The 72,089-nt window shown below is 41.3% G+C and overlaps 1 protein-coding gene across 1 annotated transcript; it reads right to left on the bottom strand.

Annotated features, from left to right (window-relative positions):
• Positions 1–21,646: 21,646 nt before the first annotated feature.
• Positions 21,647–44,107, bottom strand: LOC110696047 (pyruvate kinase isozyme A, chloroplastic-like). Its single transcript, XM_021873316.1, is given in 7 exon segments — positions 21,647–22,241; positions 27,974–28,452; positions 29,459–29,580; positions 37,139–37,332; positions 37,635–37,725; positions 42,859–42,988; positions 42,990–44,107. Coding segments are annotated over 7 exon segments (1,698 nt in total). The 5' UTR covers positions 43,370–44,107; the 3' UTR covers positions 21,647–21,939.
• Between the last annotated feature and the right edge of the window lie 27,982 nt (positions 44,108–72,089).

Here is a 72,089-nt window from a genome sequence, read left to right as displayed (position 1 = left end):
AGAAGCCGCCTGCAATGGTGTAGACGACTGCATCATCTGTATCAGAGCTGTCGGCTTGTTGATTCTTTTTGGCCGACTGCTTTTTCGAGGAAGTGTTCCCCTTAGATTTCTTGACATAAGAGTCAAGATCGCCTTGTTCAGCCAGGTGGTCCAGATACCGCATGAGACTGATGCATTCATTGGTCTGATGACCAATATCTTCATGATAATCACATAATTTTTCTTGGTTCCGGTTGCTCGCAGAACCCTTCATGGGTGCCGGCTTCTCAATTGAGATCCGTCCCTTGATTTCTTTTAGGATAGCTTGGCTATCCTTGTTAAACACATACTTTGGGGAGTATGGTTTGAATTCTTTCTTCTTCTTCTGGGCCGACTGTTTAGATGGATCGGCCGCCCAGACCTCTTTTCTCTTTTTCTCATCTTTGTTGGACGACTGTTTCTGTCGTCCTTCTTTCTTGTCGAACCTCTTTCCGTCCGACTGTTTCCCCGTACTACAGAGATCAGTCGCCTGTATATAGGCTTCTGCTTCAATCAAGGCTTCTTGAAGAGTCGCCACCCTCTTTCGAACCAAATCAAACTTGAAGGTCGACCTGTCCTTGAGGCCTCTGAAAAAGTCAGTATAAGCTACCTCATCTGGTAGGCCTTGAATCTGTATCCTCATCAGGTTGAACCGCCTGATATAAGAACGAAGCCCCTCCTTCTCGCGCTGCTGAATCGTCCCTAAATCAAGGGTCGTCTTCTTTGCAGGTATGTTCATGGCAAAATTGGAGGTGAATAAGTAAGCAAGCGTCCTGAAGTTATTCACACAACCAGTCGGCAGGTTGTTAAACCATTGTTGTGCAATTCCTTTAAGAGTCGCTGGAAAACACTTGCACCAAGTGGGATCATCCAACCCTTGGAGGTACATCAGGTTGGTGAATGCCATCAAATGGTCTTCTGGGTTAGTAGTGCCGTCATAGGCGCCTACTAACACATTTATCACTTTGGCCGGCTGAGCGGCTTCAGTAATTTCCTTGGAGAAAGCCGACGGCTGTTCCCCAAGTCTAAGCAACCGTAGCTGCCAGTCCATAGGTTGGACATTTTTTGCCGCCTGTCCTCCAAACAGAGGTGGATGCAGAAAATATTGTTGTTGCGGTACAAATGGTAAGTTTGGTACCGCCTGGTCACTATGAAAACCAGACTGACGGGAGGTACCGCCTGTCTGACTCTCATAATGTGACTGAGTATACCTCATAGAGGTATTACGCAGACTGTCTTGAAAATCCGAAGTAGAGGCCGACTCTGACAGTCGGTCATTCTTCTTCTGCTCTAGCAATAGCCGAGCGTCTGTGTATGTTTTCTTCGACCCATCCGCCTGAATATGACGGACGGGTTTCCTCTTTCCTGGAGTAGGAAAGCGGTACTTTGCGAAATCAAGGACAGGCGGCTCCCACTTCCTAGAGTTAGGATGAGGGGTCGCCTCTCGCCCTTGAATAGGCTTCCTCTTTCCTGAAGAGGAAGGTTTCTTAGCCGACTGCTTCTTGGCCAGAGCAGGCGTCTTTTTATTAATCATATCCTGAATCTCTCCCTTCAAGCCCCTCATGAAGGTCATGAGTTCGTTCCTGGTAATGGGAGCAGACCCATCAGCCGGATGCTGCTGAACAAGCGCTGCACCGACTGGATCAATGAGTCCAGTTTGAGAATCTTCCCGTTCTCTCCTTTCGGTATGACGGGTGCGCCGGGCCCTTAGGGTCCCGTCTGAAGCTGTATGAGCTTCAACTTCAAACTCTTCTTCAGTATCATGGTCTGACTGAACTTGAGAGTCGTCCAGGGGACGCCTCTCTTCAGGAGTCGGTACAGACGTGGATGCTGTTTCGGGGTCTTCTAATGTCCTGCGGGAGAGTTACAATTCCGAGACTGGAACCGGACGCCTGTACCTGCAAAATAACGGAGACTCCTGAGAGCTCCGCCTCCAACGGTCAAGTTAGTACCTGATTAAGGAGTAATTAATGCGGGAATTAAAGTAATAAGATCTCTCTAGGTGAGAGTGTTTAATGTTGGTAATCTGCTTTGTTAGCGAGATCAGCCGGTTATTAGTGTGTTCCGTAATGTTTCAGTCCTGTTCTGTCTTTTTTTAACTTAATGAGGATTAATTAAGTATTTATAGTCTTGAGAAGCGTGCCACTCTCTAGGTTTAGGGTAAACCTAGGGCTGACCGGGCCTCTAAACAGGATTGGGCCTTGTTGGCCGGTTTTCCCATTTGGCATGGGTGGACACGTGGCGTGTCTCAATTGGTCCGTAGAGGACGTATCTGTGATTGACACGTGGCAGGCTCCTATTGGCCTACGTGAAGGACACGTGGCGGAACCTGGTTGGTCCACTTGTCAGACGGTGATTGGTGGATAAAAATCCCCTAATCATTTGCCCCTCACAGGTGGCACGTGACTGGTCACGTGTCACCTGTGACAGGTGCCGCACGGTGACAGGCGACGGCCTACTATAGGTGTCACCTTGCAAATGGCCGAGAGTTTTTCCCGCCCAAATTTTGAATTTGGAAGCAACCCTTCGCCTTCTCACTTTGCCTATATAAGGAAGTGCTGACTTCGGTCATTTTCACATTTGAGAACTTTGCGAGAACATTCGGACCCCTGAACTTGCTCTGACATTTCGGACCTTTTCTGCCTACCGCCTGTTCTGACAAGCCGTCTGCACCGGATTTCCAGAACTTCATCAACCGTCACTCGTTCAGGTAACTCAGTTCTCTTACTCTTAACTTTATTTTTATTTTTTGAAATGGCACCACGGAAGCACACGACACGACCTAAGTTAGTGATCAGCCGGTCACCGGGGACGGCTGAATCTAGGACTAGGAGTGCCGCCTGCCCTTTTCTGGACCCATCTTTGCCCTTTATACAAAGTCCGACTGTATCTGTATCTATGCAGAACGTGATGGCCAGAACAAAAAAGACTGCTATGATCTCAAACTCGGACGGCTCCTCCCAAAGGGTGCTCATTAGTGAAACATCTGACCAGGCGCCAGATGTAGAAGTGAAACGAGGCGGCTGCCAAGCCGACAGTTCTGAGGGAGGGGTCAAGGTGGTCCCTTCCCATTTCACCGTTGATATGTCTAATTTTCCTCCTGCTCCTTCTAAGGGAGAGGAGGCGGGCCCCTCTTGGAGAGGGGAGGAGTCGTCCTCTTCGGACTCGTCAGAGGACGAGTCCGAGTCCAGCTCTTCTGGCCACGCTTCTCCGGGCTCAGAAGAAAGAAACAGCCGCCTACAAGAGGCGAGGCTTTCTCATGCAGTTGAGAAGGGGGACAATTGGGCGGAGCCGTCCGCCTCTTACAGAGAGGAAAACACCCCCTACTACTGCACGGTACCCCGGGGCCGGATCGCAGCCATGCAAGACAAAGTGGAGAGCTTTATAGCTAACCACAGAATGGGCCCCGAATTTTTACTGTTCGTGCCGGATCCAGAAGACACTGTCGTCTGGCCGGCTGGTACCAGCTATGATGACGGCTGCTTTGGCTGCTATGTGGCGGCCATCAAAGCTGGACTGCGCTTCCCATTACATCCGGTTGTTCAGCGGATTTTAGATGGGTATGATTTGGGGTTATGGCAGTTAGCCCCCAACTCTTGGGTAAACGTACTCGGCTATGTGGCCGGGTGCGAAATGTACGGGGTGGAGCCAAGCTTTGAGGCTTTCGCCCACATGAACTATCTCAGCCGGACCCCTAAGTCGGGAGGTACCGGCTGGTATCAATTAACAAGCCATAGGGGCTACCTCATGACGAGAGGTAAGGCGAACAAATGGAAGGATTGGCGGAACACCTTCCTTATTATCGAGGGTTCAGACACGGAGCTGAACAAACGCTTTAACAAGTGGAATAGGGATCCGCCTCTTCTCGCAGGCGGTCGCAGCATGCCACCTGTTCCCCCAAAGGCTAAAAAAGAGATCCTAGACAAAGGACTCTTCAAAGTAGAGACTAGGGTGAACTCTACTTCAGGGGTACGAGAGCAAGTACCCCTAAACTGCGTCCCGAGCTTCAAGTGGCTCTATGACGAGTACTTTTTGGCCACCTGTGGCCTCAGCAGTCGGTGCTCTAGAGGTAGCCGGCCTGACAAATACTCTGTTTTTTCACGCCTTGTTTACTTGGGATCTTTACTAACTTTGCTGTTTATTTTTTGCAGCTGACGCCATGAGTAAAATAACAGCATCCAAGACTGCGGCGGCCATGTTGCGGGCCTCTCTCATGCAACAGTCTTGTACCGACTCCCCCAACAAGGGGGCACCCTTGGTAGGCTTCGAAACTCTTCCTCTTTTAGGAGTTGTCTTATGCATATACTAACTTTTTTTTTTTTTTTTTTTTTTTTAGTCGGGCACTCCAAGAGCTTCTTCCTCGCAACAGCCGGACCCCAAGGCCCGGAGGACGACTGTTGCAAGCTCTCCTGGGTCTTCCAGGAAAACAGTGGCGGCTGAGAAGCAGCCGGCCACTTCTTCTAAAACCCCGGCGGGGCCGCCTAGAAGTATGGACAATTACTTGTAAAAACTTTTACACTTGCTTCCTTCTTGACTAGGTCTAACTTGCTTTTTTACGCTTGATGCAGCCGGCCCTCAGGGGCTTGACTTGGTAGAGGTAGCCAAGTCCATGATCAAAGTAGTTCCTCCATCTGAAAGGGAGACGGTCAGGGGTGTCGGCACCCTTGACCTTGATGGGATTGCAGGGGTCCTTGCTGAGGTATACTCTTTTGAGTATTTGAATTCCAGGACGCCTGTTATCTTTTTTGTTTGGAAACTGTCGCCTGTTGTTTTTTTTTTGTACTTAGGCCCTGCTCCGAGTTAACGGCCTTCGCAAGCCGCTTGATCGGAAGAACAAAGAGGTAAAGGCTGCAAAAGCTATGGCCGCCTCTGACTGTGACAAGGCAATGTTTCAAATTGCCCAAAATGAAGTACTGACCATTGATATTCTTTATTATCAGGCGCAGGCTACCGCCGCTGTTCGGGCTCAGTTAGAGGCGGCCCAGAAGAAGAATGACGAGCTGGAGGCGACCATCACAAATCTTAAGGCCGAGCTGAAACCTCTTCGCCAAAAAATGTACTCTTACGAAGCCATGGAGAAATCCTTGGCCAGCGTAAAAGAACGCCTGGTGAGCCAAGAGAAGAGTCTTACCCAAGAGCTCTCGGAAAAGGCCGAGCAAGAGAAGAAAGAGCTCGTCCGGGAGATGATGGAAGACTCCGCTCAAATCCAGCGCATGACCTGGGGCCGCCTGTTCCCCAATGCCGACTTTGCCTCTTGGGAAAGAACGTACCGCCAGTGTTCGGAAACATATAATCAAGAGATCCTGGCGGCTGCTGAAGAAGAGGCGTTGGGAGATGCGTTGGAGGAGGAGGAGGAGCCGGTTGTGGCGCTTGTGCCACTTGGGGGTGAGGCATCAAAAAAGGATGCAGCTGAAGCCGAGTCCAGCAAGAAGAGTGCTGACCAGGCGGCAGCTGCTAATACTGAACTGCCCCCTTCTTAAGCTTAATGTATTCTTTCCACGGCCTGCGTGCCGTTTGCTTTGTATTTACCCGGCCAGGGGGCCGGGGCTTTGAATATTTTGCTGGTCTTTAATGACCGGCTTATTTTTAATGAATTTTGTTTTGCTTCTACTTTGTCCAAGTATTCCATATCTAATATCCAATTGTTTACTAGACCGACTGTTGTACATGGCCGAACGTTGCAGACAGGTACAGGTAGTTAGTACGCCGCCTATGCCCCTGGACGACTGGTTGTCTGTTTCCAGGGTAGACAATCAGTCGGCCATTTATTCAATCGGTATTCGAACTATTTTGTCTGGATCCTTTTTAGGCAGGCGTGCCTGTCTTTTTGTAATTTTAACCAAGTAGGAAAGTGGTCTGACCAAGTAAATAGAGTATTACCTAGTCGCCAAGGAACTGAGTAGTAAAGATAACAAGCGGCGGGTACCGGTTGTTTCCCTGTATTGCCAATGTTGTTGCTTTTAACTCAGAGTGACTATTAAGTTAACATAGGAGTTACTTAGTCTTCGTCACAATCTAGATTGAGTAGTAGAGGTACCAGGCGGCGAAGGCCGACTGATCCTCTTGATTTGCCAATGTTTGTTGGCTATTAACTCAATAGGTTACCTAGTAGGAATAGGGGTTTGAGTGCCCTTGTTTGTTAAAAACAGGCGGACGACTCAAACCTTTTAGGTTCCATACCAAATTTGAGGGAGTGACTATGAGTTAACGTTGGAGTTACTCAGTCGCCGTCACTTTTGTTTGAGAAGTAGAGGTACCAGGCGGCGTAGGCCGGCTAGACCCCTTGATTCGCCAATGTTTGTTGGCTATTAACTCAATAGGTACCCCCTGCATTTATCCCAAGTAATACAGGCGGTCATCTGACTCAGATGTCAACTGCTACCACTGGTTTGGTTAGTGATAGAGTTATCCTTGTCTCAAAAACGGCTACGTGGTTGCCCTTGGGGACAGTCGTATAGGTGCCGTGTAATTAGTTTATAGAGCAATGTTCCACCCAAAAGGGAGCTGCTCTCTGCGACGAATTTCATCCGGAGGGATGCCGTCGGACGCCTGCTATGACGTTGGGACAGGTCGTATTAGTTTTGTAGATTTGATCAGTTGGCTTGGCGCCTGGTCTGATCATTCGGCTTGTGGCCTTGGTAAGTTCTTGGTGAACGTAGGTGCTAAGTAAAAGAAGGGTAGCCGCCTGTTAGGCACAGGGTCGGCCAGGCCCTAATCTTTTTAGCTAAGTATTAGGGGGGTGGCTATGTGCTTGGAACCAGTCGGCCATCTTCTTATGGAGAGTAGCCGACTATATGCCCAGGCGACATGCCCCTATTGTGAGTGAAATACTCAATGGAGAGTAGCCGACTGTAAAGGTACAAACGCATGCCCCTCTGAAGATAGAGTGTAAAACTCAATGGAGAGTAGCCGACTGTAAAGGTACAGACGGCATGCCCCTCTGAAGGTAGAGTGTAAAACTCAATGGAGAGTAGCCGACTGTAAAGGTACAGACGGCATGCCCCTTGTAATACAAAATTGAATAGTAAGTGCAAACTTTTATTAAGTAGCTCTTTACTTTACATCATTCAAAAGAAATATTTTTTAAGATTATCTACATTCCAAGTTCGAGGCAACGGTTGTCCGTCTGGTGTTTCCAGACGGTAGGTACCGTCCCTGACTTCCTCATAGATTCGCTAGGGTCCTTCCCAGTTGGGAGTTAGTTTGCCAGACTCATTAGCCCTACCAACTGCTTCCATTTTTCTAAGTACAAAGTCCCCTACTTTAAGTGGACGCCTGTGTAATTTTTTGTTGTATAATCTAGTCATTCTCAGGCGATAGATCTCATGGCGCAAGACAGCATTGCCCCTCTTTTCAGGAAGTGAGTCTAATGCCAGGCGCATGGCTTCCCAGTTTGCCTCTTCGTCATATAGCATTACTCGAAGAGTCGGCTCGTAGCGTTCTATTGGAAGAACAGCTTCCGCACCGTAAGTTAGGAGGAATGGAGTTTCTCCAGTTGCCCCTTTTTCAGTCGTCCTAATGGCCCAGAGAACATGTGGTAGTTCATCCGCCCATAGGCCGCCTGCTCGTTCAATCTTTTTCTTGAGACCGTCTGAGATGATTTTATTAAAGGCTTCCACCTGGCCGTTTGCTTGTGGACGGCCAACAGATGCAAAGTAGTTTGCAATGCCTTGGTCATCCAACCAGCTTTTGAGAACAGGCGTCTCAAATTGGGGACCATTATCAAAAACCATAGACATGGGAACCCCGAACCGAGTGATGACATTTTTCCAAATGAATGAAATTACATCTTTCGTCTTGATTCCCTTTACAGCCTCCGCCTCTACCCATTTAGTGAAGTAGTCAACGACAACAAGTATGTACCTTCTGCCGCCTGTAGCAGGCGTATATGGACCCAGAATGTCCATGCCCCACTTAGCAAACGGTAGTGGGCTGTGAATGGTAGTGAGGTCAGTAGCCGGACGGTGAATTAGTTTGCCAAACCTTTGGCACTTGTCACATTTTTTCACCATCTCCATTGCATCTGCTTCCAAAGTAGGCCAAAAGTAGCCCTGCCGCCTATATGAGAAGCACAGTAACCAGAGTGAAGATCATCTAGTATCTCTCGTCCCTTTTCTGGAGTAACACACTTTAAGAAGGGTTGAAGGTACCCCCTCTTGTGAAGTTCTCCCTTAATCATTTCAAAACAGGTGGCTCGTTTTTTCAGTGCTGCCGCCTGTTGAGGATCATCCGGCAGTGTACTGTTTGTCAGATATGCCCTTATTGAATCCATCCAGGTTGAGCTTCTGTCTAGGATTCCAATAGGGTTTTCCTCGATGCTTCTCTTCTCCATTACTTCCCAAAAAACAGTTCGAGGAGTATCGGAGGAGGCGGATGACGCTAATTTTGACAGTGCATCCGCCTGGTTGTTTTCTGATCTCGGCACTTGGATCAGATGGAAATCCTCAAGGGAGCCGACTGCTTGTCGGACCGCCTGTAAATACTTGATCATGGCCGGATGGGTTGCTTCGTATTCGCCATTGTACTGACTCACTATCAATTGTGAATCGGAAAAGGCGTCTATTTTTCTTGCCCCTGCCGCCTTGGACATGCGGATCCCGGCTAGTAAAGCTTCATATTCTGCCTCATTGTTTGAAGCCTGAAAACTGAAGCGTAGAGCATACTCGAACCTGTCGCCCTCTGGCGACTGACATATGACGCCTGCTCCACAATCATTTGAAGTAGAGCTTCCGTCCACATATACCTTCCATACTTGGTCTGAAACTTGAGAGTCAGGAGGACGAGTCATCTCTACAATAAAGTCAGCAAAGGCTTGCCCCTTCACTGCTTTTCTAGGCTCGAAAGTAACTTCGAGGCTCTTTATTTCTATGGCCCATTTGATTATTCGGCCTGACGACTCCATGATGGTCAGCGGCCGCTTGATAGGTTGGTCTGTATACACGACGACTGTATGTGCCAAAAAGTAGGGCTTCAATTTTTTAACAGCCATGAAGAGTGCAAGACCAAATTTCTCCACTAGGGGATACCTCAACTCGGCATTTTTCAGTACGTGACTGACAAAGTAGACCGGGAGCTGACAGCCGTCCCTTTCATCAAGGAGAACAGCGCTTAACGCATGATCAGAGACGGCCAGGTACATGTAGAGAACCTCTTTGGGCAAAGGGCTGACCAGCCTCGGCAAGGAATGCAAGTGAACTTTTAATTTCTGGAAGGCGGCCTCAGCATCCGGCCCCCATTCAAACCTTGCCTTTTTCTTAATTGCCTGGAAAAAGTATAGACATTTGTCGCCTGATCGGCTTAGAAATCTTCCCAAGGCCGCCAGACAACCTGTTAACTTCTGAACCTCTCGGATGGTACGAGGCGACTGCATGTCAATGACCGCCTGCACCTTCTCAGGGTTCGCTTCTATTCCTCTCTGATTGATAAGGAATCCGAGAAATTTCCCAGACTCAACTCCAAATACACATTTCTTGGGATTGAGCATGACATGGTGCCGCCTGAGTGTGGTGAAAGTTTCTCGGAGGTCCGTCAGATGATCTTTCTGAAGTTTAGTCTTGACAATCATATCATCAATATATGCCTCGACGTTTCTCCCAATCTGATCAAAGAACACTGTGTTTATCATTCGTTGGAAGGTAGCCGGGGCATTCTTAAGACCAAACGGCATGACCGTGTAACAGTATAACCCCTGATCAGTGACGAAGGCCGTCTTCTCCTGATCTTTCTTCCATAAGGGAATTTGATGGAAACCAGAATAGGCGTCCATGAAACTCATCAAGGAATGGCCGGCTGTTGAGTCGACCAGGTTATCAATTTTAGGCAGAGGGTAACTGTCTTTGGGGCACGCCTTGTTTAAGTCTGTGTAGTCTACACACGCCAGGTGCCATTCGGCTTTTTAACAAGCACCACATTTGCAACCCAGTCTAGGAAGTAACATTGTCGAATGAACCCTGCATCAAGTAATTTTTTAACTTCGGCGGCTGCCGCCTGACTTCTCTCTTCTCCATGGTTCCGCTTCTTTTGCCGTACCGGCTTCTTTTTCGGATCCACAGCGAGTTTATGTACCGCCAGATCAAGACTAATGCCTGGCATTTCATGGACTTCAAATGCAAAGATGTCCTTGTATTCTTTCAATAGGTTGTGAAAGTCGTCACCAAGGTTTCTCAGAGCAGTCGTCCCAACTTTGACTGTTCGGTCAGGACGTGAGTCGTCTAAGATCAGGTCCGCATGCTCACCAGCCGGCTGAGGGCGGAACTCATCCGGCCGCTCCTCTGCCAATGATTGCTATTTTCTCGCTTTTCTTGCGGACTCTGTCTGGGACGCCTTTCTCTTTTTGCCGCCTGCTTCTTGAACAGGCGCACTCTCCTTGACATTGTCAAGGTCTGTTTTTTCTCCACTTGACCCAGTGGCCATAACAGTGGGCTTGACATCCGAGAGATAGCACTCTCGGGCCATCCTCTGATCTCCCCTTAGGGAGCCGACTGTTCCATTATCCCTCTCAAACTTGAGCAACATAAGAGACGGGATTATAACAGCCTTGGAATTATTCAGGGTTGGTCGACCCAGAATCATGTTGTAGGCCGAGAGTTCCTCTACTACTAGGAACCGGACTACCATGTGTCGTCCTTCCCCTTTTTCGCCCAGGCGAATGGGCAAATCTACTCGTCCCAGTGGGTGGACGACTCCTCCTCCAAACCCTATTAAAGGGTGGGAGGCCGGATGTATGCAGTCAGTCTGATATTTCAGTTTCGACAGACATTTGCTGCTGATGAGATCTGAGGAGATCCCGGTATCTATGAGGATTCGGCCAACTCTTTGGTTGGCCACTTTACATTCAATAACGAGAGGGTCGTCATGCGGCCCCCTTACCCCTCCTAGATCCTCTTCAGTGATGACAATCTCAGGAAATGTATATTTGGACGGCCGTCCTTGGTGAACGGAATTTACATCTAACCGCCTTATATTATCTTTGTTGCCCCTAATAGTGGGGCCGCCTCCTGAGAAGCCGCCTGCAATGGTGTAGACGACTGCATCATCTGTATCGGAGCTGTCGGCCTGTTGATTCTTTTTGGCCGACAGCTTTTTTGAGGAAGTGTTCCCCGTAGATTTCTTGACATAAGTGTCAAGATCACCTTGCTCAGCCAGGCGGTCTAGGTACCGCATGAGACTGATGCAATCATTGGTGTGATGACCAACGTCATCATGATAAGCACAGATTTTATCTTGTGTCCGGTTGTTTGCAGAACCCTTCATGGGGACCGGCTTCTCAAATGAGATCTGTCCCTTTATTTCTTTTAGGATAAACTGGTTATCCTTGTTAAACACATACTTTGGGGAGTATGGTTTGAATTCTTTTTTCTTTTTCTAGGCCGGCTGTTTAGAGGAATCAGCCGCCCAGACCTCTTTTCTTTTCTCATGTTTGTTTGACGACTGTTTCTGTCGTCCTTCTCTTTTGTCGAACCTTTTCCCGTCCGACTGTTTTATCGTACACAGATCAGTCGCCTGTATATAGGCTTCTGCTTCAATCAAGGCCTCTTGAAGAGTCGCCACCCTTTTTCGAACCAAATCAAATTTGAAGGTAGACCCGTCTTTGAGACCTCTAAAAAAGTCGGTATAAGCTACCTCATCCGGTAACCCTTGAATCTGTATTCTCATCAGGTTGAACCGCCTGATGTAAGAGCGAAGCCCCTCCTTCTCGCCCTGCTGAATTGTTCCCAAATCAAGGGTAGTTTTCTTCGCAGGGATGTTCATGGCGAAGTTGGAGGCAAATAAGTAAGCAAGCGTCCTGAAGCTATTTACACAACCAGTCGGCAGGTTGCCGAACCATTGCTGTGCGATTCCTTTGAGAGTCGCTGGGAAACACTTGCACCAAGTGGGATTATCCAACCCTTGAAGGTACATCAGGTTGGTGAATGCCATCAGATGGTCTTCTGGGTTAGTAGTGCCGTCATCGGCGCCTACTAGTACATTTTTTACTTTGGCCGGCTGAGCGGCTTCAGTAATTTCCTTGGAGAAGGCCGACGGCTGTTCACCAAGTCTAAGCAACCGTAGCTGCCAGTCCATAGGTTGGACGTTTTTTGCTGTAGGTCCACCAAATGGAGGTGGCTGCATAAAATATTGTTGTTGCGGCACAAATGGTAAGTTTGGTACCGCCTGGGCACTATGAAAGCCGGACTGACGGGAGGTGCCGCCTGACTGACTCTCATGGTACGACTGAGTATGCCTCATTGAGGCATTTCGCAAACTGTCTTGAAAGTCTGAAGTAGAAGCCGACTCTGACAATCGGTCACTCTTCTTCTGCTCTAGCAGTAGCCGAGCATCTGTGAATGTTTGCTTTGACCCGTCCGCCTGAATATGACGAACCAGTTTCCTATTTCCTGTAGGATAACGAAATTTTGTGAAATCAAGGGCAGGTGGCTCCCGCTTCCTAGATTTAGGATGAGGAGTCGCCTCTCGCCCTTGAACTGGCTTCCTCTTCAGTGAAGTGGAGGGTTTCTTGGCCGACTGCTCCTTGACTGAAGCAGGCGGCTTCTTGTTGATCAACTCTTGAATCTCTCTCTTGAAGTCCCTCATGAAGGTCATGAGTTCATTCCTTGTGATGGGAGCAGACCCATCAGTCGGTTGTTGCCGAGCAGGCGGTGCGCCTGCTGGCTCGCTTCCTGTTTGAAGATGCTCCCGTTCCCTCCTTTCGGTATGACGGGTACGTCGGGCCCTTAGGGTCCCGTCTGGAGCTGTATGAGTTTCAACTTCAAATTCACTTTCGGTGTCATGGTCCGACTGAACTTGAGGGTCGTCTACGGGACGCCTCTCTTCAGGAGTCGGTACAGACTTGGATGCCATCTCTGAAGTACTCTCCCCACAGACGGCGCCAAATGTTTCGGGGTCTTCTGATGTCCTGCGGGAGAGTTACAATTCCGAGACTAGAACCGGACGCCTGTACCTGCAAAATAACGGAGACTCCTGAGAGCTCCGCCTCTAACGGTCAAGTTAGTACCTGATTAAGGAGTAATTAATGCGGGAATTAAAGTAATAAGATCTCTCTAGGTGAGAGTGTTTAATGTTGGTAATCTGCTTTGTTAGCGAGATCAGCCGGTTATTAGTGTGTTCCGTAATGTTTCAGTCCTGTTCTGTCTTTTTTTAACTTAATGAGGATTAATTAAGTATTTATAGTCTTGAGAAGCGTGCCACTCTCTAGGTTTAGGGTAAACCTAGGGCTGACCGGGCCTCTAAACAGGATTGGGCCTTGTTGGCCGGTTTTCCCATTTGGCATGGGTGGACACGTGGCGTGTCTCAATTGGTCCGTAGAGGACGTATCTGTGATTGACACGTGGCAGGCTCCTATTGGCCTACGTGAAGGACACGTGGCGGAACCTGGTTGGTCCACTTGTCAGACGGTGATTGGTGGATAAAAATCCCCTAATCAGATGCCATCTCAAAAGTACTCTCCCCACAGACGGCGCCAAAATATTTCGGGGTTTTTTGATGTCCTGCGGGAGAGTTACAATTCCGAGACTGGGATCGGACGCCTGTACCTGCAAAACAAACAGATGCTCCGTATGATTGGAGATCTGCCTCCAACGGTCAAGTTAGTACTTGATTAAGGAGTAATTAATGCGGAAATAATGTAATTTAGTCTCTCTAGGTGAGAGTGTTTAATGTGCGTCCTCCCTTTAATGAGGATTAATGGGCATATTTATATGCCTTGGGATGCGCGCCAGTACAAGGTTTAGGTTAAACCTAAGGCTGACTGGGCTTCCCACAAAGATTGGGCCTTGTTGGCTGATTTACCCATTTGGCATGGATGGACACGTGTCGCGTCGCAATTGGTCCATGGAGGACGTATCTCTGGATGACACGTGGAAGACTCCTATTGGCCTACGTGAAGGACACGTGGCGGAACCTGGCTGGTCCACGTGTCAGATGCTGATTGGTGGATAAAAATCCCCTAAACAGAAAGGATTGATGATATAAGAAATAATTACTTTAACTTGCATTACTTGAAAGATGATGGAGTCACAGTTAGTGAGTTTATTACTGGAATTATTACTTTGGCCTTAAACCTTTATGAGAAGTATAATCTGGAAGCTTTCACCTAATCACATTGGATGGTTCTTTTGGCCTTAGCTCATCTACCTAGAGTTCCCAAATATCAACTTCTCTTTGACAAGTATGGGGATGTGATCAAGAAGAATGGGTTGTGGAATGAAAAACACCATCATGAAAGGAAGTGGTTAGCAAGCATGTCTAACCTTAAGGATGTTGAATGCCTTGGTGATTCAACCATCCATTTATGATGAAATAAGGGAAAGTCAGCTAGAAGATGAAAGGTTAAAGGCAATTAAGAAAAGATGAAGGTCAGGTGTTGGATTTCAGCATTGGTAATGAGGAAAGTATTCGTTTTAAGGGAAGATGGTGTGTACCGCAGAGTCGTGGGGATTTAAAGCAAAGATTGATGGAAGAAGCCCTTAATTCTCCTTATTGAATGCATCCTGGAGGGGATAAGTTGTATAAGGACATGAAGAAGACTTTTTGGTGGCCCAATATGAAGAGAGAAGTAGCTGAATTTGTGGCCAAGTGTTTGACATGTCAGAAAGTAAAGATCGAGCATCGTAGGCCTCAAGGAAAGGTCCAATCCTTAGAGGTGCCCAAGTGGAAGTGGGATTCGATTTCCATAGATTTTGTTGGAGCGTTGCCTAAGACCAAGGCAGGGAATGACATTATTTGGGTAATAGTGGACAGGTTGACGAAGTCAGCGGCATTTATACCCATGAGAAGTACTTGGACTATGGATCAGTTAGAAAGAGCTTATGTGAAGTTAGTGGTGAAGTACCATGGGGTACCCACGGATATCATTTCAGATAGAGATTCAAGATTCCTATCTAACTTTTGGAAAATTTTGCAAAAGGCAATGGGAATAAAGTTGTTAATGAGCACAACACTCCATCCTGTGACGGATGGTCTGACTAAAAGGACAATTCAAACATTGGAGGATATGTTGAGAGCTTGTGTGATGGAGTATCAAGGGTCTTGGGAAGAGCACTTGGATTTGATAGAGTTATCTTATAACAACAGCTATCATGCAAGCATTGGAATGGCACCGTTTGAAGTTTTGTATGGAAGAAGGTGTAGAAGCCCAGTTTGTTAGAATGAATGCTATAAGTGAAATTATGGTACTTGGGCCAGAGATGATTGAGGATATCGTGAAACAAGTGAAGTTGATCCAAGAAAAGATAAAAGCAGCCCAAGACCGACAGAAAAGTAATACTGATTTGAAAAGGAGGGAGGAAGAATATGAAGTAGGAGTGAAAGTTTTGCTGAAAATTTCACCCATGAAAGGTGTAATGAGGTTTGGGAAGAACGGAAAGCTGAGCCCAAAGTACATAGGGCCATATGAAATCATTCAGAAAGTGGGAAAAGTTACGTATAAGTTGGATCTGCCCAATGAGCTAGAAAAGGTTCACATTGTGTTCCATGTGAGTCAAATTCGAAAGTATATTTCTGATGTGACCCATGTGCTGCAACCAGAAACCATTGAGATGGATGAGAATTTGACCTATGAGAAAAGACCAGTGAAGATTCCGGATTCTAAAGTGAGAAGTACAAGGAATAAAGATGTGAGAAATGTGAAAGTGTTATGGTCGAATCAGAAAACTGAGGAGGCTACATGGGAAGCTGAGGCTGATATGAGGAAACGTTACCCAGAGTTGTTTGCCTAAGGTTAGTGGTCGAGTTACGGGGGTGTAACTCCTTTTAAGGGGGGTAGAGGGCGATAGAGTTTCGTGCGTTTGCTTTTCGAGTCATTTTTGAGTGATTTCGAGTCTTTCTTGAGTTGGTTGGAGTCTTGAGTCAAGTTAGGATGTGCATGAACCAATAATTTAAAATGATTTTCGTATTTCTTTAGACAAAGTTTCGGGAAGAAATTTCTTTTAAGGGGGGTAGACTGTAATACCCCGTATTTTTGAAATATATTTTCTAATTAATTAATTAATTATTATTTTCTAAAAAGGGTATTTTAGTAATTTATTCTACTATTTGAATTTTGGAGCCAAAATGATATTTGAACTTTGGCGCCAACAGTATTTCGAAACTTAATTATTATTTTTGGATTTTGAATAAGATTTATTATCCATTTATTTTATTTAAAAAACTGGATTATTTATATATATTTCGGATATTTTAATCAAGAAAAAAATATATTTTATTATTTAAATAAGTAGGTCTGAAAATTCAAATTAATTGGCTATTAATTTCGGATTTTCCTAGTGTTAAAAATCTGATTTTCTTAGTTAATTTATTAAGTGAATAATTGGTATTCTCTTAATTAATTATTTTATACAATATATATTTATTTACACAATTATTTTTAATCCTTAAGTTTAGCAAATAACTTTCTAAAATACAATAATGAGGTCCGAAAATTTGGATCTATAGAAGCTCAAAATATTCGACCCTCTTTGATGATTTTGGGGAAATTATTTTAGTAAATTGTATTTTTAATTATCTTCCTCAAAATTATTATTTTCCTTAATTTTTATTTCCCACCTTCTAAATATTTAATCATCTTATTTCCCTACCTTATTTTTATCCTTGATTATTCCCCAAGTAAACCTCTTTTTCCATATTATTTTTTATGACAACATACTTTTCTTAATTTTATTATTCTTAATCACCATAATCTCAAACTTTTCATATTTCTTTAACACTCTTCTCCAAGGAATTTCCTTAATTCATTTTACCATAATTCTTATTACATTCTCTTACCATAATTCATGCATGAGCTAGCCTATAAATAACCACTGATTCAGGCTAAACACTTACACCAAATTCTCTAATTCTTTCTTAATCTTTCTCTTTAATTTTCTCTTCTCTTTTTCTTTTCTTGCGCCACCACCACCAATCACCACTACCACCACCTCCACCGTCGGCTGCCACTTGCCGTCGACCGCAGTCCTCTCTTTTCCTTGGTTTTCTACCTCTTCTTCTTCTTCTCTTCTCTTATTTAATTAATTATTATTATTATGGGAGATTTATAAAAATTATTATGAGTAGTTTTAATTAAATAAAATCATAATGTTATTCATATTTATGAAAAATAATTTAAAAGGTTCATGTACATATAGTTGGGGTTTTTTTTTTTAATTTAATTGTTGTAATTATTTGTTAACCTTATATTAATTAAGGTTATATTTAATTATAGGGTATGCTTGATCCAAGTTCTTAAAGTTTCTTTGTGTGTGCTAAGCAAGGACCAAAGGTACGTTTAGCTAGGTGGCTAGATACCTTTTAAATTGGTTGGATTGAATAAGCATGTTTTCTACGATTTTTATGATGATTGAATTATGATTTATGAAATAAAAGCATGTTTAAATAATTGATAAATAAATTGGAGGATTGATGTTATATCATGTTTTGAATGGTTTGAATACTTATCATGTTTGAATAAAGAAATTGATTAGAAAAGTTTGATGAATTAAATAAAAGGTTTTTTTTTTAAAGGAAGAATTATTGATTTGAAAGGTTATTAATATGAGATTTAATTCTCAAGTATTTATTAAAAGGTTGACTTTAAAAGCAAGTTGAATTTAATTAAAAAGGAGTTTGAGTTATTTATTAGAATTATTGAGTTAAAGAAGTTTATTGAATTATTTAAAAAGCTTTACAAGTATAATTATTATATTAATCCCATTATGCGGATTCATTAAAGGCTATGGACTTTGTATGACCTAGTCTTTCTCCAATAATAGCCTTGAAATAGTAGGAGACTAGCTTGGAGGGTGTGCACACTTAGAGAGGAGATTGAGTTTTCGAAAATAATTGATTTTATTAATCATTATTATTGAGTTATTGGAATTATTTTGAGAATATTTGAGAATTGGTTTTCAAAAGACGAATTGGTTTTCAAAGGAGGAATTAGTTTTATAAATCGTTTCATCGAATTATTGAATTATTGGAATTGATTTTGAATTATGAAATGGAATTATATTATTGGAATTGGTTTTGAAATTTTGAGTTTGGAATTATTGGACTAACATTGGAATTGGTTTTAAAAGCATGTTTGCAAATAAGTTGAATTTACTTATCTTGCACTTATCGTACTTTGCACATTTTGCTAATTCGTATTTCTAATTTGTTTTGGTTCGCCCTGTTTACCGTAATGGTAAGAAATGTTGACTAATTTCTTGTGGAGTCAAGAATTGAGCATATGGTAGTCCCGAGAATGTTCTTCACCTAGATTAGGAATGTTGGTCTTTGTCTAATTATGAGTACTCATGACGATGGTTTCTATTTATACTTATTATCAATAAAGAAAGAGTTTGAGTTTCCGCTGCAAAGTATTGGTTTTGGTTAAAAGTTTGAGTAGACTTGCGTAATCACGCGGCGGTAATACGCCTAAGTCTATCTCTACAATATAATTATACATATTATACTGGTATTTCCGTAGAGGGAGATCTGGGGGTGTTACATATCCAATCTTATTCTAGATTATTTAGGGGCTGCCTCTTTTGTTACTAGTTTCAAGAATGATAACCTCGCTAATGTAACACATCAAAACAGTGAAGAAGTTATCCTTGAAGAAGTTGTAGAAAATTTGGATTGCTAAAGAAATGAACAGACAAATATGTGACAAAAGATGCATACGGTTTCCATTAATTGAGAGATGAAGTCAGGACTACAATTGTACAAGGTGAAGGAAAGAATACCTCCAGTTTACAATTGGAATAAATAATCGATCTTCAATATATGCTAATAAACAATCCTTCAATATATGCTAAATAAACAATCCTATCGTTTGACTACTAAGCCAAGGGAAAACTAAGATAGCTGTAAAGAATTGAAAGCTTAAAAGAAATGAAATGCTTTATGTTGATTGATTTGTTGATGTCTTCTCTCTGGAATTCCTCCTCTATTTATAGGCAAATAATCACTGTAATCTCCACCATGATCTTCCAAAACCGTTGGATGGTTACAACTCTAGGCGTCAAACTCCATTTAAATTGATCTCTTAAATTCTTATAACCCGATTTCATTTAATCATTGGGCCTTTCCTTTGGGCTTTAACATTCATCCTTAGCCAATCATAAATCTATCATCGTCGGGTCGTAATAACTTCATAGATGAATATTCTTGTTGTGGTCTACTTTGTTAGTCGAACCTTTCAGTCAATGAAATTTTAATTTTGGATGTAATATAGCCCTAACTTTATCCTTTTATTTAATGGAAGGCAATTTCAGCTTTAATTTATGTATTGTTCATTTCTTTAGTTTATTCAATTCTTGCTTAAGTTTTACGAGTAGTGCAATTTTACTTACTTGTTGTTATTAAGTTAGCGAGGTTATCAAAGTACAATCAGTAATAATAGGAGAAACCCCCTAATATCGGAGAATAATAGAGGGTATATGACTTATTGGTAAAGCACAAAATTTACCTCAATATGAACGAACACCCGTGTTTTCAGCTTAAAACAAGGAAAAAAAAAAAAAAAAGAATAATAATTATTTGTGTAGTCAGAAAAACACCGTAATCATAAATATTAAACTCGTAGTCTCTGGAATAGTACGCAAATTAAGAGAATAATCACTATAGTCAGAGCGGTATTATATATGCTGGTCCAGAATATGTTAATGTAGTCAGGAAAACATAGAGAAGATAATAATCTATAGATAAATGAATAGTACCCAAATTCAGAGAGCATATAACTGCGGTAGTCAGGGTGTTGTTTAGTTTTTATGTCCAGAGAAGATTTTATGTAGTAAGAAAAACATCTTGTTCGCTGCGCATTGTCGAGTAGCTACCACCTGCAGGATATACATTACGTAGTTCAGGAATACTGCATATTTTAATAGGCCACCAATACTCAAATAGGCGCGGAGTTGTTTTAAGGGCACCGAATCAACCAAAGATGGTGTATTTAAAAGGCGTAGAACATACCAAAGGCATGCAAAAAGAGGATGCAAAAAAAAATTACAAAAAGAAAACTAATAAGGAATGCATAACAATTACAAAAAAATTTGAAGGTTTCAAAAAACTCGGCGAAAAAAAGCCAATCGAGGCGCAAATGGATGAAACAATCCGTTTAATTTTAAAAAATAGAAAAAAAAATCTAAAATGGCCTTTTGACTGGTTAGTGGACGTGCATTTGACTAATCTCAACTTTGAATGAGTTTGCCTCCTGTAGTCCCAATCAGTCAATAACGAGTCAACAACCTGTTATAATAAGTAATTATGACACGTGATTGGTCTAAATTTAAATAAATAATTAAAAATAAAAAAAAATTAAATAAAAAAAGAAAAAGAAAAAAAAACCCAAAACCCATCCTATCCACCCCATCCCCTTCCCCCACCCCTAACCCTACCATGAAACCCTGGCCCAACCCCTAACCCCGCCGGAAACTGATCGGCCACCGCCCTTAACCCCCTAAATGGTCGGCCGACCTCTTCCTACCTCAAAACCACATGGTCGTCCCTTTCCCTACTGCCGAAACCGCCCCTCCCTTTCCCCACCGTTGAAACCGCCCCTCCTCCCTTTTGCAACCCACAAAGCCAGTCGTTGTGGCGATGGGGGAAGGGAGGTAGGGCAGTGTTAGCGATGGGAAAGGGTGGGGGGGCTGTTTTATGAGGGTAGAGGAAGGAAGGGGGTGGTTTATAGGTGTGAGCAAAATATTGGAGTACTCATAATCAAAACTGGAACCTGTTAGGAACCACAGGTTCGGGTTTTTGTCGCAACAGGTTTCGGTACAATTCTTGATTTTTTGGAACCGGACCTTTGGGTACCCCGGCAGAGACAAATTTTCATTTTTCAGGAACCTGTTCAATAGGTTTCGGTTCCAATTTCAGGAATTTTGGCAGGGTACCCTATTATACTCAGTGGTTTAAAGGGTTGGGGTGGGTTGGCGGGGTGGTCTCAAGGGTTGGGAGGGGTCAGTCGACCGCTTTTAGGGGTTAAAGGGGGTGGCCGACCGATTTCCGGTGGGGTTAGGGGTGGGGCTAGTGGTGGGAGAAGGGGGAAACGGGTGGCTGGGTCTTGGGTTTTTTAAAAAAATATATTTTGAAGCAATCACATGCTGTCACGTAGCTTTTAAATATTTTTTTGCCTTTTTAGCATGTTACCGGTCATTGAGACTGCTGGAGGCAAACTCATATCGAAGTTGGGATTGTTATACAATAACCAAAAGTTAGAATTATTAAAAGTAAATCGGCCAAAGTTGTGATTAATAAAGTGAATTCAAAGTATAGATATAGTTGCCACCGGAGCCACAAAGGACTATCTAAACGGATTCTTTTCTGACGATAAGCTCCAATTGCATCATAGGAATTACTATTATTTCCTCATATTATTTTTTTAGTTGGAACGTTTTGAGTTTTGAAACTAACGTCAAATTTTTTTTATATTTTTTTTTAATAATTTTTCACTTATTCATTAATTATTAAAATTGTGCATTAGCAAACGTGATTTAAAAAAAAATGTGTTAATAAAAAAAAACGAAGAAAGTATAAAGTATTAGTCCTTGCTTAGTTGCTTGCTTCTAGTATTCTAGACTTTTGGTCTATGCATGTTTGTATTTGTTTTTACCCCTGCAACCGCTGAACCGCAAAACCTCCAAATTGACATTTCTTTGACGAAGATATATCGTTGGAATATGGCCAAATATTATGGATATAATAACTACTCCATACCATTCAAGGAACAACCATTGTAAGAGGCACTTTGTTAAACACCCTCTACAAATCCATGAAAGTATGGAACATGTTTTGTAAAGGTACAATCAATACAAACAATGAGTTCTTGGCCTAATAGTTCAGAGTGAAGGTTTTGTGTACAATAGGTCAAAGCTTCATATTCCGTACCCCATTTGTAATTTTTATTGCCATTATAGCTCATTCGGACCTTAAAAATAATTAATAAAAATTTAAACCCACTGTTTATGGGACATTCATGACTTGGACGGACTGCAATATATCGGACACTGCAATAACAAGGTCGCCTGGTTTTATCATTCCCCTGGCCTTCAGCAAAGAAAACGTTTTACTTAAGTTGCTCTCCATATCATCAGAGAAGCTCAAGCGGAACGGTATCAGACCCCACTGAAGGTTCAGCCGGCGTCTTATTGATGTTATCGTGGTGAATGCGAAGATTGGGCAGTCAGGTCGGCATCTTGACAATAGAGATGCCATATGGCCGGTTTTTGTGTATACGAAAATAGCATCTACTTCTAAATTGTTGGCTGCAGAAAAAGTATAAATCAATCAGTTTTACATACTACTTTAATGACATTGCCTAAAAAGAAAAATTATATTTACATAAAATACCAAAAACAATCAATCAGCAGCATAAGGAGCACACGATAAACATAGAAGTTAACCATATAAGATAAGCAATAATCAGTGAAGAAGAAACCCTTAAACTAAGTCAAGGAAGGTTACACTTCCCATGACAACATATCCCCAATAGTTAGTCTAGCTTTATTTCAGACCTGATTTCCTATGGTTCATTAATGGATCTTTCAGAAACTCTAATTATCTAACTACAGTGAATGTATTCAGGCCTACAATTCTGTAATGTTGTTCAATGAAGTCAATAAGATCTATGAAGTCAAGTCTCAATAAGATGATCTGCCCAATTTTAAAACAGGCACCACTATTCAATAATGACAATAATAGCTGCAATTAAAGTACAGAAATTGTCGGAACAGAGTAAGAATAACTGAGACTGACAAGATCATGGAGGCAATTGATCACCTGTTTTTACCCCTGCAAACGCAAAACACTACAAAAATGGTATTTATTGTTAATCTATATGAATTTTCTTGATTTAATTTCTCTAGACTTGTTTTATGTTGTTTACTCTTGTTCATTTTCATGTTTAGGGGTTGGTGAACCTAGTCATAGTTCATGGCTGGGTTAGAACTGAATTACCCTTCATTCCTTGTAAGTAGTAATTAATGGTGCTTGTTGTAGAATAGTGGGACTACTAGGATGCTAACATAAAAATTTCATACCTAGTCCCCTTAAATAGTAGTCGAAAGAGGTTCAAGGAGGGTATGGGGGCTTTGGTTTCTCATCCTATTACAATTTGTTAAGTTATTAGCGAAAGTTAGATTCAATTAGGAGTAGTAAATTCCCTAAGCCTCTTACTGCCTCCTCACTAGGTAGTTAGGGATAGTTATAATTATGCATGATGTCCATTATACAGTATGGCCTTCAGCGGGTAAGGGTTACCCATGGGAAGCCATTTCACTAATTGAGGTTAGGGAGTGATGTTGATAAGGTGATAGACTATTGCTTCTTAATCATCCAACAAGTTTAAAAAATCCCATGCAACGCACGATTTTTGCTGATGTTAATTCAAGAATAATAATTTACAAAAAAAAAAAAAAAAAAATTAATTTTAAAATATACTACTCAAATATATCAAATTATTATATTTAAGTGTATTTGGAAATGTAATTAATGTAATTTTCAAAATGAAAGGACAATATTTTAAGTTACAAACAAATTAATGAAGATGTAGCAGAAAAAGGAAATAATTAAATGGAGGGAAAATTTTCAACCTAGAGATGACGTGTGTCACTATAAGTTTCGCTTTTTGTATAAAGTTATTGAGTAGCCTTTTGGCCCGTGCAACACACACTTTGTTAAATGTAAAGCCTGGAATTTTTCTGTTAAATATTTTTTATTAGAAAAATGAAGAGTTATTCAGTGTATAATGTAAACGGACATTAAATTATAGGGTAATATTAATAGAGCATCATTAAATATATTTATTGTATTAGGAATAAATATATTAAAAAAATAGAACGAAAAGGGAAAAGATTAAAGGAATTTTTTTTGTTTCTTGTTTTAGTGTTAAGATAGTCAAATATAGTTTATTAAAAGGTTAGCTTTTAGAAATAGTTTATTAACTTGATTTTTATGCTTGCTTAGTCGATGAAATGAAAGGCAAAATTAGTTCATACGATTGTTTTTTGAAAGTTAGAAGGTTAGGTTAGAATTTATATTTTGCATTCATGTGAGGATTGTGAGGACTACTTATATAAGAATCTTTATCATGTAAAATCAAATTTAATACTATATCGATAAAGTATAAGAAATCATGTTTGTGTGAGATCTTGTTTAACTTTTAGGTCTTTTATGGATTTGTAGTTTTGAGATATCCAACATTTTTCATAAAGTTTTTATAAAATATTTTCAAAGAAATTGATGTTCCAAATGTGCAATGATAATTGTGTGATAAGAAAAATGGAAACAACTTATAAACATGGAGGTAGTAACAATTAATGATAAGGAAAGAGAAAAAAAAATTGTTTTTGGACTTGACTAAATAATTGGACTACTAGATTCTCTACAAATTTAGAGTACCCAAGGAAGAGAAAAGGAGGTTGAAGATGGACATGAAGGGATAAAGGAAATACAATCTTTGAGTCTTTTACCATGATGGCTATTTTTTCAAAACTTTTTACCAAAATAGCTACTGTATAAAATTATTTACAAAACTAGGTAAAATATAGTTAAAAAGTCACTAAGCTAAACACTTTGCATTAAACTGGTATAGTTAAATTTATCTTTTACCTACTATAATTCATACTTTTTTTTTCTTATAACATTTCTGTTTTTCATGTTTGTGAATGCATAACTTTAATTGTGAACATATTTAATTATGCATTAGCAAAAACTATAAAAATTAAATTTAATAAAGTACATTTAAAAAATGGATCCAACAAGATCCCATTTACCTACGTTTTTATCTAAGTGTAAATCACAAAATGTAAATAAAGTGGCGTATGTGAATAGTGTACGTTGTAGAAATGTTGCAAATAAAAAAGGATACTTTGTATTTTACCACCCACAAAAAACCCACTTTTTGAAATTACCACCCAAATTTTTTTTATTTTAAAATACCACCCAAAAAAGGCAAAAATTAGATTTCACCACCATTTAAAACTTTCTGTTAAAAAAAACCATAAAATCTAATATTTAAAAAAAAAAATCATAGATTTTCGTACAAAAAACCTGCTCTTTAGATGTTTTGGGGGTAATTTTTTGTACTTTAGGTCCGATTTGAAATCAAAATTTACAAAAAATTGGAAAGGCATTGTTTTGCGTACTAAAAATACCTCGTTTGCGCGGCACATGCAAAATGAGGCATTTTTTATAACTATTTGTCAATATTGACCTCAAATCGGATCCTTTGGACAAAAAAAACCCCTAAAACCTCTAAGAGCATGTTTTTAGCACGAAGAATCGAAGAAATTTTTTTAAAACGTTAAATTTAATTGTTTTGGTGGTGAAAGCTAATTTTTTGTCTATTTTGGGTGGTATGTGAAAAAAAATAAAATTTGGGTGGTAATTTCAAAAATTGAGTTATTTGTGGGTGGTTAATATGTGTCATTTATGTCACTGTTTTTTAAGAGTTTCTAGTTAGTTTGTCATTGTTTTGATATCTTTTTACTTGGTTTATATAAGGTTTTATTTCATTTGTCATTTTCGCATGTGAAATGTCATTGTTGATCAATTTTGGCTTTTCTTGCATATTTTTGGTTGCTTCTTGCATTAGATAAAACTTTATTGGTTTATTCTTATGTTTAGGAACACTTGGATAAGTTCATTGCTCAAGATTGAAGAAATATAAAACATAAAAGAACAAGTAATGAAGAAATGTGCACTTGATTTGCAAAGATCGAACTTCAAACGCCTAAATCTTTTGATCTACAAAACATTTCTAAGTGATTCCAATTGGAGATAAAATCTTATCTCAAGAGCTTTCCAACAACAGGTCATATGCTCAATTCCAATGTAAAACGAGGGAGTTATGTTCGTTTGAAGCTGAGCAGTTTTATCCAGCGCGAAGGAGCGGGCGCGCAGTCTGAGAGGAGCTCCCGCCCCAAACTTTGTGGAATGATTCCGCTTCTCACTGTTGCAGCTAGGAGCGCTCATGCAATTACTTTGGAGCGCCCGCTCCTATACGTGCTACTCGACTTTTTGCGGAGCTTCCTAGGCATTTTCGTAAGGGGTATAAGTAGATTTTTTTGCTCATTTTAGAGAAGAATTCAATTTTTCAGTAGTTTTTTAGGATAGTTATAGGTTTTTAGAGAGAGAAACTCTCAAATTTTGGAGAGAGAAAGTGAGAAACACGATGGTTTTCATGGATTTTGGATAATCAAAGGAGGAATTTGATGATTTGAAGATCTCCATTTTATATCAATGAGCATTTCTTACTCTTTATTCTCTTTATGCTTTATTTAATTGCTTTCATCATGTTTGAGTAGTTTCCCTTCTACTAGGTGTTGAGTGAAGCTTTGTAATGATTAATTGAGTTATTTGAGATAAATTTGTTGATAATTGAGTGATTAAATTGATTGAATTGATGATAGCATGTTATTTGTTTTAGATTGGATTGATCTCTCATGATAGCAAACTTAATTGCATATTGGTTCTAGTTTGACAAGGGATTGTGAATTAGAATTGATATATTTGATTGCATTTTGGGTAAATTTCTTCTATGCACCTAGTCAATGAGGGATCTAGGCTAGGAATTTGAGAGATTACTTTTGAGTGTAGTTAATTCCCATTTTAATTCTTTCTTTGCATGATTGATTATCAAATGGATTCTCATTAGCTTATTAATTGTTCAAAGTGTATCTTTTCCTCTAATAAACTTTATCATACCTTGTTCTTTATATGTGTTTTAGTGTAGTTGTAGTGTCCTCTAACCATAAACCGACTTCGGCGTAGCTTAAGCATTAGATCAAGAACTATCTAGCATTATCATTCCTTGTGGTTCGACTCCGAACTTACCACTAGACTTGTTTAGGGGCTAGTTTTAGGATTTATAAATTTATTAGACCGTTAGGAGGTTAGATAACGACCTAATTTCTCCGCGTTCATTGGTAAAATACAAAATTTCCTAAAAAAATGGAAGAAATAATTGTTTAGGTTCTGCAAATATTGAGTTTTGATTGAAGAGGATAAAGACAAGGGTTTCATCAATTGAAAAGGATAGGGAGTTTATAATTTGTTCATTGTCAAAAGTTGTATTAAAATAGGTTATATGGGGTTTAGAATAAAAATAATAAATATAGAATTAAAAAAAAAATTTAAAATTTGAATTCAGTTTTCGTTTTTATTTTACTGATACATATATATATATATATATATGAACCAAAGCTATAATAAGAACTATGAACTAATCTAGGTCCTTAGATCATGTTAATCGGACGATCCACATGTTTCCCGTGTCATTAATGACATTTTTGTAATATTTCAACTTTATAAAAAAATTTCCAGTTTCATTTCTAAAAAGTAAATGAAAAATTAGTAAAAGTAAATGAAATTGCTTTAAAAGTTAAAAAAATTGGAAAAAGATTGAAAAGCTGCGAAATTACCAAAATGCCATTAATGAATGCAGGTGAAACGTGAACCGTTAAATGTAGCGCGATTAGAGACTGAGATTGGTTCCTAGTTCTCATTATTCACCTTTGTTCTCACATAATCTCAATACATATATATATATATATATATATATATATATATATATATATATATATATATATATATATATACATATATATATATATATATATATATATATATATACCACCCCCGTTTCATATTATTTGCAACGATACACTAGTAGAAAATATGGCTTGCGTTTTATGCACCGATACACTGGTGCACGTTATAAAACCAGCCTCATTATATTCACATGTCCTTACTATACTCGCATGTTATAAAACCAGACCTAAAAGCCCTCTGATGTTGAACTTGTTCTTTTCCGGTTACAAAAATCTATTTTTAGTGTCCATTTATGTGACGGAAACATAATTCAATAAGCTAACACAAGCAAGAAATTTAGGTTGCTTCAGATATATCATATAGGCATATGAAGAAGATTACAGAACAATAATAATAATAATAATAACAATAATAATATATGGGTAAAATTTCAAATTATCCTTACCCATTTTTGTAGCAATGTCACAAATTTCTTCTGATATGCAATCGTAGAAGGAAGATGCTACTCCATTCAGCTCCATGACTTCATAGCTTTTCTCTTCCCTCCACCATTTTTCAATCCTCAGGCTAACACTTCTCAAAACAGCTAATGCTTTCTCTGGGTACTGGCCCATGGCTGACTCACCTGAAAGCATTAAAGCATCAGCTCTTTGTCTGACAGCTTCTGAAACATCAGCTACTTCGGCTCTGGTAGGTGTAGGGTACTCAATCATCGACTCTAATAGCCGAGAAGCAACTATAACCGGCTTATTTAAATTTCTGCACAGTCGAACTATTTTTTTTTGGACCAAGGGAACTTGCTCCAGTGGTATCTGTGCACCAAGATCTCCCCTCGCAACCATAGCTCCATCTGATGCTTGAATGATCTCTTCTAAATTCTTTAGTGAATCAATGCTTTCTATCTTTGCAATGAGAGCAATATCACTGCATTACAAACATCAAATAAGTACGAAATTAGATAGTTCTTATTGCTTGGAATGAAGAGTTGTCAGATCGTATGTCCAATAAATGACCCATACATGCCATACGACAGATATACAAATCAAATCTGTGTCAATCACAAGTCAATAACTAATTACAAAACCAGTGTACATTCACTGTGCACAATTATGTTAACCACAACCGCAAGTTAAACTCTGACTTGCAACAGAAAATATTTGTAGAAAGCCAATTGCTCGAAGCAAAGAGAAGTGGAGATGTTGCATTCATGACTTCAACCAAAGAACAAAAGCTTCAGATGGGCAATAGTTAGTGATCTAACAATTATATACATGAAATTATGAAAAAACTTTCCTTAAGACTCTGGATTACAGACTGATAATCTCCAATGTATACCCAGAAAACTTACAAAAAAAAGCTACAGCATCGTACAGTAACACTATCTATGTAGAGGTTGAGGAAAAAAGAAATAAGCAAGTTAAAAGTAACTAAAGAATGAATCCAAGATTTTCACAAGGTTACTTCAGGGGTAGAGTACGATACAAGCCAATCTGAGATAATTTAAAAAGTAAAATACATACGCAACAGATCTAACTCATCTAAGAAAAGGTAACATAAGCAGTAGACTTAACTACAGAATCATATTTCATAGATTTTTGCTTATCACCTGCTTTTGGAAAAAGGAGTAAAGGTAGTAATTCCCTTTTTATTTGCAAAATCGTTGCCATCTAGTAATAAGCAAAGGAATATAGAATATTGACCAGGGATCCTCTGTAGAGTATTTTCCAAACTGAAATCTGAAAACCATGGGGGATTTTGTAATTGGGTTCTACAAACCTCTCCCTATTTTGATTTGTATTATGAATTAAATTGGTTGCAGAAATATTTGAAAAATATCCCCAACTATGATAGAGATTGAAATAAAGATAAACAAGACTCAAATAAACAAGATAAAATCCCAGACAGAAGCCAATAAATGTATAATGCCCACCTTTCTCGAGAACGAGCTGCAATATAGCTTTTCAAGTGATTAATTACTTCAGCAGACTTAACAAACGATATTGCAATAAAATCAACTCCCTCCGCAATTCCAAAATCAATGTCCAACCAATCCTGAAAATGGCCACCAGAGTCAGCTACTCGGATTTAAGTGAACCTTCTAAATTTAAAGAAAAAAAAATTAACATCATATTCACATGGGGCAGAACTATATATTCCCCTTAACTCTTATTCATTAAAAATGAACCACCTTAACTTTTTAATGGTAGGAAATAGATATTAGTCATATCACTACATTTATCCAAGCCTTCCAAGGTGAAATGTATCCCCAATTTTCTTTCTGAAGATTGATGAATCACATTTATATAACATTTATGGGCACGTTCATGCTACTTTATAGTTGCTCTTTAAGTCTTTTAGTTGCTTTTTAGGTCGCAAATGTATAAGTTGTCCATTTAGTGCTCTATTACTCTTTGTTTGTGTTTTCTTAATGTTTCAGGTAGTGTTCATAACTATTTGAACGCTTTCGGAGTAGTTTTAGAAGAATCCGGCAATATAAGGATGAAACGTCGATGAATCAAAGTCATTCAATGAAAGATATGTGTTTGTGGAAGCTAAGATAGAGATTAATATGCATGAAGAATGAAAATAGCTTCCACGAGAGTCGCTATGCACCTTTCGGAGATAATTGGAGTTGGAAACGGAGAATAACAATGGTTTAAAAAGTATCAAAAATGACCTTTGCTCACTCTTTTGATCATAACTTGAATTCTACAAATCGGACAAATTGCGTTGGAAACTAGACTTTGAAGAGCTTTCCATCAATAGGTCACAAGGGATACTTTTTTTCCCTTATGCCTTTTATGATGTTTTTAAGTTCACAGTAGTTTTCTCTTGAACCCTAGTTTCTCATGACATCTCCATAGATTTTTCCATGGATGATTCTTGGGTTTATTTATTTTAATTCATTGAGGTATTTATATTTCTATTTATTGCTTTTAATTATGTTGTCTTTATTAGGTCAATCTCACAATGTGGACAAAATTCTTAGGAAGTTTGACTCTTTTGATGTTGTGCCTAGTAAAACACCTTATGATCCCTAACATGAAGCTAGTGAAGAACAAGGGTCCTAGTGTATCTCAAGAGCTCCATGCAAAGGTGATTGGTAGTGTAATGTTTTTGATCAATTGCACACGACCCAACATTGCCTATGCGGCAAGTAGACTTAGTAGATATACTCACAATCCATGTGAAGAGCAAGAAGATCATTGGGTTGCTCTTCCTCGGTTGCTAAGGTACCTTAAGGAAACTATGGAGGTATATTTGCATTTTAATCGCTTTCCTAATGTTTTAGAAGGCTATTGTGATGCTAATTGGGTAACCGATAATGATGAGGTTTCTTCCACTAGTGGGTATGTTTTTGTTTTAGGTGGAGATGCTATTTCATGGAAGTTTTTAATACAACCATGTTTAGCTCACTCCATAATGGAATCTTAAGTCATTGCTCTTGAGTTGGCAGGTTAAGAAGCGGAGTGGCTAAGGAATCTCCTAGCCGGCATACTGTTGTGGAAGAAAACTTCATCACCGGTGTCTATGCATTGTGACTCTTAAGCGGCGATTGGAGTAGCTAATAATAGCAACTACAACGGCAAAAAGAAGCATATTCGTATGAGACACAAAGTGGTGAGACAATTGCTAAAGAATGGAGTGATTGCATTGGACTTTGTGAGGTACGAAAAGAACTTGGCGGATCCTTTGACGAAAGAGTTAGCAAGTGTTGAAGAATCATCGAGGGGAATTGGACTTAAGGCCATGTGATACATTACATTTGTCCTAATTCCTATGGTGATAGAGTTTGTAATGTTTGTAAGTATATTTTGTGAGGTTGAGCTGTTACTCTCAATGAATCCTTTTTGCTATTGAGATGCATTTTAGGACTCACCTATGTGGTTGTGAATATTAGCCATCTTTTATGAAAACTTGTCCGGTTTTGTAGAGCCTCCACTAGACATAAGGTGGATGTATTTGGCTAAAAAAGTACATCTTATCGCCGGAGTTCATGTAATTTTTGGAGTGATGTATATGTTGTGGGGGTCTTAAGCTAAATCTTGGAGTTTCAAGGTTAGTCTCCTCCTTGATAAAGAGTTTAAGGGTTTCAAGGTTTGTCCACCCTTGTACTTGTAGTTCATTGCCTCATTTCACTAAGCACTAGATTTCAAATTACTTAAGTAATACCTAAGTGTTATGTACTAATCTCCTCTTATGCCCAAAAATATTGTCTCTTATTTTTCTTTCTTTTGTGCGTATGCTTTACCTCCCTTTAGTGGGAAGATTGTTGGAGTAAAGAGAGTAAAAGATGAAATTGATCAGTTTGCTCTACGGGTAGGTTGTGGGCCCTTGTGGCCGACCTCATTTGCCCACGGGTGGGCTAAGCAGTAGACTTTTTCCTTGTCTAGATTCATTATTTTGGTGTTCTAATTCTTTTCTTGGGATTCCTTTGTAACCTCCACTTAACTCCTTTCTTAATGGGTTGTTTAAGGGTGGGTTAATTCTCTTAATGTCTGATTAATCTCTTCGTCTTTCATATAAGCTAAACACTAAATCTTTTGGGCATAAGTTTACTCGTCTCCAACCTCCTACTCAAAAGTGCCTTTGTGTGGGAGTGGTGTGTGGACCTTAGGGAACGTGCCGGCGAATACAATTGAGCACCTCGGTTGCGCTGAAATTCGTTTTCAAGTCAGTGATTAATTTCACGCCACAACGAATTTCCTATTTGTGTTTGTGAGATTATTTTGTTCATCTTGTTTACAATTTTCATTAACTAATGTATTACACTTTATAAAAACAACATAAGTTTTGTGGGAAAAAATTTACAAAGTACAAAAGAAAATTTTATAACATCAGAGAGCATATAGCATTTCATTAGAAGAAAATCCAAAAAAAAAAAATTGTACAGCACGCTAAGAGACCAGTTATCTATGTCAACCAGTGCATTTCAATTTTAAATTGTACAGCACGCTAGATTGTAGTACTATGTGATAGACCCAGCTGCCACCTCTATTACACCATTGTTAAGGGTTTATGAGAGGAGACACAAGAGAGACAAGAATCACCAATCACAGGCTACAGCAGCGCAAGGAGACAAATGCCATAAAAAAAAAAAGCAATATGGGAAGTGGCAACTAAAGGCTGATATTCTGATCTGCTAAAGTCAGTAGAAGACAAAACTCATTAATATTAGGTTTTTGCTTTTGAATTTTGGCTTGTATATATAAAAAATCAGTAGAACTTTTGGGATCATAATGAGAGAATTTGTGAAGACTTATTTTGGAGACTTGTAGCCTCAAGCTACTAAGTTGGAGAGTTATAGCCTTAAGCTTTCCCTCAAAATTGTTACAAAATTAATACAACAAAACCTTTTGATATCCTAGTCTACAACATACTAGTTTACTATGGCAGCACCTAAGGGACTGGTTATATATAGAAACCAGTCTCTTTCAATATTAATTGTACAGGCACGCTAGATTGTTACTAATTTACTATGGTAGTACCGAAGAGACCGGTTTCTTTGCTCAGCAGTTTTTTTTTTTTTTTTTTTTTTTTTTTTTTGGGGGGGGGGGGGGGGGGAGGGGGGTGGGGGGGAGGGGAATGGGGAATGGGGATCCAGGTACAGCTGCATACCCCAACAGAAAAGGTTTTAGCTACATGAACTAATATATATTACATGGGGTAATCCACAACAATGAATCTTTTTCATTTCTTCAAATCAAGGGGCACATGCACTTCAAGCTTCAATGCCATTAAAACCTTTATTTACCTAGGAAGGGGGGGTAAGGGGGGGAGGGTAGCATGTGGTGGTTGGCCATGGAAGTATCCATGTGATTGAGGCACTTTTGGGTTGGATAAAGGTGAGGGAAGGAGATGATAGACATGAATGGTTGGGGTGACGGGGAAGAGAGTATTTATCAGGTTAGAAGAGAGTCTTTGGATAAGAGCAAGATTAGTGCAGCATTGTTTTAAAACTTTCTTCCTATGCCACGTCAGATTTCCCATAACATATTTCTATAACAATTTAAGACTATTTCAAATTCAACCAAATCTATCTCTTCATCCTTCATATTCATTTAAGATTTCTTACATTTTTTATTATTTGTTTTTGTTCCAATAATTCTATTTCACTCTTTTGAGTTGATTTTTCAAGACTATTTAAGAATATACCAAGACCAATCCACAACGCTATAAATTATTTTGTTACGTCATAGAACTTGGTATTACATATGCCATGTCACTTCATGTTAGCAAAAATCTATGTCTTAAAGACTAATCACTAATCTTGTTCTAAAGGAGAGGGAGAACAGTTATTGTGAAAAAGCTTTCAGGGGAAGCGACATTTGGTTTGATGAGTAGTATAAGTTTGGAATCAGGAAATAAGGGTGGTATGGGATTGAAACTTGATACTTAATTCATGTGTTTGGTTTAGTACAGGAATGAACAAATTTCTTTTATGTGATACCTAAAGGTATGGTATGAGCCATACCCACCTCCCCTTGGTTTTCTAAGTGCCATACCTTGAGGGTTTGAGGTATAGGTTTGGAAATTGTGCTTCTTTTTTTTTTTTTTTTTTTTTTTTTTTTTTTTTTTTTTTTGGCAAAAACACTAGGTGTGGGTTTTACCCATTCTAAACCCATCCTTCGTACCTAAAGTACTTCAACAATGTTAAGTCTAATACTTAATTTTATCTAAGTGTACCTACCCCGACACTCTCCGGCACCAAGAGTATCGCGAGTCGACTCGACACACGTGGGTTGAGGCGTCGACTCGCGTATCGTAGAAGTGTCCCGGAGTGAGTGTCAAGATCCTTTAGTAGATGTGTATAAAAGAAAAAACAAAAAATTTTAAGCACTTTTTCGGCCATTACGACCGTTTTGAACCAAACGCGCCCACATCAAATGTTACTACTAGCAGAGATCCAAAAAAAAAAAGCCCAAACTTTAAGCTATTTTTCAGCGATGGCTTTAAGATGGGCAGAGTACTTTATTTTTTCATAAATGGGGTACTGTAGTTGGGTACTTGGGTATGGTGTGTGACAGCTGGAAGTCACTTTTATTTGAAGTCAATCTAACCCCACCGGCTATTAAGCACCCATTTCCCTTTTATTTTGGGAAACTCTCTTTGGTAACATCGAATTTTTTATTTTTCTTATTGGTAAATTGTAAAAAAAATCTATTATCTTTGGTAATATTGTATAATTGATATTAAGTTACATACGATACTAATGATGATTTTTTATTAAATCTTTATTTATAGTTAGGAATTTTTAATTTTTTAACAATTAAAAAAAATATTTACAGAATTTAAATTTTACTTTATAATTTTATTTTTATTTAAAAAAAAAACCCACCCCAACCCCCACCCCAGCCCCACCAGCCACCTCCCTCCCCAACAGTGCCGGCATCAGCGCCCGACCCCCATCCCTGTGCCGGCATCCAACTTTATCACCGGTCGGCGACCCCACCCCCACTCCCTTCCCCCAGCCAACACCCAGCCCCTGCCCTAATCGCGACCCCAGCTTCCCGTCACCCTCCTCGAATTACCGCCCCCTAACCCTAAACGCCGTACCAAAGAGCCCGATTAGGCAACATCAAACCCCAATTCTCCGATTTTTTCCCCTTTTAATCCTTCGATTTCAGGGATATTCCTTTTAATTTCACATTTCAACAAAGATTCTAGAAGATCTGATTTCTAAGCATTTTCAATTTCCCCCAATTTCCCATTTCTTTTTGTAGATTTGGGGAAAATGGGTTGCTGATAAAACCCTAGAATGTTTACTTTCCTATTTACTATTTGGTCTATTTTAATCATTATAATCATTGGGTTGCTGCTTGCTTCTGCTATCTCATCACAGGTAATCAGTTTCTTGATGTGTGAGAATCGGGGTGGGGGAGTGGGAGGAGAAATGGGGAATCGGGGTAGGGGTCACCGGCAGGGGTGGGAGGTCGCCGCCGGCCAGGGGAGGGGGGATCAGGTGGTGGCTGGTGGGTGCGGGAGGGAGTTGGTTTTTTTTAATAAAATATTATTTTATTATTAAAAAAATAAATAATTAACCATGATTAAAGATTTTTATTAAAAATAGTTATTATCTTTGGTAAAAAAAAATACAATGTTACCAATGATAATAAGAATTTTACAATTTACCAAAGGGAAAAATGAAAAATTCAATTTCCCCCAATTTCCCATTTCTTTTTGTAGATCTGAGGAAAATGGGTTGTTGATAAAACCCTAGAATGTTTACTTTCCTATTTACTATTCTGTCTATTTTAATCATTTTAATCATTGGGTTGCTGCTTGCTTCTGCTATCTCATCACAGGTAATTAGTTTCTTGATGTGTGAGAATCGGGGTGGGGGAGTGGGAGGAGAAATGGGGAATCGGGGTGGGGGTCACCGGCAGGGTTGGGAGGTCGCCGCCGGCCAGGGGAGGGGGGATCAGGTGGTGGCTGGTGGGTGGGGGAGGGGGTTGGTTTTTTACAAAAATATATTATTTTATTATTAAAAAAATAAATAATTAACCATAGTTAAAGATTTTTATTAAAAATAGTTATTATCTTTGGTAACAAAAAATACAATGTTACCAATGATAATAAGAATTTTACAATTTACCAAAGAGAAAAATGAAAAATTGAATGTTACCAAAGAGAATTTCCCTTTTATTTTTTGTTTCACGTGACACCACACCTCTTTTTCCCTTTTTCAATTGGAGGAAGGTAAAATTAAAACATTAGATTGTTTGACTTTGATTTTTTTTCATGTCATTTTTTTAATATTAGAATTTTATTAACCAAGTATCTAAAAAATTTCCCGATACTTTATATACTAGCAGTATCCAAAAATTAGTCTAAGACGCTCTTTTGACCGTATAACCGTATTTGCTATTTTTGGAATTGAAGGATCGGATACTCCAATCTCTACTTAGATACGACACCCAAACTCGAGTCTATTGAACATAGATGTGTACCTTTTATAAATTTTTCCATTTGATTTGACCAGTATAGTTTTCTTCTATTTACTTGATTGCTAACTTTATCAAACTTATCCCAAGTGATGTAAGCCCATGTATTGAAAATCTCTATCTCTATATCTCCTCATTAGCCATGAGATGTCGAGTCTCCATTAACCCTTTGTTTGGTTTTTTTTTCGCAATCATGTTTTATTTATTTTATATTTCAAAATAACCAAAAATCCTGTATTGTTATACTATTTACTTCTAATCCTGTATTCTAAGTATATTGGAAATTTTATTTGTGGATAAAGGGACCTAAGCTAAACCGGGTTACGTTTTCGACACTTATCAACTTACATGTTAGATTAGGGCCATTATAATGTTGACACATATAGCAACCTGATGCAACCGACCCTAACTCAATGCAAATATGAATGAAGTTTTGGACTTAATAAAAATTCTCCATCCCCCAACTTCGTATTCTAGTTTCACCATAAAAACCTATAGTTAAAAGTTAAAACCATGCTAGTACTGAATATGCCCTCACTATAAGTTGAATCATTACTAAAACATCTTGCATTCAATGATTATTACAGGAAACCAATCACACAAATGATAAAAATAAAAATGATTCCGCAATAGAAAAAAATGAATTGATGAACGAAGCCACTAACCTTGGAAGAAATTGTTGGAAGCATGGCATTACGTTCACGGACTACTTTACCCTCCCGCCAAAACGTCAGGTTAGCTCGTGGGAGCAATAATCCCGAGTCTGTACATAAACACTTCACATCGGGACCGATCTTCTCAATAACCTCGAACCTTACCATTCCACCATCTATAACAACCTCATCCCCAACCCTCATATCTGTATCCAATGAAATATAAGTCAACTAACTTCTAAACCGCCTACCAATTTATATAAGCATACTCTTTGCATTAGAGCTAGTGTAAATATACCGTGTGTCATACTTTACACCAAAGGTAAAGGAAAAGGAAAACAACATCACAATTGAAAATAGGAATTCTAGTTGACTAGATAGTAAAATGTTCACGAGATGCTAACAGCAGCTCTCCGTAATATGGAATCAATATGTTACAACATATGATCTAAAAGCAAAAATATATCACTATATCTTAGCAAGCAACACACATGTTTAGGATTATTACCCTCAGCAAAGCCATCATAATTCACTGTAATGGTACGTTGGGGACGAGGGGCATCATAATCTCGGACAGTAAAAGTCCAGATCTCTCCATCCTGAACAAAGTGCAGAGATGAAATATGACAGCAAACATTATGCGATAATTATATAATGACAAAACTTTTGCAATAATTCATAAAATCTAAGTGCTCAGGTACGAAAGAAATAATCCTTTTGCCTCTTGATTTGAAAATTATATAGCAACATGAAATAATCTCATTTCTACCAATAATGAAAACCATAATCATGAAGAAGAAACTGAACAGCTGATGTCTTCTACATCTGCATAAAGCCAGAACACTACATGTATGAAATATCAATTTAATAAAGTCTAGGAAAGTGGACACACAAGGTATGGTTCCAAAATGAAAACAATTTGCTCAGGCAAGGGGAGCAGCTTGTTTCCTCACTCTGATAAGTCTGGTTTACAGAGAACACTAAGTCAAGTCGATATGATCGTGAGATTAAGGTGTCAGATCCACTATCTAATTCATTTTTATATGAAAAATCCTATGAGTTGTTTAAATAATTAGGCCTACAAAAGGGACTTCTCCAAGTAAGCAAAGAATCAAAAACTGTTGACAGGAGATGATTATTTTACAGGAATTCTCCATAAAAGAAAGCTAGAAATAGCTTTGATGGGTACAATGCCATTTAGAGAAACTGTAGTTTCCATACACATGAAATGTGGTTAGTTTACGAGGAAGACAAATGCAACTCTGATAAGTGGAATATTTTATCCACTTTATGTGAAGTTTTCAACCCGTTTTTGAAGTACTTTCTCCTATTTTTTCCCTCTCTAACCCATTTTCGTACTTTTAAAGTCTATTTGGTGTTTCCGTCTTTTGTGCGTGCGTGTTCGTGTTTGTAGGTGCAAAAGATGAATTGAGGATTTAGTAAGGCATACGAGCATTTCAAAGAAACACCCAGCAAACCCAAGAGCAAGCGCTCCTGCCTAGCAGAATCTGTAGTTAATCTACATGCTGGAGCAGCACTCCTCCCTTGTCCCTTACAATCTGTCTCTGCCTCCCCCTCCCCCTGAACACAAAAGAGCGGGAGTGCACATTTATTTGGAGCGAGCGCTCCTAGCCCAGGAGTGAGCGCCCCTACATGCAGGAGCGGCCTGCTCCTTTCCTACCAGCGCGATTTTGACGGATTTTTCTATGTACTTTTTGGGAGTATAAATACCTCCCTTGGCTTCATTTGTACGGATCTTCTTCCCTTAAACTTTCAAAGGCCCTTTCCTCTTAGTTAGCAATAGTTTCTTAATTCTTTCTCTCTTAATTAGTGCTAAAACTTCATGAAATTAGCTTAGTTTCTCTAAACTCAATCGTTGTAGAAGACAATTCAAAGGCTTCGAGCTCTTAATTTCATAAATTTCTCCAACTTTGAAGCTCCATTTTTAATAATCTCTATCCCTATCTCTCATTTCTTTTTTATTTTTTAAATCACTTTGAAATCCTAATTTCACTCTTAATCTTGCTCAATTATTGTTGTATGTTCAATCCACCTCGAAGCACTTTTCTCATTAAATTAATGGTAAAGTTCGAACTTGTTGTTAGAATGTTGTTCTCCACTATGTTTTGTGAGTAGTCCTTTAGCTAAAGGTTGGATAACCAAGCTATGGATTGTCAATTATGGGTGATTCCAAGTTCACTTTGGGTTTATGATTGATTGTTCAAGAATTGGTTAATTGCATGTGTAAATAGATGACTACTTTTTTGCATTGAAAGATAAGGTTTAGTGGTGAGTCTTCTCTTGTATGATTAGACTAAATTACTATCTTGGTAACAGTTCTCTGTTTCAATGACATGGTTGCCTTAGTTGCGATAATTAGGTGAGAAATCTCAATTATTTTTGCTTTATGCATTCTCGAAACAATCAAAAGACAAAATCGAGTTAGTATTCTGCTTCCTAGCGTTGAGACATTGTTGGCCTACCTTGTTAGTTGAGTTTGGTTTAGAAACCGCTAATGTTGTGACTTCAAAAGAAGGCAATGTTGTGTTCATGTTTTGCCCAATTTATTGATTCATTGGTTTAATAGGTGTTGAATCCCGTTTCCCCTAGCGTTTGTCTCCAATAGTACCTTCATCAGTTTGATTTAGCCGTAAAGTAGTTAATCAATAAAAAAAAAATTAAAAAATAAAAAATAAAAAAAACCAATTTATGACCGAGTTAGCTTATAGTTGGTTCGCATGTTCGTGTCCTTAATAGTTAATCCTTTTGGATACAACCCTCTACTTTCCCTAGACTTGTTTTAGATTAGGGTGTGGTCTATGCACCTAAATTTTGCTAGTATAAACGTATTTGATCTTATCTGAACTTACCTAAACTTATTTGAACTTATTAAAACTTATTTTAGTTGTTATTTGAACTTGAGCAACCCTTATCAGAACTTATTTTTCCTTATCAAAACTTATTAGACCTGAAATAAGTGAAAATAAGGTGAAAAGAACAAACCCTTAGTTTAAATTAAAAACTTTTGTTTGACTTACGTGTTTCATTTGACGACGTGATCTATACCTTTGCCATACTCATATCTGAAAAATTACTCAAATACATCTTATGATTGATTGATTGTATACCTATATCTGCTAAATTTTTGGAGTCGAATGTCGGATCATCCGATCCCTACTCGGATACGACAGTCTGAGCAACATAGCTTCTCATAATGATTGGAACTAATTAGCTGCTCTCTCACAAAATAGCTCTTAAGGAGACAACTTTTAACCCTAATGAAAACAAGATAGATTCACGCTAAACTCTAAGAACACACACACACACACCAGTTTTCTATTCTTGAGGATTAGAGAAACAAATTTGGGGAAGCTTAAGAATAGATCTAACAAATGCTTTGCATAACATAAAGATCCTGAGTTTTACAGAGATGTATTTCTTTATTTATAAATCAAGCTTTGAAACTTCAAGACTTACTGTTATATAGAATAATGTCCTATATCTAAATGAGTGCACAAAACAAGCTACTATCTAGCATTCACGATTAGAGAGAAATAAAGTACGATTTCCTTCAAAAAAAAAAAAAAAAGTACGATCTTCACCTACCTAGTTAACCAACTTCAAACTTTTTCATCCACACCAATCCGTCAGCAAGTCAATACCAAAATACCACTGCACGTGATTACCATATAAAACCTTTCACAGCTAATCTATGTCCTGATCTTAGCTGCTGCAGCTGCAGCTTCTGTGAAGCAACTACATACAGTGATTGCAACCCTATAAATCCTGAAAGTTGTATCTCCTAAACAAAAATAATAAATTGAGGTTTTGTTCTTATTGAAGATCATGTTGATCAGAATAGTTCTGCTCACAATGCTCAGTTAAGTAATGAGCAGAATAATCATTTGCAGGATGATGCATATGATGAAGTCTTGGTGGATTATGATGATTATGATATACAATTGATGAAACTACAGCACACCCTCATTAAGAAAGAACAGCTTCAAACTGATGACAGCAATGCCAACAAGACAACAAGAGCAAAATATCAGAGAAGATAATTGTCATAACAACTTTTCTTAGATTTCATGAAATCAGGAAGATAGTTGTAGCAAGTTGTTTGTAATAGCTAGATTTTTCAGCTGTAATGACTATACTATAAATAGTTCTCCTCTTCCATTTTCTGCTATAATAATTTTTATTCTCAATTTCGTCAATAGAAATTAAATAAACTCTTCACTTCCCTTTATGAATGATAAATCTGATTGAATATCATGACAGTTCTTTTAATAGACTTTCAACTGTAGTTTAGCTCACCCAACTCTCTAGCAATTTAGAGGGATATAAGTGCTATTTTATTACAACTGCTCTTCTATCAATCTATCCCCCTAAATTTCTTTTCATATCATATCATTGTCAGGAAAAAGAGGTGCTTTGCAACAAGCTTAGCAGAAGCAAGTATATAGCCCTTAAATACCTATCAGACCTAACATTGGACTGCGCTTAGGCCTAGTTGTGACTAATGGTAGGAAACAACAGAGTTGCTTATTCAGTCGCAGTGCTGGCCATCAATATAATTATTAGCTGATAACCAAGCTTACCTCTTTCTACCTAGGAGGGTCATGAGCCAAAGAGAAAAAGAAGGCTACATATATAGGTGAATTTTGTGTATACAATCTGCATAGATTTTATAGTTATTATTAAACCTTGTTATTGGTGTTAAGATAGGAATGCAATTAGAATAGCTTTACTAAAAAAAATTCAATTGAAAAATTTGGAACTAAAAAGATCCTGTAGCTTCTTAGAGAACCTTTCAAGATATTGCACAAGCTATTTCCGGGCTGTAAACAGCTCATCACCCGTTCCACTAAGTCACAGCAGAAGCTGCACTATACTCATGCTACAGATTACAAAATTACCCAAGGAAAGAGATATATTCGTCTCAGAATGAGTGCATTACCCATGAGGCTGCCCCAATTTATCATCTTGATTAGGCTTGTTTATCAAGTGGCAAAGTCGTTATACTTTGGGTAAAATTGGGTAAGTGGTCCTACCCGATTTTACCCCTATGTAGTACAACTTTTCCACTTGGGCCCCGTTTGGTTTGATGTCAAACATTTTCAATGAAAAATTAGTTTTTATGGAAAACATATTTTCAAGGAAAACCACACTTGCAAGATAGTTTTCCTTTGTTTGGTTTTAACAAGAAAAGTTCAAAGAGAAATTAAAAGTAGGAGTTAAAATGTGGGGATAGATGAGAGGAAAGTAAAAAGGAGATAAGGAAAAGGGAGGAAAATGTGGTTTCCTTGTTTTGGAAAGGAAAATGTTCTCCGCCATAATAGATGCAATTTTCCACCCATTGGGAAAATTATTTTCCACCCTTCACAAACAAAACAAATGAAAATGAGAAATAATGGGAAAATCATTTTCCATGAAAATAGTTTACACCAAACCAGGGCCTTGATTAACAATGTTTTTTACACAATATATTGGTCATCCATTGGCCATACCACCATACTCTAATGTCTCTAATCCTATTACAGCTACATTCACAACTTTTTACACAATTCATTGCCAAATTCCAAATCTATAATCGTACAATATAAACTCAGTCATTAATAACTGCAGTTTAGCAACCATTAAACACCACACTTTCAAGCTAACCATAGCAAAGTAACATAAATATAAATGAAAATAAGTACTAAATTACACATAAAAAATAATAAATAAGCACTAAGCTCAGCTTTAACAGCAGATTCACCACCAAGATCACCCATATGAATCTCACTACCTTCAGTATCCATCATAATAGCAACAGCAAAACCCTTTTCCTCATTAAGTTTTCTCACCTTTTCAATAACACTTATGCCATTCTCGAGTACCATGACACATATTAATCCTGGCTACATTCATCCCACCAACAGCAAGAGCCTCCAATTCGTCAAACCCGCTTGTCGCCGGTCCAATTGTACACACCAACTTCGTTCGTCTCGTGCTCCGGAATCCATTCTCTTTCAATTCCGCCTCTGTAACTGTATCTACCTCAAAACTCGAAACCGTAACCGCCGAAGAAGAAGAGTTCGATGACTGTGGAAATTCGGAAGAGGCTTTGATGGATGTTTTTGGGAGGAGAGAGAGGGGTAATGTGAGTTTGGAGGATTTTTGAGGAAAAAAGGGGTTTGTGGAAAGGAATGTGAGTTTGGCAACTGGAGAAACGGAGATGAATTGAAGAGAAATTGACATTGTTGAATTATGAGGAAGGAAGCAGAGAGCAGGAGTGAGAACAGAGGACTAAGAGGAGTGGCAATTTTGTGTTTAAGGAGAGCTTTGGAGTTGTCGCACCGCACCAAAAATGAAAACTAAACTTCGGAATTGTCGAGGGATTCGGCAGTTGAGCGGCAAGCAGTATTCTATATCGGCCACATGGCGTTTGATCTTTAATATTACGGCTATTTCACCAAATGGCACTTATCAATTGCGAAATTCACCAAATGCCATCAGACTTTTCAAAATTAACCAAATGTCACCGAGTTTTAACAAAATTCACCGAGTGTCATTAATGACTGACAGCCGTTAGTTGACCGTTAGTGGACCCCACCACTTGCCACATGTCACTTTCTGATTGGTCTGTTTTAAAAAAAAAATAAAAAAAATAAAAAAAAACCAAAAAAAATTGAAAAATTAAAAGAAAAAAAAACAGAAACCATTGAACCACCCCAGCCACCACCCCGAAACCCTACCCCTCCCCTTATATTGCCGGAAAACGGCCGGCCACCTTCGTAACCAACAAAAATCGGCCGGCCGGCCCTTTAGCACCTCACCTGATCAACCGCCGACCCCAAAACCACCCACAAAGCCAGCCTCGACCCCAAAAACCGCCGCCGAGATCTCCTCCACCAATCTCGCACCATTCGCATCAATGGCCACAAACTCCTCCACCAATCTCGCACCAATCACGAAGTTGTTGGGGAAGGGGATGGGTTTTGGGGTGCCGGAAATCGGAGAGGGAAAAGAAGGGGGTTGGGGTTTCGGGGTGGTGTAGGAAGGGGGGTGGGGTTTTGCGGGTTAGGGGGTCGCGACGGGGTAGGGGAGGGGAAGGGGAGGGGTCGCCAGAGGCCAGCGCGCCTTCCGGTGCTAGCCCCGGCGGCAGGGGTTGTGATGGCTAGGGTTTTGGGGTGGGCAGTCAGGGAGGAGGTGGTGGCTGCCACCTCTTAATTTCTTCTCTTTTTTTTTAATTTTTTTGTAATTTTTTTTTACTATTTTTAAAAGTTTTTAATTTTTACTTTTGTTATTTTTTTTAAATATTTTTTTTTAAAAAACGGACCAATCATAAAGTGACACGTGGCAAGTGGTGGGGTCAACTAACGGTCAACTAACGGACATTGACGATCAACTAACGAAAATGGCATTTGGTGAATTTTGTTAAAACTCGGTGGCATTTGGTGAATTTTGAAAAGTCGGATGGCATTTGGTGAATTTCGCAATTGCTCAGTGGCATTTCATGAAATAACCGTTAATATTATTATTGTCTATAACTAATAGTAAAGTAATTACCGTTAACATTACCACTGTCATCTTCTTATTAAAAAATTTCCTAGAAGCATTTATGACTGAATTCACTAACTACAAAATTTCCTATGAAGTAAAAGAAAATGATGTTAAAATTTCCTAAAATATTATTATTAGTTATAACTAATACTAAAGTAATTATACATAAAAGCAATACATTTTGGTAAAGACTTTCTCTCTCTTGAGTCTTTCTTTCTCTAGAAATTTCTTTTCTACCATGGCGAAGAAGAAAGCTAGGAAGGAGCTGAGTAGAGGGGAGGGAGGCAATCTTCAAACGCAGATTGAGGATGGTTTGAAGGAAGCTAGTGTTGATAACTTGACGCAGAAGGAGAAATCGAATTTGGGGGTGGTGGGTATTCCTCCTCCGAATTTTGGGATTTTGGATAACTTGGACAATTTGATTCTTATTCCAGAGCAATCGATCCGGGATCTCATTCATTGGCTCTAGAACCAAGTCGAAGCTATCAGAATGGCTAACTGTGATGAAATCGGAGGAGGTTGCTGTGGTAAACCCAGAAACAGAGATCGATGAAAATAGGGGTCTAGATTTTGAGGTACGTTCTTCGAATTCGATTAGGGTTCTTAATAAACCTTTATTCCAATTGTCAATTAAGGATGTTTCTAATGAAATTGCATATTGGAAGCTTGGAATTGTTGCTTATGTTATTGGGGCTAATCCTTTTTTGGGATCATTTATGGGTTTCTGCAAACGCATGTGGGGGGAAAAGAACATTGACAAGGTAATTGCTCTTAAGAAAAGAGTGTCTCTTATAAGATTTTTGAATGTTGAATCTAAGGATAAGCTCTGAATGCTGCTAATGTGTTGTTTGATAATCGCCCTGTTTTTCTGAAACAATAGCAGGATGGTATGGAACTTAGTGATGTTGAGTTAACTAGGGTTCTAGTTTAGATTCAATTTCCTAATTTGCCATTAAAATACTGGGGTAAGAACTATTTGGAGAAGATAGTGTCCTTGATTGGTGACCCATTTAAACCTGATTCTGCAACTCAGTTGACAGAGAAAGTTCAGTTTGCTCGATTTCTAGGGAAGGTTGCTATTGATGGTGAATTTGTGGTGAGATAGCTTTTCTGGATGATAGAGGGGTGATGTTTCACCAAAAAGTAGTTTTTGAGTGGAAACCTGTTAAGTGCTCTCTTTGCAAGTAGATTGGGCATGAAGATGGGGGATGTAAGAAGGTTAGGAAGGAGTGGCGACCTAAATTGATTCAATCTAAGTCTGTTTAGAATGGGTAGGGTGCTACTACTACAAGAAATAGGAGAGTTACTGAGGATGGGTGGAAATTGCAAGAAGTAAAGGAAGGAAGGCTGTTGATAAAGGCAATGAATCTGCTAGAGTTGAGGTTATTGTAAGTAACTCTTTTGAGAAATTGCAGCATGCTGAAGAAGTGGAGTTTGGTGAGGGATTGGGTGATGTGGCTCTGGGTGCTGATCAAAATCTGGAGTTTGGTGAGGGAATGGATGATAGGGCCCTAGGTCTAAGGTAGGAAAATGGGTTACATGGATAAAGTGCTCTGCTGGAATGTGAGGGGTCTTAATGGCCTCTCAAAGCAGAAGGAGATTAAGAATTTTCTTCTAAGAGCAGAGAGTGGGTTTATGCTATTTGGTTAAGACTAAAATAAGGAGAGATAACTTTTCTGTAGTTCAGAATAATCTGTTTCAGGGATGGTGTTTGTCTTCAAATTTCTCTATTGTTGATGGTGGGAGGATTTTGGTTGCCTGGTCGTTTGATTTTTTTTCAAGTACAGGTGTTAAAGGTGGAGGGGCAATTTATGCACCTGAAAGTAAAAAATCTGGCTTCGAAAGTTTATTTTCATTGCACCTTTGTGTATGGGGTGAATGATAGTATAGAAAGGGAAGGTCTCTGGACAGGTTTGAATGAGATTGGTGATGGTATGCAGGGTCCATGGCTGATTACAAGTGATTTCAACTGTCCTTTGAACTATGATGATAGAGTTGGAAGGCCTATTACTTCTCATGAGTTTGAGCCTTTCAGGAAGTGTATTCTAGAGTGTGGGGTTGCTGATGTGACTCAGATTGGGTGTAGGTACACATGGAATAATAAGCAACATGGGAGCAGCAGAGTTTTTTCTAAGATAGATAGGACTCTAGTAAATGAAGATTGGATCTTGACTTTACCAGAGTCTTATGTTCTGAGTCCTGGTTTGACCACAACCTTGCTATGATTCATCTAGATAGGGTGGTCAAGTCTTGGAATGGTTCTTTCATGTTTCTTAATATGTGGGCTAACCATGCTGATTTTGATTAGGTTGTTAGAAATGTGTGGGAATTGATAACATGGAGTTAAAATAATGTGTAGAGTTACCAAAAAGTTAAAGATGCTGAAGCAAGCTCTGAAGGGCCGCATGCACTGATTATACTGACATTGAAATGCAATATTGCCAGTTGAGAAAAGATCTTGAGGAGGTGCATAAATAAGTTCAACAAGGTGGCTGTCAGGATGATGCTTTGAGAGATTCTAAGTAAAGAACCTTAAAAGAGTTCCAGAAGGTTAAGGATATCTATTTTTCTTACCTAAGTCAAAAGGCTAAGATAAAACGGTTACAGATAAGAGATGAGAACTCTGCTTATTTTCACAATTCTCTGAAGACGAGAAAGTACAGAAAATTTGTGATTGCCATTCAAATAACTGATGGTACTTGGTGTAATACTGTAATACTCGTGTATTTTGTTATTTTATAAAATATAATATTAGAATTTTCATATATATTCTATATTTTATCTTTTTATTTTATAAATTTATAAAACCTCCTATTACTTTAGTCGGACTCTTTTATGAGCTATTAAATATATGTATATATATCTTTAAACCCTAGAAGCTAGAATTATATAAAACCTTTTACATGGCTTCTGTTTCCATTTGCCGTTTATTTTCTTTGCCCCTTTTGATGTATACCTTCATATATTGTTGCTGAAGCTCAATCTTGATTGGCGTGTAAAAACTGGGTAGCAAGAGCACTAATGGAAATAATTTTCAATCACTGTTGTCATGCACAATTTGGATGCTAGTGATATTCTTTTTATAATTATCACATAGCTTTATTGGTGTTGTACATATCAAGAATATGAGACGATTTTCGATTTCGTACCTGCAAGTGGATGGAGGCGTAGAACATATTTTAACTCCTTTAATTGTTAGGTAATCACACTATTGATCCTTTGGAATTGTTTGATTATAAAGTGGTTGGATTTTGGATTATTATTGTGTGTAAATTTATTGGATTTGTTTGGTTATAATTTGTCTATTAAATGTACTCTGTATTATTATACGCAAATTTTATGATTTGTTATTCATATGATCATGTTTCGTAAATATATGGTTAATTTATGGTGATGTATGATGTATTATTTTATTGTATTATATTGATTAATTGTGTTTTTATTTTAAGGTTTTAATGTTGTTGCGTTAGGAAGTATTGTTATTTAAGGTTTTAGATGAGTTACTACTTTTATATTGGGTTGAGATTTAATTATATTTGGGTATTAGTTTTATAACCCTATAAGAGTTGAGATATACTAGGATTGAATTGAGTTCGAATTGTTATATTATTTGGAAACATGTGCCATATTGAGATATTATTTACTAGCTTGTGAATGGTTATTTGATCGAAGTATGAGATCAAAAGGTTGAGAATTAATACTTTGTTCTTGGTTTGAAGCTCGGCGTTATAGACCTTAGTGCTTGGCATGTTGGTAAGGAGATGATAATCATTTACTATTTATTTTTTTATGGTCCCCTACTGTGGGATTTGACCCATATTGGTCATGGTTAGAGGTGTTTTCTGGTTATTGAATTGAGAGTATTCATGTTTTTTATACTTGTTGGTTTATTTATTTGAATTATCCATGTCCAAGGCTAGGTATAGAACAAAGAGCATGACACCCTTATGGGATAGATGAGTTAATTGAGTAATGGTTCTTATTATTATTCGAGGTTGAGTTTGACAAAGTTATTTCCAGAGTATAATGTGTAATGTAGTTTCGAATTACATTGTTTAATTGAGCTAGTAATGTTAATTATTCTACTAATCTCCGTATTCTGATATAAGATGATTACTCAACTTTTGCTGACGTGTGTATGTTGTTTTGTTGTGCTACTTGTGTTTGCGGCCATGTCTTTTTCTTATGGTGGCCCTGCGACGATCTATTTTGAAATTTGTCCTTAATGGTGAGCAGACAAAATTGTTTAAGCATGTTGATCAAGTGATCGTAGTTAAAAGAGCTCAAGTGTTTCAATTAGTTTGTTTATAACGAGTTTGTAAAGGTTTATTAATAGCTCACTTAGTTTATTGAGTTGTAATTAGTGAGATTTTATAAGCCTTAGCACTTGATATATTGTCAAGTGTGGCGGTGATACCTCCGATTTCGGTATATGCTTCCGCAAATTTTATTTAAAGGTTGTTTATTTTTCCTTTAATTCTTATTTATATTTAGTTAGTAAATCGGGGGGTGTTACAAAATGGTATCAAAGCCAGACCGCTCATGGGATTTACGTAAGGATCTTCACATCCTAGCGTGGGTTGGTTTAGGAATGAACCTATTAATTAAGAGTTAGGATTAAAATTGACATAGGTTAAGCCGTTTCAAGTGTGTTTCTCTATTTTGCTTGTGTTTGTTATGCGTTTTTTTATGTGACTAGCTTTGAGTTCGGGGATGAACTCCTTTTTATAGGATAGTATATAATACCCTTAATATTTTATTACTCTATCTATATATATTTTATAAAGAAAAGTTTGATACAAATTTATTTTCGTGTAATTATGAAAGTGAATTAGTTTCATAAACTTTTAAGTTTCGGGGACGAAACTTCTTTTAAGGAGGGTAGATTGTAATACCCGTGTATTTGGTTATTTTATAAAATATAAAATTAGAATTTTTCATATATATTCTATATCATATCTTTTTATTTTATAAATTTATAAAACATCCTATTACTTTAGTCGGACTGTTTTATAAGCTATTAATTATATGTATATAAATCCTTAAACCCTAGAAGTTTACATAGCTTCTGTTTCCGCTTTCCGTTTATTTTTTTTGCCCCTTTTGACGTACTCCTTCATATTTTGTTGCTGAAGCTTAATCTTGTTTGGCGTGTGAATATTGGGTAGCAAGAGCACTAATGGAAATAATTTTCAATCGCTATTGTTGTTTAGAGTAAAATACCCTTGACATGTGGACCAATGCCACTGCGACACGTGTCCCTAAGCTCAGCGCTCAATGAGCCAATTAGAGCATGACACGTGTCATTCAAAGGGGAAAACGGGCTTTAAGTCAATAGCCCTAAAAACCGTAAAACGATGGGTAGCCCATCTACTTAGGTTAAATAACCTAAAAGGGGACCTGTCCGAAAGTGAAAGGAATGGTGTCCTTCCAACAAGTGTATTATTCTGATAGAGGGTTTAGAATTATCAGGAAGCTAATTCTTCAGTGAGATCAAGTGATCAGAATGCCTGGGTGGAGGCCGTTTTCGATTATTAATATTAGTGAACAATTAATATTACAGCTTTGTCTTGATTGAACCCTTCGGGTCGAACCCAAACGAACTGCCGATCCGAACCGACGAATCAATCCGAAGGATTTGATGAGTCTCTAGAGTATTACGAACACAGACGTCGGATATCGAGCCTAGAGCGTCGAGACCGAGCGTCGCAAAATCAACAAGCAACAAGTTCGAGCAAAGCCGTAGCATCACATTGGCCTAACCATGTGGTTGCTAGGCTAGCTCGAGCTAGCATGCACCTCGCATTGCTAGGCGCAAACCTAGCATGCCATGCGTGCTAGGCGCTAGTGCCCAGCTGCTATCGCAAGGCTAGGCCTTGCTAGCACTGGCGCACAGCATGCCTAGCTTGCTAGGCGCTTCGCATGGCAGCATGCTACGCACCAGCCAGCAAGCTCGCTGGGCTGTGCGTGTGTGCGTGCGTGCATATGCCTTTGCATGGAAGCACGCTACGCACCAGCCAGCAAGCTCGGTGGGCTGTGCGTGTGTGCGTATGCCTTCGCATGGCAGCACGCTACGCACCAGCCAGCAAGCTCGCTGGGCTGTGCGTGTGTGCGTATGCCTTCGCATGGCAGCACGCTACGCACCAGCCAGCAAGCTCGCTTGGCTGTGCGTGTGTGCGTATGCCTTCGCATGGAAGCACGCTACGCACCAGCCAGCAAGCTCGCTGGGCTGTGCGTGTGTGCGTGTATGTGCGTATGCCTTCGCATGGCAGCACGCTACGCACCAGCCAGCAAGCTCGCTGGGCTGTGCGTGTGTGCGTGTATGTGCGTATGCCTTCGCATGGCAGCACGCTACGCACCAGCCAGCAAGCTCGCTGGGCTGTGCGTATATGCGTATGTGCGTGTGTGCCTTTGCATAGAAGCACCAAGCACAGCGCATTGGGCCTCGCTTAGCAGCAGCAGCATCCGTGGCTCGCTAGCAGCACGCATGCGCTGGGTGGGCTGTGCGTTCTGGTTGGCTACCTAGCCTTGGTGCTAGGCGCCAGCTGGCAGCCTTGGCAGCCAAGGCAGGTTGCCTGCCTGCCCTTGTCCTTGGTGCCAGTTTAGAGATATGGGGACCAAGGCTTGGAGCCATCACTTGGGGAGAAAGGCAGTGGTCCCCCCCTTGGTGATGGTCCTCACTTAACCTCTCCTCTCCATAAGCCACTTGTTGATTGTTGATTTCATTATCTTTTAATTTATTTTTTATTTAAATAAATTAGTTGGAAATGCAAATTATCCCACATTGATCATAAATGGGAGTGCAAGTTGCATTTCTCTATAAATACCCCATGATTGGGCATTTGGAAATCAACTTGAGTGGAACTTAAAAAGGCATCTCTAATTATTGACAAAACCTTTAAGTTCGTAAAACTCTAGTTTTATCTTTGGTCAAGTCTTGACTAACCCTCGAGACGAAGACCGTTCGGGTCGGGTCGTGGGTACGAGCCGTTGGAGACTCTTGTCACGCTTGTGAGGCTTTAAGCTTAGAAGTAAGAGCTTGGTTTACGAGCGAAGCACGCTTCAAAGGTATAACTTCTTTCTCCCTTCTCTTAATTATTGTTTAATTGTGTTTATGCATGCTTTATTGCTTTAATTATTGGGGCGGATCTTGGGGGGTTTCTATTCCGCGTAGAGACGGTCTCTACGAAACCCAACAGTGGTATCAGAGCCGCACTCTTTTTAATTATTGCAATTAGTAATTAATTAAGGTGATTTAAAATGGATTTAAATTTGTGGTTATGCCTTCGAATTGGATTAGAAGCTCGTTTAATTATTTTAATCTCGTATTTTTTTTTTAATTTTGGCTGACGAACCCAGATTTCGACTCAAAAATAGTGATTTTTAGGTGGAATCGATGTTCTAAATCGTTTCTTATTCTTTTAGGGTTGTCTAGAAGCCAAAATCCACCCAAAAATATGTTTTTCGAGGGGTTTTTTCGTTTTTGACGAAATTTTTTAAATCTTTATGCCTTGATTAATTTAAGCATGTCAAGGGTAGATTAAATGCATTGTTGCATCCCTAATCTACATCAATTTTAAATCCCTTTAAGCATGGTTATGAAGTCATAATGTGTGCTTAAGTTGGTATGTTCAATTTTTACATAAACTTGTCATTTCACAATCATGAAATCAATTGCACTAAAGTGTGAATGTTTATTGTGAATGTGAAATTTTAAAGTTCTTATTATATTAAAGATCCAATCTTTAAGTGTTTAAATTGGTAGAACTTTGATTCTAAATTCCATGTTGAACTAATGTAGGATTTAGTCATTTTTTAGTTGATTAAAATCCTTAAAGTTCAATTACTTGTGATTAAATCATGATTAATCTTCATATTGGAAAATGTAATTTTTTGTCATTTTACACAAGTTAAAAGTTGGAAAATTTTTCATTGGATGATTGGTTTTATTTTCCAACTCTCTACTTTGTAAAAACTCATTATTAATTTACATGTTGGTTAAATTAATTATGGGTATAGCCCTTTTTTAATTTTAAGCATCAAGAAAGACCTAAATTGTTCAAAGGTAATTTTGGATGATTTAGGCTTGTGCACCATTAAAATTGAATTTAATTAAGTTAGACTTGTTTTATTTTCATTTTTGCCTTAAGTTAATTCTAAAATAAATTTAGAATTAATTTTATGTCACACATAAATCGGGATTAAAATCCCGAGAAATGGCATGCAAATCGAGGCAAGAACACTCAAGCGCCACCAAGGCTAGCCGGGCAGCCCACACAGCCTACATGTGGCTGCCTTAGGTACGCGCATGGTGCCTAGCCTCGTAATGTTGCTGTGCTGTGTGGCGAGGCTCGTTGCGTGTTGCCTGTTGCTAAGTGCGTTGGCTAGGCTGCTGGAGTTGCCTGGCTAGCGTAGCGTGCTACGCTGGGCGAGTATGCTAGCACCCAGCATAGCAGGCGCAACACCAAGGGCTGCATAGCAGCCTTAGTGCCCAGCCCACAAGTTTTTAGGTGGGTCGTTTTTGCTTAATTTTGGGCTATGACTTTTGTTTTGGGGTTTTCTGATGTCCTGCGAGAGAGTTACAATTCCGAGACTGGAACCGGACGCCTGTACCTGCAAAACAAACGGATGCTCTGGATGATTGGAGATCCGCCTCCGACGGTCAAGTTAGTACTTGATTAAGGAGTAATTAATGCGGAAATTAAAGTGATTGGGTCTCTCTAGGTGAGAGTGTTTAATGTGTGTAATCAGCGTAATCTCCCTTAATGAGGATTAAGGGAGGTATTTATAACCTCGGGAAACGTGCCAATCTAGGTTTAGGTTAACCTTGGGCTGATTGGGCTTCCCTCGGAAGTTGGGCCTAGGTGACCGGCTTCTCCATTAGGCATGGAGTATGCCATGTGTCATGACATAATAAGTCCAGGGTGGACGAATAAGCGTGTGCCACGTGGCAAGCCCTGAGGGGTTCAACTGGGGGACACTTGGCAGGACTTGATTGGCCCACGTGGCGCATTCCGATTGGTGGGAGCAAAATCCCCTAATTATTTGCCCCTCACAGGTGGCACGTGACTGGTCACGTGTTACCTGTGACAGGTGTCGCCCTATAACAGGCGACGGCCTGCTACAGGTGTCACTCGACGAGATGCCGAGAGATTCTCCCGCCAAAATTTTGAATTCTAGAAGTGACCCTTCGCCTTCTCACTTCGCCTATATAAAGGAGTGTTGACTTCGGTCATTTTCACACTTGAAAACTTTGTGAGAGAACATTCGGACCCCTGAACTTGCTCTTACATTTTGGACCCTTTCTGCCTACCGTCTGCTCTGACAAGCCGACTGCAAAGGATTTTCAGAACTTCATTAATCGTCACTCGTTCAGGTAACCGTCGGTTCTCTTACTCTTAATTTTCTCTTTACTTTATTCTTTTTTGAAATGGCACCACGGAAACACACGACACGACCTAGGTTAGTGATCAGCCGGTCACCGGGGACGGCTGAATTTAGGACTAGGAGTGCCGCCTGCCCTTTTCTGGACCCATCTTTGCCCTTTATACAAAGTCCGACTGTATCTGTGTCTATGCAGAGCATGATGTCCAGAACAAAAAAGACTGCCAGGATCTCAAACTCAGACGGCTCCTCCCACAGGGTGCCGATTAGTGAAACATCTGACCAGGCGCCAGATGTGGAAGTGAAACAAAGCGGCTTGAAAGGCGGCAGTTCTGAGGGAGGAGTCAAAGTGACCCCTTCCCATTTTACAGTTGACAATTCTACATTCTCTCCTGCTCCTTTTAAAGGGGAGGAGGCGGGCCCCTCCGGGAGAGGGGAGGAGTTGTCATCTTCGGACTCGTTAGAGGACGAATCCGAGTTTAGCTCTTCTGGCCATGCTTCTCTGGACACAGAAAAGAAAAACAGTCGCCTACAAGAGGCGAGGCTTTCTCACGCAGTTGAGAAGGGGGACGATTGGGCGGAGCCATCCGCCTCTCACCGAGAGCAAAATACCCCCTACTACTTCACGGTACCTCGAGGCCGGATCACGGCCATGCAAGAGAAAGTGGAGAGCTTTATCGCAAACCACACAATGGGCCCCGACTTTTTAGTGTTCGTGCCGGATCCAGAAGACACAGTCGTCTGGCCGGCTGGTACCAGTTATGATGGCGCCTGCTTTGGCTGCTACGAGGTGGCCATCAAGGCTGGGCTGCGCTTCCCACTACATCCGGCTGTTCAACGGATCTTGGATGGGTATGAGTTGGGGTTATGGCAGTTAGCCCCGAATTCCTGGGTCAACGTGCTCGGCTATGTGGCCGGGTGCGAACTGCACGGGGTGGAGCCGAACTTCGAGGCTTTCGCCCACATGAACTACCTCAGCCGGACCCCTAAGGCAGGCGGTACCGGCTGGTATCAATTGACGAGCCACAGGGGCTACCTAATGACGAGAGGTAAAGCAAACAAATGGAAGGACTGGCGGAGCACCTTCCTTATCATTGAGAGTTCAGACACAGAGCTGAACAAGCGCTTCAACAGGTGGAACAGGAATCCGCCCCTTCTTGCAGGCGGCCGCAGCATGCCGCCTGTTCCCCCCAAGGCTAAGAAAGAGATCCTAGATAAAGGACTCTTCAAAGTAGAGTCGAAGGTGAACTCTTCTTCAGGGGTACGAGAGCAAGTACCCCTGCACTGCGTCCCGAGCTTCAAATGGCTCTACGACGAGTACTTTTTGGCCGCCTATGGCCTCAGCAGTCGGTGCTCAAGAGGTAGTCGGTCTGTCGAATACTCTGTTGTTCCGTGCATTTCTTGTTATGACTTTTATTAACTTTGCTATTTGTTTTTGCAGCGGACGCCATGAGCAAAATTACCGCCTCCAAGACTGCGGCGGCCATGTTGCGGGCCTCCATCATGCAACAGTCTTCAACCGACTCCCCCAACAAGGGGGCACCCTTGGTGGGATTCGAACCTTTCACCCTCTTTTTGGAGTTGTGTTTATGCATATACTGACTCTTTTCTTCTTTTTTAGACAGGCGCTCCAAGAGCTTCTTCTTCCCAACAGCCGGACCCCAAGGCCCGGAGGACGAATGTTGCGAGTTCTGCTGGTTCCGCCAGGAAACATGTGGCGGCTGAGAAACAGCCGACCACTTCTTCTAAAACTTCAGCTGGGCCACCTAGAAGTATGAAATTGTCCTTGTAAATTTTAGACTTGCTCCCTCCTTTACTAGGTCTAATCCGTTTGTTTATGCTTGATGCAGCCGGCCCTCAGGAGCCTGACTTGGTCGAAGTGGCCAAGTCTATGATCAAGGCCGTACCTCCAGCTGAAAGGGAGGCAGTCAGGGGTGTCGGCACCCTTGACCTAGACGGGATTGCAGGGGTCCTTGCTGAGGTATACTTAGCATATTTTTGAGTATTTGAATTCCAGGACGCCTGTTTTCTTTTTTGTTTGGAAACTGACGCCTGTTCCCCTTTTTACTTAGGCCCTGCTTCGAGTGAACGGCCTTCGCAAGCCGCTTGACTGGAAGAACAAAGAGGTAAAGGCTGCAAAAGCTATGGCCGCCTCTGACCGTGATAAGGCAATGTTTCAAATTGCCCAAAATGAAATTCTGACAATTGATATTCTTTATTATCAGGCGCAGGCTACCGCCGCTATCCGGGCTCAGTTAGAGGCGGCCCAGAAGAGGAATAGCGAGCTGGAGGCGACCATCAACAACCTCAAGACCGAGCTGAGACCACTTCGCCAAAAGATGTCCTCATACGAAACCTTGGAGAAATCCTTGGCGAGCGTAAAGGAACGCCTGGTGACCCAGGAGAAGAGTCTTACTCAGGAGCTCTCGGAAAAGGCCGAGCAAGAAAAGAAAGAGCTGGTCCGGGAGATGATGGAAGACTCTGCTCAAATCCTGCGCATGACTTGGGGCCGCCTCTTCCCCAATGCCGACTTTGCCTCATGGGAAAAAAACGTACCGCCAGTGTTCTGATAGATATAATCAAGAGATCCTGGTGGCTGCTGAGGAAGAGGCGTTGGAGGAGGAGGAGCAGCCGGTAGTGGCGCTTGTGCCGCTTGGGGGTAATGCATCGAAGAAGGATGTAGCTGAAGCCGAGTCCAGCAAAAAGAGTGCTGACCAGGCGGCAGCTGCTAATATTGAAGATCTGCCCCCTTCATAAGCTTTATGTCTTCTTTCCCCGGCCTGCGTGCCGTTTGTTTGTATTTACCCGGCCAGGGGGCCGGGGCTCTGAATATTTTGCCGGTCTTTAATGACCGGCTTCCTTTTAATGAATATTTTTGTTTTGCTTCAAATTTGTTCAAGTATCGAATATCCTGATATCCAATTGTATACTATACCGACTGTTTTACATGGCCGATAGTTGCAGACAGGTACGGATAGTTAGTCACGCCGCCTATGCCCCTGGACGACTGGTTTTCTGTTTCCAGGCTAGACGATCAGTCGCCCATTTATCCAATCGGTATTCGAACCATTTTAAAGGCAGGCGGTCCTGTCATTTGTAAAATTAACCAAGTAGGAAAGTGGTTTCCTACTTGTCATGTTTTTAGGCTAGAGACTTTAGGCCGTCTAGGCCGAATGTTCCTTGCCATATTTAATCTAGTGTGAGCAGGTGCTGTATGAACACCTTTTTAGTTTCATACTAAATTTTTAAGGAGTGACCAAGTAAACATGATTGTTACCTAGTCGCTAAGTAACTTAGTAGTAGAGGTATCAAGCGGTGGGTACCGGTTGTTCCCCTTTATTTGCCAATGTTTGTTGGCTTTTAACTCATAAAATACCAACTGTTCTTATCCCAAGTAGTTCAGTCGGTCAGTTGACCCGGATGGTTACTGCGAACACTTGCTTGACGTGATTAGTCAGTTAAGTGAGAGATATCCTTGTCCGGGAAACGACCACGTGGTTGTCTTGGTTAGACAGTCGTATAGGTGCCGTGTAATGATTTTATAGAACAATGTTCCACCCAAAAAGGGAGCTGCTCTCTGCGACGAATTTCATCCGGATGGATGCCGTCGGACGCCTGCTATAACGTTGGGACATGTCGAATTGAATTTTTATATTTTGATCAGTTGGCTTGGCGCCTGGTCAGATCATTTTAGCTATGAGCCTTTGATAGTTCTTGGTGAAATGTATTATGGGAGTGTAGCCGGTTGAGTGAAACAAGCGACGTGCCCCTCTTAAGTAAGAATAAAAATTAAACATGGAGAGTAGCCGACTGTTTGTCAGTAGGCATGCCCCTCTTAAGTAAAAATGAAAACTGAGTATGGAGAGTAGCTGACTGTTTGTTAGTAGGCGTGCCCCTCTTAGTACAAAATTGAATATTAAGTATTCAAACTTTTATTAAGTAGCCCTTGACTATTTATATCATTCAAAAGAAATATTTCTTAAGATTATCTACATTCCAAGTTCGAGGCAACGGTTGGCCGTCTGGTGTTTCCAGACGGTAGGTACCGTCCCTGACCTCTTCACAGATTCGGTAGGGTCCTTCCCAGTTGGGATTAGTTTTCCAGACTCATTAGCCCTTTCAACTGCTTCCATTTTTCTAAGTACAAAGTCTCCCACTTTGAGTGGACGCCTGTGTACTTTTTTGTTGTATGATCTAGTCATTCTCAGGCGGTAAATTTCATGGCGCAAGACAGCATTGCCCCTCCTTTCAGGAAGTGAGTCTAATGCCAGGCGCATGGCTTCCCAGTTTGCCTCTTCGTCATATAACATTACTCGAAGAGTCGGCTCGTAGTGTTCTATTGGAAGAACAGCTTCCGCACCATAAGTTAGGAGGAATGGAGTTTCTCCAGTTGCCCCTTTTTCAGTCGTCCTAATGGCCTAGAGAACATGTGGCAATTCATCCGCCCATAGGCCGCCTGCTCGTTCAATCTTTTTCTTGAGACCGTCTGAGATGATTTTATTAAAGGCTTCTACCTGGCCGTTTTCTTGTGGACGGCCGACAGATGAAAAGTAGTGTGCAATTCCTTGGTCACCCAACCAGCTTTTGAGAACAGGCGTCTCAAATTGGGGACCATTATCAAAAACCATAGACATGGGAACCCCGAACCGAGTGATGACATCTTTCCAAATGAATGAAATTACATCCTTCGTCTTGATTCCCTTTACAGCCTCCGCCTCTACCCATTTAGTGAAGTAGTCGACGTCAACAAGTATGTACCTCCTTCCGCCTGTAGCAGGCGTATATGGACCCAGAATATCCATGCCCCACTTAGCAAACGGCAGTGGGCTATGAATGGTAGTGAGGTCAGTAGCCGAACGGTGAATTAGTTTGCCAAACCTTTGGCACTTGTCACATTTTTTAACCATCTCCATCGCATCTGCTTCTAAAGTAGGCCAAAAGTAGCCCTGCCGCCTTGCCCGTTGAGCAAGCGTCCTACCGCCTATATGGGAAGCACAGTAACCAGAGTGAAGATCATCTAGTATCTCTCGCCCCTTTTCTGGAGTAACACACTTTAAGAAGGGTTGAAGGTACCCCCTTTTGTGAAGTTCTCCCTTAATTATTTCAAAACTGGTTGCTCGTTTTTTCAGTGCTGCCGCCTGTTGATGATCATCCGGCAGGGTACCATTTGTCAGATATGCCCTGATTGGATCCATCCAGGTTGAGCTTCTGTCTAAGATTCCAATAGGGTCTTCCTCAATGCTTCTCCTCTCCATTACTTCCCAAAAAACAGTTCGAGGAGTATCACAGGAGGCGGATGATGCTAATTTTGAAAGTGCATCCGCCTGGTTGTTTTCTGATCTCGGCACTTGGGTAAGATGGAAATCCTCAAGGGAGCCGACTGCTTGTCGGACCGCCTGTAAATACTTGATCATGGCCGGATGGGTTGCTTCGTATTCGCCATTGTACTGACTCACTATCAATTGTGAATCGGAACAGGCATCTATTTTTCTTGCCCCTGCCGCCTTGCACATGCGGATTCCGGCTAGTAAAGCTTCATATTCTGCCTCATTGTTTGAGGCCTGAAAACTGAAGCGTAGAGCATACTCGTACCTGTCGCCCTCTGGCGACTGACATATGACGTCTGCTCCACAACCATTTGAAGTAGAGCTTCCATCCACATATACCTTCCAGACTTGGTCTGGAACTTGAGAGTCAGGAGGACGAGTCATCTCAACAATAAAGTCAGCAAAGGCTTGCCCCTTCACTGCTTTTCTAGGCTCGAAGGTAACTTCGAGGCTTTGTATTTCTATGGCCCATTTGATCATTCGGCCTGACGACTCCATGATGGTCAGTGGTCGCTTGATAGGTTGGTCTGTATACACGACGACTGCATGTGCCAAAAAGTAGGGCTTCAATTTTTTAACAGCCATGAAGAGTGCAAGACCAAATTTCTCCACTAAGGGATACCTCAACTCGGCATTTTTCAGTACGTGACTGACAAAGTAGACCGGGAGCTGACAGCCGTCTCTTTCAGCAAGGAGAACAGTGCTTAACGCATGATCAGAGACGGCCAGGTACATGTAGAGTACTTCTTTGGGCAAAGGGCTGACCAACCTCGGCAAGGAATGCAAGTGAACTTTCAATTTCTGGAAGGCCGCCTCAGCATCTGGCCCCCATTCAAACCTTGCCTTTTTCTTAATTGACTGGAAAAAGTATAGGCATTTGTCGCCTGATCGGCTTAGAAATCTTCCCAAGGCCGCCAGACAACCTGTTAACTTCTGAACCTCTCGGATGGTACGAGGCGACTGCATGTCGATGACCGCCTGCACCTTCTCAGGGTTCGCCTTTATTCCTATCTGATTGATAAGGAATCCGAGAAATTTCCCAGACTCAACTCCAAAGAAACATTTCCTGGGATTGAGCATGACATGGTGCCGTCTGAGTGTGGCGAAAGTTTCTCGGAGGTCCGACAGATGATCTTTCTGAAGTTTAGACTTGACAATCATATCATCAATATATGCCTCGACATTTCTCCCAATCTGATCAAAGAACACAGTGTTTATCATTCGCTGGAAAGTGGCCGGGGCATTCTTAAGACCAAACGGCATGACCGTGTAACAGTATAACCCCTGATCAGTGAAGAAGGTCGTCTTCTCCTGATCTTTCTTCCATAAAGGAATTTGATGGAAACCAGAGTAGGCGTCCATAAAGCTCATCAAAGCATGGCCGACTGTTGAGTCGACCAGGTTATCAATTTTAGGCAGAGGGTAACTGTCTTTGGGGCATGCCTTGTTTAAGTCTGTGTAGTCTACACACATTCGCCAGGTGCCATTCGGCTTTTTAACAAGCACCACATTTGCAACCCAGTCTGGGAAGTAGCATTGCCGAATGAACCCTGCATCAAGTAATTTTTTAACTTCGGCGGCTGCCGCCTGACTTCTTTCTTCGCCATGGTTCCGCTTCTTCTGCCGTACCGGCTTCTTTTTTGGATCCACGGCCAGTTTATGTATCGCCAGATCAGGACTAATGCTTGGCATTTCATGGACTTCGAATGCAAAGATGTCCTTGTATTCTTTCAATAGTTTGTGAAAGTCGTCACCCAGGTCCCTTAGAGCAGTCGTCCCAACCTTGATTGCTCTGTCAGGACGCGAGTTATCTAAGATCAGGTCCGTATGCTCACCAGCCGGCTGAGGGCGGAATTCATCCGACCGCTCCTCTGCCAATGATTGCTATTTTCTGTCTTTTCTTGCGGCCCCTGTCTGGGATGCCTTTCTCTTCTTGTCCCCTGCTTCGTGAACAGGCGCACTCTCCTTGACATTGTCAATGTCTATTTTTCCACCGCTCGACCCAGTGGCCATAACAGTGGGCTTGACATCCGAGAGATAGCACTCTCGGGCCATCCTCTAATCTCCCCTTAGGGACCTGACTGTTCCATTATCCCTCTCAAACTTGAGCAACATAAGAGATGGGATTATAACAGCCTTGGAATTATTCAGGGTTGGTCGTCCCAGAATCATGTTGTAGGCCGAGAGTTCTTCTACTACCAGGAACCGGACTACCATGTGTCGTCCTTCCCCTTTTTCGCCTAGGCGGATGGGTAAATCCACTCGTCCCACTGGGTGGACGACTCCTCCTCCAAACCCTACTAAAGGGTGGGATGCCGGATGTATGCAATCACTATGATATTTTAGTTTCGACAGACATTTGCTACTGATGAGATCTGAGGAGCTTCCGGTATCTATGAGGATTCGGCCAACTCTCTGGTTGGCCACTTTACATTCAATAACGATAGGGTCGTCATGCGGCCCTCTTACCCCTCCTAGATCTTCTTCAGTGATGACAATCTCAGGAAATGAATATTTGGAGGGCCGTTCTTGGTGAACAGAATTTACATCTAACCGTCTGATATTGTCTTTGTTTCCCCTAATAGTGGGGCCGCCTCCTGAGAAGCCGCCTGCAATGGTGTAGACGACTGCATCATCTGTATCGGAGCTGTCGGCCTGTTGATTCTTTTTGGCCGACTGCTTTTTCGAGGAAGTGTTCCCCGTAGATTTCTTGACATAAGTGTCAAGATCACCTTGCTCAGCTAGGCGGTCCAGATACCGCATGAGACTGATGCAGTTATTGGTGTGATGACCAACATCTTCATGATAAGCACATAATTTTTCTTGGTTCCGGTTGTTTGCAGAACCCTTCATGGGGACCGGCTTCTCAATTGAGACCCGTCCCTTGATTTCTTTTAGGATAAACTGGTTATCCTTGTTAAACGCATACTTTGGGGAGTATGGTTTGAATTCTTTTTTCTTTTTCTGGGCCGGCTGTTTAGAGGAATCAGCCGCCCAGACCTCTTTTCTCTTCTCATCTTTGTTTGACGACTGTTTCTGTCGTCCTTCTCTTTTGTCGGACCTTCTCTCGTCCGACTGTTTTACCGTACAAAGATTAGTCGCCTGAATATAGGCTTCCGCTTCAATCAAGGCCTCTTGAAGAGTCGCCACCCTCTTTCGGACCAAATCAAATTTGAAGGTCGACCCTTCTTTGAGACCTCTGAAAAAGTCAGTATAGGCTACTTCATCCGGTAACCCTTGAATCTGTATTCTCATCAAGTTAAATCGCCTGATGTAAGAACGAAGCCCCTCCTTCTCGCCCTGCTGAATTGTTCCTAAATCAAGGGTCGTCTTCTTCGCAGGGATGTTCATGGCGAAGTTGGTGGTGAATAAGTAAGCAAGCGTCTTGAAGTTATTTACTTAACCAGTCGGCAGGTTGCCGAACCATTGTTGTACGATTCCTTTGAGAGTCGCTGGGAAACACTTGCACCAAGTGGGATCATCCAACCCTTGAAGGTACATCAGGTTGGTGAATGCCATCAGATGGTCTTCTGTGTTAGTAGTGCCGTCATAGGCGCCTACTAATACATTTTTCACTTTGGGCGGCTGAGCGGCTTCAGTAATTTCCTTGGAGAAGGCCGACGGCTGTTCACCAAGTCTAAGCAACCGTAGCTGCCAGTCCGTAGGTTGGACATTTTTTGCTGCATGTCCACCAAACGGAGGTGGCTGTAAAAAATACTGTTGTTGCGGTACAAACGATAAGTTTGGTACCGCCTGGTCGCTATGAAAGCCGGACTGACGGGAGGTGCCGCCTGAATAACTCTCATGATACGACTGAGTATGCCTCATCGAGGTATTTCGCAGACTGTCTTGGAAGTTTGAAGTAGAGGTCGACTCTGACAATCGGTCACTCTTCTTCTGCTCTAGCAGTAGCCGAGCGTCTGTGTATGTTTTCCTCGACCCGTCCGCCTGAATATGACGAACAGGTTTCCTATTTCCTAGAGTAGGAAAACGGTATTTTTTGAAATCAAGGGAAGGTGGCTCCCACTTCCTAGATTTAGGATGAGGGGTCGCCTCTCGCCCTTGAACTGGCTTCCTCTTCCGTGAAGTGGAGGGTTTCTTAGCCGACTGCTCCTTGTCTAGAGCAGGCGGCTTCTTTTTTATCAACTCTTGAATTTCTCCCTCGAAGTCCCTCATGAAGGTCATGAGTTCGTTCCTTGTGATGGGAGCAGACCCATCAGTCGGCTGCTGCCGAACAGGTGGTGCGCCTGCTGGCTCGCTTCCAGTTTGAAGATGTTCCCGTTCCCTCCTTTCAGTATGACGGGTACGTCGGGCCCTTAGGGTCCCGTCTGAAGCTGTGTGAGCTTCAACTTCAAATTCATTCTCAGTATCGTGGTCCGACTGAACTAGAGGATCGTCAAGGGGACGTCTCTCTTCAGGAGCCGGTACAAACGTGGGTGCCATCTCAGAAGTACTCTCCCCACAGACGGCGCCAAAATGTTTCGGGGTTTTCCGATGTCCTGCGGGAGAGTTACAATTCTGAGACAGGAACCGGACGCCTCTACCTGCAAAACAAACGGATGCTCCGGATGATTGGAGATCCGCCTCCGACGGTCAAGTTAGTACTTGAGTAAGGAGTAATTAATGCGGAAATTAAAGTGATTGGGTCTCTCTAGGTGAGAGTGTTTAATGTGTGTAATCTGCGTAATCTCCCTTAATGAGGATTAAGGGAGGTATTTATAACCTCGGGAAACGTGCCAATCTAGGTTTAGGTTAACCTTGGGCTGATTGGGCTTCCCTCGGAAGTTGGGCCTAGGTGACCGGCTTCTCCATTAGGCATGGAGTATGCCACGTGTCATGACATAATAAGTCCAAGGTGGACGAATAAGCGTGTGCCACGTGGCAAGCCCTGAGGGGTCCCACTGGGGGACACTTGGCAGGACCTGATTGGCCCACGTGGCGCATTCCGATTGGTGGGAGCAAAATCCCCTAATCAACTTTTGCAAAAATTTTGCCGTTTTAATTATTTAATTAGTTAAATTTAAACTAGGCTAGGCCTCGGTACCTTCGGCACTTGCAAAATATTTTGACAAATTATGGGTTAAATCGGCTTAATTAATTAGATTGATTAAGTTGGATGCAGAATTTAGTGGGAGCTTAGGAAATTTCGTGAACGAATTGCACCTTAAAATTCATAATATGTTAAACAACTTTGACTAGGTTTAATTAGGCGTGTTAATCGGATTAACCACCTAAGTTAGTTACTAGTTTTCACGTGTTGTGCATTGTTACTTGTTTTTCGTCGTAAAATGCATGGGCCATTCACATATAGTGAATGGGTGAATGAAAGCTTGTTATGTAACAGGGTTTTGAGGAAATGGCAACTAGTGGGACCTGACTAGGATAGTAAATACGGACTGCGTTTCGTTACGTATTTTTGTAAATCTAAATACGATCTGAGTACCGCTGAGTATTTTTGTACCTTAATATTTAGATTAATCTTAGTCGTAGTAACTAGAAATTGCATGCTTGGCGGAGACGTCTCAAGACGATGTTTTTCCATAAGGTCGAGTCAAGATAATGCTTTGAAGACCCTTGAAGACTTGAAGATTCAAGGGGTCATGCTAGTTGCCAAATGCATCTATTTTATGCTTTATATATATTATGCTTATATATAAATTTGAATGCTAGATGCATGTCTAGGATTTCAAAATGTTGCGATGATTAGTTAATTTCACTTAAATCAACCAACATAGAAACTGTTTCGGGTGTTTTTAGTCCCTCAGGAGAGTTACAATACTAGGTATGAGCGCCTGACTCCTGTACCTGCAAAACCACGAAACTCCGGTTGGGTGGAGTTCCGCCTCCGAAGATCAAGTCAGTATGATTCCGGATGAGTAAGCGTGCAGAAAGTAAAATGGGTGTTTATCTCTGATTCAGGGAGATTCCATAATTAATATTGCTCGGGATATGTGTATGTATTTTTGGATTTTTGTGAATGCCAATAAATGAGGAGGATTCCTCTATTTATAGCAGATGAGAATCTGCTCCCCCATTGGGGGTTTAGTGCCACGTGGCATCCTCTGAGTGGATCACCTTGGGCCTGTAAGAGGGTGACACGTGTCAGGCCCTCATTGGGCCACGTGGCAGGGGGGGTAATTTTTACCCTAATCATTTGCCCCTGACAGGTGTGACGTGGCTTAGCCACGTGTCACCTGTGACAGGTGTCAATCACAGGGGAGGCGACGATTGGTCTGCTTCTCTCCTTTTTCCTTTGTGGTTTTGAATTCGAATGCTTTGAGGCAAAAGGTGGCGGTTCGCCTTCCGGGTTTGCCTATAAATAAAGGCACACCCCCTCTCTCCTCTTCACTTTACATATTTTTTAAAAAATATTTTTGAGAGCTCTGACACCGGCTGCTTAATTGTGCAACCAGCTTCTTCTTTCAAACGCATCCGGATACCGGTTGAGTGCTTCTTCAATCACCCATTTAGGTACCGTCTAACCCTTGATTTTCTCTTGATTTGAGTAGAACTACAGACGGTCTTACACCGCCTGGGGCACCTCAAGCCCTTTCTTTGATGTCCTGCATTTAGTAGTCCCACAGACGGTTTGGACCGTCTGGGGTATCTTAGGACCATGGAATATTTAATAATGCATCCAATATGCCCACAGGCGGTGATATACCGCCTATGGCATCTCTAGTCAATGGTCTTCGAGGAGTTGCATTCAAAAGACCCATAGACGGTTACATGTCGTCTGGGGCATCTTCAGACTTCTAATATTTTGCATTCAATAGACCCTCAACCGGAAATATTCCGCCTAGGTCATCTTCAAACAATGGAATAACCAAAATTGCACTTCATAGACCCTTAGACGGCTAGGAGCCGTCTGGGGTATCTTCAAACCAAAAATATTCCAATCAAGACCCACAAGCGATTTTTTACTGTCTAGGGTATCTTTAGGCAATTGCTTTTCGAAATTAGACCCTCAGATGGTTATGGACTGTCAGAGGTATCTTTAAGAAATTGTTTCTTCAAGACTTGGATCCATCACACTCTCAACCGGTCTTAAACCGTTTGGGATGTGTTTGAGCAATTTTCTCTCTCTCTTTTTTTTTTTTTTTTTTTTTTTTTTTTTTTTTTATGACCCTTAGTCGGTCCTATCGCCGTCTGGGGGGCTTTTGAGTGATCCTCATCGATCCTGCCTGGGGGGTCTTTGGACAGTGCTCTGCAACCCAATTCATTAGAGTTATAGGCGGCTTTTGTGCCGTCTGGGGACTCTTTGGGCAAGCTTCCTTGATACCGCCTGGGGTATCTTTGAGCAAGATCCTGTGACATTGTTTGGGGTATTTTTGAGTAAAACTTTGTGATACCGTCTAGGGTATCTTTGAGCAAAATTCTTTAAAATGTCTGACTGTTTCTTTGTGCTTCAGATTCTTAAATACAAATGGACTGATCTGCTTGTGGCATCTGTAAGCCACACTTTGGAAACTCAGCACTCAAGTCTTCTACAACCGTTTCCACAAAAACAAGGTAACACCTTTGCCCCCTTGTAACCTCTTGAGTTTACCGGTTTTATAGGTTAGAGAATAATGGACTCTCCCAATACACACACGGCACGGCCTAGGGCAGTTGTCAACCGGTCACCGGATACGGCTGAATCTAGGACTGGGGATGCCGTCTGGGGGTGTATGGAACACCCTTACTTTTCTGCGAATCCGACCGTCTCTATTCATGTGCAGGATAGAATGGCTCGGACAAGGAAAATGAATGTTGACCTCGAGTACAAGTCAGATGATTCAGCCGGAACTCCGGTTGAAGATGTTCCCTTTGATCAACAGGGCGTTCCAAGTACGCCTGGTGATGAGATTCTGGAAGAATCCGAGAGCTCAAGCGGGGAGGAGACCGATCAGGAGGCCGGATCTACTGAGTCCACCATGACACCGGATGCCCCTCAAGATAATGAGGAAGGATATAACTGGCCTTCAATAAATAATCCTTTAGAGGCGCACATGAACGCCCGGGATGTTGTGACGCTAAACGCAACACTGCTGGCTTTTTTGGAAAAGCGCCCGGTAGGGGACGGTTGGGAGGTTGGCGTCCCGCCTGCTACTGCAACCGTCGTCTGGGAAGACGACCTAGAGCATGCCGACAATTACTTCGGTTGCTATGAGGCGGCATTCAAAGCCGGCCTCCGGTTCCCCCTCCACCAAACAATTAAAGCCATTCTAAGGGGCTATGACCTTGGTGTCTGGCAGCTCACACCCAACTCTTGGGTGAACATCATTGGATATATTGCCGCTTGCGAGATGCAGGACGTGACGCCTAGCTGGGAGGTGTTCGCGCATATGCACTACTTGAGCCGTGCCCCAGGCGGCTGGAATGCGTGGTACACACTCACCGCACATCCGGAATACATGATGACCTTGGAGAAGCCCTCCAAGTGGACGAGCTGGAAGAGCAAGTTTTACTTCGTTTCTTCCTCATCAACGGCTGCTAATCACTAGATGCGTCATTATAATAAGAACCCGGCTCTACTGGGAAAAAAGTGCATCCTGCCAAGGGTGTCGGCTGAGGCTTGGGATGCTATCATGGAGCCGGGACTTTTTTATGAAACCACTCAGCCACTGGATGATGGGACACAAATCATTGTCCCCAAATTCTGGGTCCCTCATCCGGACTGGTTCAAAGACGAGGCGTTCTTCTTCGCCTGTGGTCTCAGCACTTTTTGGGACAAATGTTTACTGCTTAACCGGCGATTTATGCCGCCTGTATGGTATTTGAATGCTGTTTTAACATTTTCCTTTTGCTATTTTGTAGAGAAAGGACTCGAGATGACTCCTCCTGAAAAAACTCCGGCTAGGTCAGCCGCCGAGATTAGCAAAGAGCAACTCGAACAGAAGCGGGCCCAACTTGCGGCCCGTACCAGTGGTGTAAGAACCGTCTGATCTTATACCATTTGTATGCCTTGTAAATAGTTTGATTTCTAACTCAAGCTTGATATTTTTTTTACAGACGGGGAGCCAGAACATTCCTTGCTCCTTGAGGCAAATGGTAAGGAGGCCGGGAGAGGAGCTCCGTCAGCCGAATCCACAGAGGCGGGGGGTTGGAAACGGCCCTACACCATCATCAGCCGGCAGAAAATCTGCTCCTGAAAGGCCCACGACCGCAGGCAAAAGTCTGCAAAGTCTAGGTCTAAGTTCTGAGCCGGCTGAGGCTGGATCTAAGGAGCCTGCTCCTTCTAGCCGGGTGCCTGATGCTGCACCCGGCTTAAATGCGGCTAGGGGTGGTGGCACCCCTCAGCCTGATAACCAAGGTATGGACTTCACCTTTGACCCCCCCTGGCTGCTTGGGCCAGTTCGAGTCAAGTCTCATGCTTCTCACTCAGGGGACTCTGTCGGCAACCGGCTAAATATAGGAGCCATTTATTCCCAACACTTAACCGATATCTCTCATGATGCAGATATAGCTTCTCGGTTGCCGGATATGCAAAACTATGCCAAAAGAATGCTAAGGACCCTGACCTGGTACGAGAGGGAGGCTGTGCCGGGCATCAGCCAGGTCAACCTTGACCGGATTACCTCTTTGCTGGCTGAGGTAAATTACCGGATGGGGTATTTTTGTGCAATCTGCTTATTTATCGGCTGGGGTATTTTTGTGCAAGATTGACAGTTGTTGAATGAAAACTAACTTCTTTTCCGGCTGACTATGCATGCATTGCTGAGAGTGGATGGGTTGAAAACCCCCTTGCGGAAGAAGCAAGAGGAGGTAAGGGATGCCCAGAAATGGGCAGTCAAATTAATTGATGTATGTCAATACAAATCCGTATTGCCTGAAATCCAAACTAAAGCCCGGGAGATGAAATAGGAGGAACTCATCCAGCAACTGACGGCTGCTGCCGATACTACCAACAAGACGGCTGTCGACCGGAAGCTACAAATTGACCAGCTCAAAACCGACATCCAAGCTCTGAAGGATGTAGAAAAGGAAAAAGCCGGGTTGAAGAATGAGGTCACTCGGCTGAGGGAGGAGTTAGACAAAACCAAGAACGAGCTGGTTAAGTCCAAGAAAGAAGCCCTAGACCAGCTGTCGGCTGAGCAGACCCGGCAGGTCACCGAGAATGAGCGTGACTGCGAAGCACGCATAAAGATGGCATGGTCCATGATCCACCCAGACATCGACTACGCCTTCTTCGACTTGAGGTACAAATACGCAACAGAAGTATTTGATGCTCAAGTTCTCAGGCTTAAGCAGCCGGCGCCTTTTGAGGAGTGGGCCGGCATTGGGGATGAGCAGGCAGAGGGAGAAGTGCCGGGTGAGGAAACTCAAACCCAGCAGAACTCGGATGCCCCTAATGCCGGTCAGGGCTAGCAGTCGGAGCAGCAACAACCTCAGCAACAGCAGCAGTAGGATTTTTGAGTCTTTTTACCGGCCTGCGAGCCGTGAATTTCTGTATCTATTTTACGAACGGGGGTCCGGTTAACATTTGAATTTAAAATTTTAATATATATATATATATATATATATATATATATATATATATATATATATATATGTATATACCGACTATGTCGGTTTGCTTTGCATATTTTTAATTCTTTTCATTTTTTGCACTTTGCATGAAATCATATGATATGCCGGATGTACTGGCTCTACTTGCCCCTAGATGGTTGTTTGCTTATAGTTACCAACTCTAAGCAAGAAGCCGTCCAAAAGCATCTGGATGAACGATTAGGCGGTCCTTGACCGTTGTACAACAAGATTGATTAAAGTTGAATCTGCCGGCTGCACTGGCTGAATTAATCCGCCGCTCACCCGGCTATGGGCTACTACTTGGTACCTGTCGATGCCTATGGTGGCATGCAGGCGGAACTGTGCCGGATGTGTTCGCTTTGAATCATATCCGGATGCATACAAATATATGGATAACCGCCTGCATTGCCGTTGAGCAATACCCAGGTACAAAAATATAGTTGTATAGCTTTTTGTCAACGACCGACTGTATTACCTCGGGGCAATAGCCGGTTGCAGCATATGAAAAAATATACCGGCTGTATTGCCTTGGCGAAATAGCCGGTTTCAAGTTTAAGATGATTAAGTGAAATTTTGGGATAGAAGCGGGGTCCGGCTGTAGTGCTTTTGGGAAAAGCCAGCTGCTTAACAAGATTTAAGTCACCGTCTGTATTTCCTTGGGGCAATAGCCGGATGTATCTTGCTTGCGATAGGTCATTCGAACGCTCATGGGTTATTTTTAACCTAACCAGTTTAAGCCGTTTGAGTTTTTGACGCATAGAACAATGTACTGAAAGGAATGGTGTCCTTCCAATAAGTGTATTATTCCGATAGAGGGTTCAGAATTATTATAGAGCTAATTCTTCAGTAAGGTCAAGTGATCGGAATGCCTAGGTGGAGGCCGCTTCCGATCAGTAATATCGTGTTGCAATTGATATTACAGCTTGATCTTAACTGAATCCTTCGGGTCGAAGCCAATCGAATCTCCGATCCGAGACGTCGAATTAATCCGAAAGGATTTAATGAGTCGACAGAGTTTTACGAATACAAACGTCGGAAATCGAGCCTAGGGCGTCGATACCGAGCGTCGCAAAATCACAAGCAACAAGTATGAGCGTAGCCATAGCTAGGCTAGGCTAGCTCATAGCAAGCCTAGGCCCGCCATGTGTGTGCTAGGCGCACCATGGTGTGCTAGGCACCATCGCAGCCTAGGCGCGCCCTGGCAGCCCATCGCAAGCTAGCAACATGCTAGCATGGGTGCCTGGGTGCGCATGGCAGCTATCGCAAGACACACAGGCACCAGGCAGCCCATAGCAGCTAGCAAGCATGCTAACATGGTGCCTGGGTGCATATGGTGCCCTATCGCAGCGCATAGGCCTTGCTAGGAACCATCGCAAGGCCTGGCACCACGCATAAGCACCATCGCAATGCTAGGGGCATGCGTGTGTGTGCGTGTGTGCCTCGCAGCCTCACACAGCAGCCGCACTGATGCGTGTGGGCTGGTGCGTGTGCATGCAATGGCTGGCTAGGTGCTAGGCAGCAGCACCACGCATGCATGTGCGTGTGCGTGTGCGCATGCCTCGCACCAAGCACAAGCAGTGCTAGGCATTGTCTAGTGCGAGCGTAGCATGGTGCCAGTGCGTGTGGGTAGGAGGCGTGTGCGCATGATGCGAGGGTCAGTGCGGCCAGCATGCGTGGCTCGCTAGCAGCACGCATGCTGGCTGTGCTAGCGATGCGATGCGAGAGAGAGATGCATGGTGCGATAGGCAGTGCTAGGCTGGCAGCAGCAGCAGCGCCTAGCACTGGCCAGCACCAGCGCCTAGCATGGCCTAGCAGCAGGCATGCGAGGCTGCTGGGCAGCACCATGCTAGCTGGCTGGGCTCGGCAGCGCCATGCTAGCTGGCGTGCTAGCTGGCAGCAGCCCAGCATGCCCCTTACATGTGACGGTTTGAGGGAGTGGGGACCAATTGGCCAAGAGCATGCCTTGGGGATCAAGGCAATGGTCCCCCCAAGGTTCATGGTCCTCACCTAACCCTATCTCTCTATTTGACACTTGTTGCATTGTGATTAGTTTTTTTTAATAATTTATTTTAGAAATAAATTAATTAGCAAAAATACATTCTCCCACATAGGTGGAGGATGAAAGATCAAGGGATCATTTCCCTATAAATACCAAGCTTGGTATTGGGATTTGAAACAACCTTGAGTGAAAT

This window comes from Chenopodium quinoa, unplaced genomic scaffold, assembly GCF_001683475.1.
Source record: "Chenopodium quinoa cultivar QQ74 unplaced genomic scaffold, ASM168347v1, whole genome shotgun sequence".
NCBI lineage: Eukaryota > Viridiplantae > Streptophyta > Magnoliopsida > Caryophyllales > Amaranthaceae > Chenopodium > Chenopodium quinoa.
The sequence above is the reverse complement of the archived record's forward strand: the minus strand, read 5'-3'. Positions and strand labels throughout refer to the sequence as shown.